At 46.2% G+C, this 72,089-nt stretch overlaps 1 protein-coding gene and 1 long non-coding RNA gene across 2 annotated transcripts; both read left to right on the top strand.

The window, feature by feature from the left end:
• Positions 1 to 18,290: 18,290 nt before the first annotated feature.
• LOC129383124 (uncharacterized) lies at positions 18,291 to 66,911 on the top strand. The gene is made up of 6 exons (XM_072286778.1): positions 18,291 to 18,371; positions 28,307 to 28,396; positions 39,511 to 39,648; positions 55,921 to 56,027; positions 56,585 to 56,647; positions 66,794 to 66,911. The coding sequence occupies exons 1-6, from the start codon at positions 18,308 to 18,310 to the stop codon at positions 66,899 to 66,901; spliced, it is 570 nt and encodes a 189-aa protein (XP_072142879.1). The 5' UTR covers positions 18,291 to 18,307; the 3' UTR covers positions 66,902 to 66,911.
• LOC140216770 (uncharacterized) lies at positions 46,990 to 51,813 on the top strand. Its single transcript, XR_011893458.1, has 2 exons — positions 46,990 to 47,244; positions 49,001 to 51,813. It is a non-coding gene; the product is annotated as an uncharacterized lncRNA (long non-coding RNA).
• Positions 66,912 to 72,089: the final 5,178 nt, after the last annotated feature.

Genomic DNA, 72,089 nt, shown 5'->3' with positions numbered 1-72,089 from the left:
GCTAATTGCAGTCTGGAGTCGTTGTTCTATTGATCTGTCGCTGCCATCACAGGTCCAGATAGTATTATCGTCCGCGTAGATTGTGCGATTCAGGGACTCTGTGTGATTTAATTTTCGGGAAGTCCCATCACGAGGAGATTAAACAGCATCGGGGAGATGACAGCACCTTGCACGTGCCACCCCCCCCCCCCTCCCCCTATGTCAATCCCGGGTGACGTGAGCCCTCCGACGGAGATGACTGCTTTGCTGTCTGATAGGAGGCTCTTGATCTAGTTATACGCCCGTTGCCATGGTCCTATTCGTTCGATGTTTTCTAATATGGTTGCGTGGTTGGCATTATCGAATGCCTTTTTAAGATCAAGGCCCAAGATGGCGCTTGTAGAGCGCGCTTTATAATCGATTATCTGATGCTTAAGTTGAAGCATCGCATCTTGTGCCGAAAGGTCTTTGCGAAATCCTATCTTTGTACCTGGGTATATGTTATTATCCTCTAAGAATTTATCTACTCTGCTTAAAATTACATGCTCCATTAATTTTAAGACGCAGGATGTTACGGAGATTGGTCTGAGGTTGTCGATGTCAAGGTACTTACCAGGTTTTGTAATGAGCGTTTTCGCCACTTTCTTCCATTGAGCTTGCACTTCTCCCTTTACCCAACACTCGTTTATGTGTTCTGTTAGTTTGGCGATCGATTCATCATCGACGCTCCTGAGGGTCTTGTTGGTTATACCGTCCGGGCCTGGGGCTGATTTGGTGTTTAATTTTTGTAGGGCCGCGTGGATTTCTTCCTCTGTGAGTTTCTCATCTAATTTTGCGTTTGTATTCCAGTTGTACCTAGGATAGCTGCAAGGCGGTGCCTGTGTTGAGTATTTCTGCTCTAATTTATTGAGAAATTCCTCTTCTGTGCCCTCATATGTGTGTATTAACTTATGAATGGCTTGAATGTGGTTTTTCTTGTTATTTTCATGGGCAAGCGGCAAAACCTGAGCCTGTGCCAGGTTTTGCCGGTGCTTAATTGTCCGTCCATGGAATTACATATCTCGCCGCATTATTGTTTGGTCAATTGCTTAGCATGTTCTTCTATATTTTTTTGGTGAGGGAGGAGCGCTATGCGCTTTCTTAACTTTCTGTTATGCTTCTGACCGCTAAGTTTATTCTGAAGCGACTGCTTAGCTTCCCGCATGTGGAGACGTCTGCTGTCGCATTTCTCCAAGTTAGATTCAGGTTGTGCTATTTTTGTGGCAGCTTTGACGTCATCGCTGAGCTCCTTAGTACATTGTTCTATGTCTGGGATTGATCGTTGCTGTGTCGTCTCTCGCGTTCTACGAAATAATTTCCAGTCTACTAATTGGATTTGTCGTTCCTTGGGTCTATACGGCCCTTCTCTAACCTGTAACTCCAATATGCGGTAGTCGCTACCCAAATCTTCCAGTGTGTTGTGCCACGTCGCCTTTTCGCCTTTTCAATGTTTTGGTAAAGCTTAGGTCTGGGGTTGTGTCCCTGTTTAGCGCCGTGCCTACTCTGGTCTGAGTGGCGGGGTCTGTGACGAGCATGAGGCCTAATTCTTGAGAGACGTTCCATGAGTCGCTTCCTTTTGCTATGGTATATAAATATTCCCACGTGGTGTGGGGGCATTAAGGTCTCCTCCTATAACTATTGGATTTTCTCCAGCAAGTCTGAGTGTTTTCTTGAATAGGTTCTTGGATTTGTGTTTATGTAGCATGGGGTTGCTATAAATGTTGAGAATAAATAAGCTTCATCCTGTCTTCTTTTTCGGGATGAGTTCCAATAGAATATTCTCAAAGTGCGTTATGCGTGTGTTGTGTTGCACACAAGTTATGTTTCTTTTTACCAGCGTGGTTAATGTCCTGGTATCCCCTTCGGCATAGCGAAAAGATCTGTATCCTGCTAGCTTCGCAATACCGTGTGTTTCCTGTAGAATTATGACGTCCGGTGTATCGTTGTCTTTTAAATACTGCTGCAAAACTGACTTTTTGTTTTCGTAACTTCTACAAATCCATTGCCATATCCTGAACCCTTTTTAGCGCGCCTTAATTCGGATGCGACCATGGGAGGGAGACTGGTGGGGAAACAGAAGGTGATCTAATATAATTGGGTGGTTGTGAAGTAGGAAAGGATTGTGGTGCTTCTGGTGCAATGGATAGGAGTCTATCACCTGGTGACTGGTTTGCCTTTGAGATGTCTAATCTACTCATATTTGCTGATATCGCCTTAGCCATTTGGTCAATCATTTCGTCCCGTTTTTCATTTGACTTTTGTATCTCTACTAGGGTCTTTTGAATATCGGCTAATGCTTTATATACCACTATGCTATCTTGTTTATCACTTCTGGCTTGGGCCTTGCGTTTCAGTGGAGGGGGGTCATCCTCTTCGTCCATCTTATTGTCCGGGATTTTAGAGGGCTCTTTCGTGCACGCGTGTGGAGTGGGAGTTACCTGATTTATTTGGTTTTTTTCCTTCCTTGAGAATTTTTATTTCGTCGCACATACGTGCTTGAAAAATCTTCAACTGCACGTTCTCGTGTATTAGTTGCTTTATCTCATTATTAATGACGGTCCCCCCACCAGCCCCCGGGGGCCCGCCATCGACCACGTCTGCCCAGCTCATCGTGGTTGTCTGGTTTGCTGAAGAGGATGGCCTAGTTCTGGAGCTGGATATTTAACTGCTGAATCCGTGATGCATGTTTCCTGGACATCACATGGTGCATTTAGGATAGTTTCCTAATTCGCACTAAAGGTGTGTCACTGCATTGAAATAATTTAATGAGCTTACTTTATTAGCGCTCTAGCGATCCCGCAGAAAAATAAGATGACTGATGTGCGAGACCTACCTCCGAATAAGCAATGAACTCGCGGCATCGACTTATTGTTTCTCCAACAATTTCCAAGTAATAATTGTCAGTGACGAATGTAGAATTGTCGAAACAGCGACTGCATTGGGGATACGTCACTCAACTCGATTTTCATAGTTTTTGTAGTGGATAGGTCAAACGCTATAAAACAGCGGTGGTAGGTGGTTCAAAGAAGTGTTTGCTGTGCCCCAAGTCTAGTAAGTACGAGTCATCATCATCATCATCATCATCAGCCTAGTTACGCCCACTGCAGGGCAAAGGCCTCTCCCATACTTCTCCAACTGCCCCGGTCATGTACTAATTGTGGCCATGTTGTCCCTGCAAACGTCTTAATGTCATCTGCCCACCTAACTTTCTGCCGCCCCCTGCTACGCTTCCCTTCTCTTGGAATCCAGTCCGTAGCTCTTAGTGACCATCGGTTATCTTCCCTCCTCATTACATGTCCGGCCCATGCCCATTTCTTTTTCTTGATTTCAACTAAGATGTCGTTTACCCGCGTTTGTTGCCTCACCCAATCTGCTCTTTTCTTATCCCTTAACGTTACACCCATCATTCTTCTTTCCATAGCTCGTTGCGTCGTTCTCAATTTCAGCAGAACCCTTTTCGTAAGCCTCCAGGTTTCTGCCCCATATGTGAGTACTGGTAACACACAGCTGTTGTACACTTTCCTTTTGAGGGATAGTGGCAACCTACTGTTCATGATTTGAGAATGCCTGCCAAACGCACCCCAACCCATTCTTATTCTTCTGGTTATTTCAGTCTCATGATCCGGATCCGTGGTCACTACCTGCCCTAAGTAGATGTATTCCCTTACCACTTCCAGTGTTTCGCTACCTATCGTAAACTGCTGTTCTCTTCCGAGACTGTTAAACAGTACTTTAGTTTTCTGCAGATTAATTTTCAGACCCACCCTTCTGCTTTGCCTCTCCAGGTCAGTGAGCATGCATTGCAATTGGTCTCCTGAGTTACTAAGCAAGGCAATATCATCAGCGAATCGCAAGTTGCTAAGGTATTCTCCATCAACTTTTATCCCCAATTCTTCCCACTCCAGGCCTCTGAATACCTCCTGTAAACATGCTGTGAATAGCATTGGAGATATCGTATCTCCCTGTCTGACGCCTTTCTTTATAGGGATTTTGTTGCTTTCTTTGTGGAGGACTACGGTGGCTGTGGAGCCGCTATAGATATCTTCCAGTATTTTTACATATGGCTCATCTACACCCTGATTCCGTAATGCCTCCATGACTGCTGAGGTTTCGACTGAATCAAACGCTTTCTCGTAATCAATGAAAGCTATATATAAGGGTTGGTTATATTCTGCACATTTCTCTATCCCTTGATTGATAGTGTGAATATGGTCTATTGTTGAGTAGCCTTTACGGAATCCTGCCTGGTCCTTTGGTTGACAGAAGTCTAAGGTGTTCCTGATTCTATTTGCGATTACCTTAGTAAATACTTTGTAGGCAACGGACAGTGAGCTGATCGGTCTATAATTTTTCAAGTCTTTGGCGTCCCCTTTCTTATGGATTAGGATTATGTTAGCGTTCTTCCAAGATTCCGGTACGCTCGAGGTTATGAGGCATTGCGTATACAGGGTGGCCAGTTTCTCTAGAACAATCTGACCACCATCCTTCAACAAATCTGCTGTTACCTGATCCTCCCCAGCTGCCTTCCCCCTTTGCATAGCTCCTAAGGCTTTCTTTACTTCTTCTGGCGTTACCTGTGGGATTTCGAATTCCTCTAGGCTATTCTCTCTTCCACTATCGTCGTGGGTGCCACTGGTACTGTATAAATCTCTATAGAACTCCTCAGCCACTTGAACTATCTCGTCCATATTAGTAACGATATTGCCGGCTTTGTCTCTTAACGCACACATCTGATTCTTGCCTATTCCTAGTTTCTTCTTCACTGTTTTTAGGCTTCCTCCTTTCCTGAGAGCCTGTTCAATTCTATCCATATTATAGTTCCTGATGTCCGCTGTCTTACGCTTGTTGATTAACTTAGAAAGTTCTGCCAGTTCTATTCTAGCTGTAGGATTAGAGGCTTTCATACATTGGCGTTTCTTGATCAGATCTTTCGTCTCCTGCGATAGCTTACTGGTTTCCTGTCTAACGGCGTTACCACCGACTTCTATTGCGCACTCCTTGATGATGCCCATGAGGTTGTCGTTCATTGCTTCAACACTAAGGTCCTCTTCCTGAGTTAAAGCCGAATACCTGTTCTGTAGTTTGATCCGGAATTCCTCTAGTTTCCCTCTTACCGCTAACTCATTGATTGGCTTCTTGTGTACCAGTTTCTTTCGTTCCCTCCTCAAGTCTAGGCTAATTCGAGTTCTTACCATCCTGTGGTCACTGCAGCGTACCTTGCCGAGCACGTCTACATCTTGAATGATGCCAGGGTTCGCGCAGAGTATGAAGTCGATTTCATTTCTAGTCTCACCATTCGGGCTCCTCCACGTCCACTTTCGGCTAACCCGCTTGCGGAAAAAGGTATTCATTATACGCATATTATTCTGTTCTGCAAACTCTACTAATAATTCTCCTCTGCTATTCCTAGAGCCTATGCCATATTCCCCCACTGACTTGTCTCCAGCCTGCTTCTTGCCTACCCTGGCATTGAAGTCGCCCATCAGTATAGTGTATTTTGTTTTGACTTTACCCATCGCCGATTCTACGTCTTCATAAAAGCTTTCGACTTCCTGGTCATCATGACTAGATGTAGGAGCGTAGACCTGTACAACCTTCATTTTGTACCTCTTATTAAGTTTCACAACAAGACATGCCACCCTCTCGTTAATGCTATAGAATTCCTGTATGTTACCAGCTATTTCCTTATTAATCAGGAATCCGACTCCTAGTTCTCGTCTCTCCGCTAAGCCCCGGTAACACAGTACATGCCCGCTTTTTAGCACTGTATATGCTTCTTTTGTCCTCCTAACCTCACTGAGCCCTATTATATCCCATTTACTACCCTCTAATTCCTCCAATAACACTGCTAGACTCGCCTCACTAGATAGCGTTCTAACGTTAAACGTTGCCAGGTTCAGATTCCAATGGCGGCCTGTCCGGAGCCAGGTATTCTTAGCACCCTCTGCAGCGTCACAGATCTGACCGCCGCCGTGGTCAGTTGCTTCGCGGCTGCTGGGGACTGAGGGCCGGGGTTCGATTGTTGTATTCATATAGGAGGTTGTGGCCAAGTACTGCACCAGGGTGGCCAATCCTGCTCTGGTGAGAGAGTGCGTTACCGGTTCTGGTCACCGGGATCAGGCCGCACTCCAGGCCTGTTTGTGCAATTTTCTCAACACACGGTTTGTTTGTTTTTTTTTTTGTATTTTCCGGTGGAGAATAGCGCGGCACCGGGGTTTTAATCACGGTCCTCTTGCACTGGAGACGGATACTCTACCGTCCCCGTAGAAGTTAAATTAAAAATTAATTTATGGGGTTTTACGTGACAAAACCACTTTCTGATTATGCACGCCGTAGTGGAGGACTCCGAAAATTTCGACCACCTGGGGTTCTTTAACGTGCACTTAATTCTAAGTACACGGGTGTTTTCGCATTTCGCCCCCATCGAAATGCGGCCGCCGTGGTCGGGGTCCGATCCCGCGACCTCGTGCTCAGCAGTCTAACACCATAACCACTGAGCAACCACGGCGGGTCCCGCAGGAGTTGTACGCCTCATTTAACCTACAGTGGTGCCCTACTTGGTCAGTCCAGGTGGACCAATCTGAGCTCGGTTATACCTCATGGATGGCACTCGGCTAGAGAACCTGGTATTTATGACCTGCACATGTGAGTGTGAGGCCATACATATTTGAAGATATATATCTTTTTTTTTTTTTTTTTTTTTTTTTTAGGAGGATTCCCGTACAGTGATAAAATAAAGAAAAAGACATTAAAACAAAGAAAGAAAAGAAAGAAAAAGGGTCGGAAAAAAAAAAAAAGGAACATAACAGGTGATTTGAACTCGTGACCCTTCGATGTGGCCCGGAAAGATAGCTCAGTCGGTTGGTTCGTCAGGCCCCAGGCTACTTTCAAGCGCCACAGCTCCTCCTCCGAGCCTCACACTTACGTGGAAAGAGACTAATATAATTATAACCCTAGTACTAATTGTAAATATTCATCTCATCTATGGGATCTAATGCGTGCGCTGTTTCTTTGTCTCTGCGTGTAGTAGTTGAGAGAGCCAGTTTAAGGGCGGAGAAGAAGAAAGAAGAGAAAAGCAAAAACTGCAGCGCCGTGGTTTTAAAGCGCACCCGTGGTAGAGAAACGGAATGCGATATAAGCGTGCGTAGCCATGATACGCACACGACAAACTGCCTTAAAATATTTAGACTTGAGGGAAAGCTTCGTTAGCAAACGATAGCACGGCAATCAGCACTCGAATATAATTATAACCCTAGTACTAATTGTAAATATTCTTACTTCAGAATTATTGCAGTCGTTACTGGACATTATTTATCCGAGACGCTCTTAGTGCTTTTGTTTAAGATATTCTATGATATAGGCTCGGCACCAGGGAACAATTTTCAACGAAACCGTAAAGCATTCTGGGAAAACTCCCAGTGCCATCGTAATCCGGTGGTAGAAATTGTAAGGTTACTCTAAATTGCGTGATTTAGATAAGGGGTGTTGATGGCTCTTAAAAGTTCTGAATATGACACCTGTCAGCAAGTGCACACTCACAAATTTAAATCGTCTATAGCAGCTAATATATTCTCCCAAGTCCTAGAGTGAATTTCAGATCAGAAAGTTGTGTGGGACTTCAAAAAATACCCTTTCTGGTTACATAGGTTATAAGTGTGAACAGGGTTTTAGTAGAAATTTTGGACCGGGCTTTGCAAATGTGTTTTATGTGGGACAATAAGGCTCATGTCGGTCTTTTTGAGAAAGCTTGAAATGAGTAAAACATGGCATTGCCATAAAAATATGAATTTGTTATGGTGTGCGGAGATATCTTGTGATAAGATATTGATACAAAAATACGAAAGTTCCAGTTTCTGTTCTATTCAAAATGTTCCCTGTCTACTACCAGGATATGTTTCCACTCTTCGTCGTTAAGTTCGAAAGCGCATCCTGTTTCACGACATTTGTTATAGAAACACTCTTTTTTTCGTGTTGCACCCCTGGAGCCTGCAACGTGCAGCATTACCCGCATCGGCCATCATTGTAAAGTGGTAACTGCTAGTGCCTTTCGTTTCGCTGTCATGAAGCCGTACACATTTCGCTCGTGTTCTTATCACAGACGCGAGGCCTGCTTTTTGAAGATAAAGAAGACACAGCTTAGTGCATCAAGTCAGTAAAACAAACAACTTCGCATCTCCTCATTTTATGTCAACGGAGTAAGTTCATTCAACAAGATCGCGTCGATTATCAGCGTCCAATTTATTGAACACGTGGAATTAGGCTATGTTCAAGTATATGTCAGCGTGCGAACATCTAATAGGTTTAGGTAAACGTGGTTTCTGTCGTACAGAAACTTTAATTGCTTTGTTGCTTTGTCAAGTAGTGCTACGGATGATGCACAAACACAAGTTTGTGATTGTGTATGTTTTTGTAGATCGCGATGTAATGCGGCATGCTTCCATCATTTCTCGGCGAAATTGATGGTTGTGCGTTACAAATGCAGTTTTATCCAGTTCTGGCGGCCAAGCACGCCTAGAGCAGTGCGCAGCGAGGTTTCTGCATCCGGGTGGCGTAGCCGTTTGTTCCAACGCCGTCCAGTCTGTCCGATGTTTGTCTGCTCACAAAAGAAGGGAATGTTGCAGACCACGTTTTCTTTTGTACGCTCTACATATTTGCACCTGTATTTGACGCCAGGCGTTCGCCTTCGTAGATCTCTGGCTTTTTTGTTCACTTAGGCGAACATTCCCTTCAGCTTGATGGGACCGTTAGCAACCAGCTGATTTTTGGCGGAAATCTTTTTGATGTTGCACAAGATGCTATAAAAATATAACACCACAACAAGCTCCCCTTGCTTGCCTGCTTCACAACTCTTGTAGCAAAATAGTGAAAGGGTATCGTTGCGACATGTCGAGGGTACGAAGTTATCCGCCGTGGAAACCCACTACATACAAATTTCTATAGATAAGTGCCAGGCTGCGGCTTCCGAAGCGCTGCGTAGCTCTATTTTAGGACGTTAAGCACAATCAATGAATAAATTAAGAAAATTTTTTATTTTGAGTGAAATAAGAATTTCCATTTGTAAACCACGCATATACTGCTTAGAGCGCGCATGCACACTTTACCTATTGCTGCAATTATTGTAAAAGAACAGTTCGGGGGCAGGACTCAGCGAACTCATGTAGTGCGGCAGCGGTGACTGAAACTTCTTTAGGTAGTGATGACAATTTGCGGGTCAGGTGTGGTGCGTAATTTAAGCACAAATGCACCGCATGCGAAAATATTATGCCTAAATTCCTTTTGCATGTTCAGTTTGCAAACATGGTGAACTAAATGTGCGATACGCGCCTTTTTCTATTATCAGAGAGCGGCAAATTGATGACCGCATGCTTATACCACCACTTTTGTGGCACCGTCTCTAGTTATATATATATTTCAAGGAAGCTTTCTGGATGGAAGGAACGTATTGAAAGACACGGCTATCCTTTTTTCTCTCTCTCTCTCTGAGCGGAATCAAACCCGTGTTACAAAGGTAACTATAGGAACGCCACCTGACGCTTCAGCAGGTCTTGCTACAAATCCATTGGGTATGGGCCGCTTTTCAATGAACGCCTATCACGCGAACGCTTTAGTCAACTGCGCGATGAATGCACTAGGCATATGCCACTCTTTAACGAACCTTTCACCAACTTGAGTCACTGAGTATGTGTTACTGTGTGTGCGGCAAGCGAGGAGACAATTCTCAATGTTCGCAGACACAGGAGCGCCATGCTTCTCATTTCGGTGGCCACGAGCGCACTTCTCGGGAGTGCGACTAGCAGGCGCAGCGTGTACAGAAAGAAGCGCGAGACAGGAGCCCGGCTGCCGCATGACGCTTTTCAGAGCGCTTGCACGCACCGGCATGACAAGCATTTCGGAGGCCATGAGCAGGCTCTTTGAAGACGGTGCTAGATGGCGCCGAGTGGTTTAAGGGAAGCACGACAGAGAAATGGAGCTGCAGTACACCATTCATACATAACGTATTCCCCAGCCTTCTTCAGGCTATACGTTGAGTGGCCATATTTAATTCTAAGCCCGTTACCGTCGACAGTCATTGTGAGTTGGGTTCCGACCACCTTTTTTATGGGGGCGCATGACGTCGCACATTCCTTGTCTGTCATAGTTTCTGCAAGAATCCTCCGCTGATTGGCTAAACATACGAAAGATAGCAGAACAGCTTATAAACCTACGCATTTACTAGAGTATCAGACTACAACGTCCGAAAATAATTCACGCGTATTTGAGGATTAGAACAGAATAGTGCATTCTCTTCTCCAGCGCTTTCTGGTGGCTCGATGTCTTTAGCGCTCTTGCTCTGGAAACGCTGCTCATGCTGGGAGTTCGTGCCTGCCCTAATGATCGGTCCCAAATGCCGGTGACTAATAAACGTCTTTACAAGTGGTGGAGGGTGCTTCGCCCTACAACGTCCATCCTGGAACTTCGGTCCCGTATCGTACGCTCAATCACGCCTGAAGACGCCTCCCAAAAAACCCCTCATACTCCATCCAAGCAAGTGGCTCCTTCGTCGATTATGTGCGCTGGTGTGCTTAGCCGCACGAACCCTGCCATTTTCAGCGGCGCGGACGACACAGACGTGGAGGAATGGCTGAAGACATATGAGAGGGTAGACGACCACAACAAATTTGACGACCCGCAAGGCTGAGCAACCTGCTCTTCTATCTCCCGGCTGTGCTTTCTGGTACAACAACCGTGAGTCCGATCTTTTTATGTGGTGCTCGTTCAAGACCTCTTTAGTGGCTGTGACTGGTCTCCAAGCTATGCGCAATATGCGTCCTGAATCGCGTATAAGAGAACGTGCGCAGCAACCGGGTTAACCATTTACCAACTACATTAAGGATGTTTGGGACTTATGTAAGAGAGTCAATGCGACGTTGTCGGAGTCTGACAAAATCTGGCATTTTATGAAAGCTATACCAGGCGATTCTTTCAACATGCTTCTGGCAAAGAATACCCAGTCCGTTACCGACATCGTCACTCAATGTCAAAGCTACGAGGACCTACGCAGGCAGCGCTCACTGACCCGTCGCCCTTCATCACGCGACGAATACATTGCTGGTTTGGCTACAATCTCCGACCAGTCAGCGCTGCTTGCAGAAATGAAGGCGTTCATACGGGAGGAAGTTTCACGCCAGCTGTTCTTGCTGACCTTCGCTCAGCCGCCGCATATACAACAGCCTCCCTCGAATTTTATGTCTCCGCTTCGTCGCGCGATCGAGCAAGAAATTGCCGAGGTCTTAGCATACCAGAGGCATCATTTTCCTGCGGCTGCTACACTATGCTACGCTGAAGTCGTTGCGCCGCCCCAACAGGTCGCAATGGCTGCTCCTGTCAGCTACGCTGAAGTCGTCGCGCGAATCAAACCGCACTTTCTAATATGCCTCGCCGTTATATGGACGTCGTGGCTAGGGGCCAACAGGCGCCCGCCATGCAGGCGTATCAGCAGCCGCCCCATATTACACGACCAGTGATATGGATGTGGTTAGCACCAGCGAACCGGTGCCGTACGCCTGAGAACCGGCTAATATGATCTGCGTGAGTCTACGCTAGTCACGTCACCCGTTTTGTGATCGTGTGCATCTGCCTACTGCCGCGCCACCCGTGACCAGCCAGCCCGACCGTCCATATAATGACCACTCATCGGCTACGTCACCGACTTTGTGCCCGACGCCAATGACCCGCCGTTCGAAGTCTCCTCACCGTCGCTCTCTATCGGCGATGCGGCGTCTTCCCGTCACTCTCTACGAGAGAAATTAATCGTCGCAGTAAAAGAGGCATGGGCGGCGACACCGTCGATATGTGAAGCTCCTCACCACAATCAGTCGAACGTAATCGACTTGTTTGTTGACGGTGTTCCCGCATTTCCACTCGTGGACACAGGAGCCACCGTATGCGTAATGGAAGCTAAGCTTTGCCGCATACTTCGGAATGTCACGACACCCCTTCCTGGGCTGTCCCTCCGCACAGCCAGTGCTCAGAATATTCACCCCCTAGCCGCTTGCACTGCTCGTGTTGCCATTGCCAACGTTATATACGCCAAAGAATGCATATATCTTTACTCGTGCTTTCATAACGTTATCCTCGGCTGGGATTTTCTCTCGTGGTACAATGTTGTTTTCTATTGCGCAGGAACCGAAATAGAACTGCCACCGGAATTATATTGGTAGCTCCTCCAACATTTCTTCGCTTTCGGGCAAACTACATCTCCAAGCCGACTCCCACGTTCCTTTGAACGCGTCAACGGTCGTGCACTGTGCTGCAGCGGAATCTGTCTGCGTCTGTACTTTAGTCTCCATCTGACCGCTTTCTCAATCGAAAAGGTCTGCTCCTGCCTTTTGCGACGGTGGACATCACACAGGACTCCAGCACCATTATCGTTTGTAACCTTTTCTCATGCACTGTGATGCCGCTCCGGCTCCGGCAATGCCTTGGCAATGTAGAAGCGACCGAAGACGTGCAAGTTATGGACGCCCCCGATAATGTTACTGTACTATTTTCAGTGCGCTCAGTGTGACCTCAGTGTGACCTCAGTGAGTGCGCCCGTACGTGTGACCTATCGCCCAGTGATGTGTTCGGTTCTTCGATTGTGAATGATCTTACTAGTCTAGAGGCATCAGCTTTTGTGCCTCTTAGAAAAATGTTGTTCTTATTTGAACGTAGGGAAATCTTCCCTGGGCCAGACATCAACTGTTACTCATCGAATTGACACTGGCTCGCAACCACCGTTGTGGCAACGTCCGTATCGTGTATCACCTCCAGAACGTCACGTAATTAACGAACAAGTAGACGCCATGCTTCGCCACCAGGCGATACGACCTTTCAACAGTCCATGGGCAACATCTGTCGTCCTTTTTACGAAGGAAGATGGTTCTGTGCGGTTCTGTGTGAACTACCGGCGCCTCAACAAGATCACCCACAAGGACGTCTACCCTCTCCCATGCATAGACGATGCGAGTGACATTCTACAAGGCGCCAAATCCTTTTCATCTCTATATTTCCGCTCAGGGTATTGGCAAGTACTCATGGCAGATGCCGATCGGCCGAAGACAGCTTTTGTCACACCCGACTGTGTAGCAAGTATGTGACGCCCCCTCAGGCATAATCTTCGTTCGCCGCTATGCACGGTGGCCTGCAAAGCTCGGCAGGCAACATTGGTCACCGCACCGAAATAAGCACCGACGAGCACGGCTGCTCGGCGGTCAATCATCGTTCAGCACCGCCACGCTGCGGAGCGTCCGGCTAACGGAGGGTGCCTCGAGCCCTCCCTTGTTCATGAACCCGCGTGGATCATGACAGACTGCTTATACGAATTTCACGTAATGCGTTTTGTACCTTGTAATACACCGGCAACTTTCGAGCACATGATGGAAGTAGTTCTACGTGGCTTGAAGTGGCCCAGGTGCTTGTGCTATCCTTACGACGTTGTACATATTGCTCCTTACTTCACCGCGCACATTCAACGGATCCGGTGTGTTCGGATGTGTTTAACAAATGCTGGCCTACAATTAAGCCTAAAGAAGTGTCGATTCACACCTGGCAGCTGACAATTCTAGGTTACAATCGTGTCCAAGGATGGACTACTTCCCGATCCGGCCAAACTTGAGGATGTTGCCGAATTCGTTAAGCCAACATCGGTCAAGGAATTGCGAAGTTTCGTAGGTGTCTGTTCTTACGTCAGACGCTTCATCCGCAATTTCACCGCCACCACATCGTCCCTGACGAAGCTACTTAGAAGCAACGGATCGCTCACTCTGTAGGTCGTCCGTTTGTGATGATGCCTTCACAAAGCTCTGTCATTTCCTGACGTCTCCGCCAATTTCGCGGCATTACGACCCTGTAGCCCCTACCGACGTGTACACAGATGCCAGGGGTGTTGGCATCGGCGCTCTCCTTGCCTAGCGCAAACAAGAGTTTCCTGAGTATGTCGTCGCTTAGGCAAGTCGTGCGCTTACGAAAGCTGAGACCAATTACACTGTGACGCAAAAAAATTCATGGCCATCATGGGCTCAAGGTTATGGCCCTATTTGTGTGGCCGTCCATTTCATGTAGACATGGACCATCATGCACTATGTTGGCTACCGTCCTTCAAAGATCTCTCACACCATCTTGCCCGATCGGCACTTCGCCTGCGGGTCTGCGACATCCGCATGCTGTACCGCATCGGACGACAGGATTCTGACGGCGACGTGCTCTCACGCTATCCCCTACCTAACGACAATGCCAGCTTCTCACTATCCCAGTTTACCGTTTCTTCGATCCACCTTACCACCATCGCTTCTGAGCTACCCAATTACCATTGGATTACCTCTATTATAGACCTGTTTTCTGCTTCATTAGCACAACCAACCACCAGCACGCTGAGTCGTCAAGCTCACCCTTTCGGCATTCGCGACAACCTGCTTCATCGACGCAATTATAACCTTGACGGGCACCAGTGGTTGTTACTAATACCTCGCAGTTTGCTTTCCCAGATATGCGCAGCTTTCCACGCCGATCCTCAGTGTGCACACTCGGGAGTTCTTAAAACGTTCCAGCACTTTGTAGGGCGGTACAACTGACAAGCGATGTACAGCTACGTTCAGAAATTCGTGCGCTCTTGTCCCGATCGTCAGCGCCGGACATCTCCACACCGCCTCTCGCCAGTCATTTTGTAACCCTTACCTTGCCCTACCCGGTCGTCTGGGCGCGTTCGCATCGGCTGGAAACCGCTGGATCATCGTGGCAGTCGACCACCTCGCGCGATACGCTGAAACTGCCGCCTTCCCGGCACCTACGGCGCGCGATGTTGTCTCCTTCCTGATTTGTCGATTCATCCTTCGTCATGGGCCACCTCACGAACTGGACGTGTCGCAGACGTGTCTTCCTGTCCGAAGTAGTTGAAGCCATTCTTAAACGCATTCTCAAAGTTGTACGTTGTTCATCGTGCAACTACGGCATACCATCCGCAAACCAAATGCCCTACTGAACGCTTCGACCGTATGTTCGGCGACATGCTTGCCACGTATAGGCGCCGACAAAAGTGGTATACTCCACGCAGCGGGAGCCGGAGCAACGGCAAACTGCTTCGCAACGCCATCTACAAGCAGCATCTGGGATCGATACAGCCAATGGGTGCCCTTTTTTATCTGCAGGCATGTCGCTTGACTCGTGTCAATGTAGATGGCGTCGCGATGCAGTGTGCCGCTGCTCCGGCTCCCGCTGCGTGCAGTGTACCACTTTTGTAGCCGCCTGTACGTCTCCTCCGACCACACAAATTCGGACATCATTCTGCCCTTCGTGCTCTACGCGCACAAGACTGCTATTTAAGATCACCACCGGCTTTCCAACCTGTTTTTTTTTACTGTAGGGGTGGCATCCGTCCCACACCATCGACACATTTGTACCATACCGCCGGATACATCACAATGTGCTCCCTTTTCTGCCACGGCAAGAAATAATGACTGGGGCTGCGATCTTGTTTGGGCCTTTATCTCCAGCGAACCAGAACGCCGGAAGAGCACCCGAACTGACACCACTTCTGCGCCCACCTTCCTTCCTGGAGCACTTGTGTGGCTCTCAGTTGCACGTGTGGCTCTCGCTTCATCTGGTATCTCTTCAAATCGATTACCTAAGTATGAAGGGCCCAATCGTGCCGTCGAACGCGCATCCCCCGTTAACTAAGAGATGAAACCGAACTGGTTGAACCGTCTTCGAACAAGCGCCGTGGAGGACGAGACATTGTTAACGTCGACCGCCTCCAAACCCACTATGACACACTCATAGTGACAAGCTCTTAAGTCGCCGGGTGGCTTGATTTTCCTTCCTGGGGGGTAATTGTAGAGGAGGATTGGGAGCATTATAGTGGGCTGTCCTTGTGGTGTTCTCTTCAGCGCCCTGGCTCGGGAAACGCTGCTCGTGCTGAGAGTCCGTGCCCTGCTCTAATGGTCGATCCCAAACGCCGATAACTATTAAACTCCTCTACACACTATATATGAAATTGCTTCAAATGTGGTTTTCTTATAGCGAACTCATACATCCTCTAAGTGACTGCTACGTTCTGTTGCATTTGAATGCTGATTAGGTGTAATGCTTCCTGTTTAATATTGACGCGTGTACTTTTCTTAATCGGGCGACCACGTTTCGGCGATAACAAATGTTATCGCTCAGCGCGGGACGCGCCTTCATGTATCCGAAGTTTCTGGAAAGTTATCGATGCTTCTATCCGCTGTCTGTTGTCGCCGAACCTTGTGTTATCTGATTTCATCGCCTGACGCGAATGGTGTAGAACTTTGTGGAAGGCACGCGGGTCCCAACGATTAGTCTGGAACGTTCGACGACTGCGCTATAAAAGCCGACGCGCTCGACCCGCTGATCGGATTTTCGACGATTGCCGAGTGTGTTTGCCGCTACCGTTGTTCTTCGAGTGTAGCCTGTTTTTGAGGGCACAAGTTCGCCCAAAAAAACGCTCGTTTCGTTAATCACAGTTTTGCTGCCTTCTTAACCGCCACTACCACGTGACAATATGGTTATGACCTAGTTTGGATATCACCTATATTCATTAAGAGTTGTATGAGGTTCTCTCAATGTGAGGTCATGACTGCGCCTTTTCACTCTACCATGCTTGCAGCGCCGGTGGCCATGATGACAATACTTCTGTGCCATTGAAATCGGCTATAGTGTGCGCAGTGTTTGTTACTTTAGTCTTCAGTTTTTTCTGAGTGTGACACAGCACAGGGAATGAATATTGACTTAGGATAGAACACATACCACAAAGCGCTATTTTCTTATGTTTTGTTTTCCTTTAGAAGCACTACCTGGAACACTGGAATGGCTGGCCGTGAAGTGGCATAGCTCCACAATTTACGCCACTCATTATTATAGAGAAGCGTGTCGTATAGGGTCCTGCAAGGTCCTTGCATTTAACGCACGTGATCTACTGAATTCTATTCTAAAGCTGCCTAATGTAATACCATTATGCAGGACTAACACCTAAGTTGTTGCAACGTCATAGTTGTTACATAGTTGGGCGACGAAGAGCAAGGTGCATTCGAGGTTTGGCCGCAACCTCCAGACACTGTCAATCGCAGAACAGGCTACACCAATAGTTGACAATATACATAGAATTTTTCTGCCACTACTAGAGAGAATTCTGGCATGGCGATTGTTCAGCCACCATACGAATTATGGGTAAAACATGGATTGGACTCGTCCTCGTGCACGGGGTTTAGGCGTTTTGGTGTTTCCGCTTATTAGCCTTTAGCGGGACCTAAACTGGCCTAAATTTCAAACGCAATTTGTGCTTTTTTGTAACGCGGAAGGCAATAAAACTGCAAACACGCATAATCGGTGCTAATTGCAGTGGCTTCTCTTGTCTATGCGTCCATGGCGTAATAGTTCAATATCGGCCTTCTGTGCTGAAGACCGTGTGTTCGAATCCTGCCTTCAGATAATTTTAATAATGTTTATTGAATTATTTATAACGCAGTACTGTCTTAAACATGATCACCTTGCAAAGTCCCGAAGCCATTTAAAAGCCAGAAGGACGAAGTGTAGGCAAATCCATGTGCTAACCAACACTGACACGACTTCAACATGTCTGCTTCACTGAGGCAGTGAACTATATAGTGGCACCATGAGGTAAAATTCTGGGCGACCTAATATATACCGGTATTCCGAAAGTGCTGCCTCCCGAACATGCTAGACGAAAGTACGGTGAACAAAGTCTGGGAGATATCAGGGACAAAGGAGCAAGCGATGTCTTTGAAAGCAGCAACTGGACGTTGCACATCCTTGCAAAGAGCTCGAAAAGGTTATTTAAAGCATATGTCCTGTCGGCAAACATTCCAAACAACATTTTTGAAGTTCCTGACCGCTAAAAGTTTGAGGCTCGCAACAGGGGCTTGTGTAGATTCGAGTAAACACGGTGCCATCTCGCAAAACTTGTGAAGGACGCGAAAACGAGTCCTTTTTATCCGCCGTTAGAACGCAAGCTATAAACATGAACAGGCCGTCAGGATAGCCAAAGATTGTATAGTGGTCACATACTATGCACATTGGCATCGTGCAGACACTGCAACAAGATTCTCGCATAAAGGTGAAGCGCTGAATGTCTTGCTAATCGTGCAAATAAGTCGTGCCTATAATATGGAAGGGGAGCACCACGCTACACTCGGTAGCGATTGACTTGTGCGCCTCAATTTTGCAATGCTGGTGCGGTGTATTGCATACATAGGTACTATTATCGTTTTGTTTTCTTTCAGAAAGAAAAACACTGTAAATGCATAATTTCATCAATGACGCATTATTCTTTCTTATGTGGCTGGCATGTGCCCAAGGAAAGGGTGAGACTATTTTGACACTTTATTCGGACGTTATTACGCCAGTATTACGCCATACAGAGGTCACAACCCATGTCACTGTGTTCTATGGAATGTTTCGGTGTGTGAAGTATTGTGGTCTATTCGTTTAGGGTTAAGTAGAGAGTAAAAAAAAAAATCTGTGGTGATTTAGCGGTAAACGCGAGACAAATCCGTTATCCAATACGCTGCACTTTGAGTTCCTGGATCCATAATATTAAACCGAGTACCCCACATTGCTAGTGGTGTTCACGAGCTCACTCAACACACGTTTTGACTCATGGAGGAGTCCAAATTACGTTCGCCCGAAGCAGATCAGCGTAAATTTCCCTACACACACACACACACACACACACACACACACACACACACACACACACACACACACACACACACACACATATATATATATATATATATATATATATATATATATATATATATATATATATATATTGCTACGAAGAGGAAGCCCTGTACACAAATGCACATACAAAACTGTTTAAACGGGCAGGAAAAGTTAGGGTGATCGCGCAAGCTGGTACAACGGTCCCACTTCCTCTTCGTCTGCCTCATGCACGCACGATCCTGCCGAATGCACCGCAACATAACCCCTGGGGCTGGTGGGCCGTCCCGACGCTTTTTAGAATGAGAGCGAACTAGATGAACAGTATTGCTTTAACCGGGACACGTGGACGACGTCAGTTTGTAGCTGGGATAACGATGTCGTGCCTTCAACAAGGGTAATTTCGTAGTTTATCTCACTTAATTTTCGCAATATCCGGTAGGGCCCAGTATAGCGGGACAGCAGCTTTTCGGACAGGCCGACATGGCGACTTGGAGTTCACACTAGAACGGTATTTCTGAGAGAGAACTGAAAACGCGGCTGTATTCACGGCGGTGGGGACTGTCGTAGTGAGTATTTTGTGACGCCTGCGCCGCTGCAAATCGATCACAGGCAATCTGGCGAGCCATATTGCCCAACCAGCGGCGTTACGGGCGTATTCCATGGCGTGTCGTGACACCAAAGGTAGCAAGGTGCCAAAAAGCAGGCGGGGATGGCGACCAAACAAGTAGAAAGGCGAGAAACCCGTGGTGTCATGACAGGACGAATTGTACGCAAAAGTCACGTAGGGCAAGGTGCTGTCCCAATCGCGATAATCTTCTCAAACTTACATAGAATATATCTTTCAGGGTGCGATTCAATCGTTTAGTCAGTCCGTTGATTTGTGGTGGATATGTGGTTGCGAGCTTGTTTTCAGTGGAGCATGAACGAAGTACGTCTTCGACAACCAGGGACAGGAAATAATGGCCAGGATATATCGGCAGCTGCCTTGGCGCGCCATGGTGAAGGATCACGCGTTAAAGTAAAAAGTCTGTTACATCTGTGGCACAGCTGGTGGGCAGAGCACGTGTAATGGCATAGCGCATCGCATAGTTTCTGGCAACGGCTACCCATTTGTTTCCTTTTATGAAAGTGGGAAAGGCGCCAAGAAGGTTCATGGCGACTTGGAAAAAAGACTCCGTTGGAACATCCATTGGATGAATGTGGCAAGCAGGTTGAGTACATGGCTTCTTTCGATGCTGGCAAGGGTCTCAAGCCGCAGCGTAACGTCGCACGTAGTGGTAAAGGCCTGGCCAGAAGATGCCACGTCGGACTCTGTCGTAAGTGCGGGAGGTGCCAAGGTGTCCGGCAGTGGGTGCGTCGTGGAGCTCAGCAAGAACAGTAGGAAGGAGATGACGAGGGACAACTAGCCGTGAATCTGGTCCATCAGACCTGATGTTGCGTCGATAAAAATGTTGTCATGGAGCACAATCATTCTGCTTGAGCGATCTGATTGCAGTGAAATAAAGCGCTGAATGGAAACAAAATTGCGCTCTTGAAGGCAAGAGACAACTGGTGTATGCACTGACACGCTCGACTCTATTTTGCTGTTGGGCGAAGACAGCACCTATGTCATGGCCACTGGCGTCTGTGCGAAATTGAGTTGGTGCAGATGAATCAAAGTGGCGTAATTTCGGAGGCGTTGTTAACGAGCGGTTGGCGGTGTTGAAGGCGTCGGCTTGTTCGCGGCCCCAAAAGAACGCCGTGTTCTTTTTGAGAATGTCAGCCAGTGATCGGGCGATATCTGCAATATTTTTAACAAAACCGACGAAAATAGGAGTATAAGTCCTAGAAGCTGCGAACATTGTTTGCTGAGCAGGGTACGGGAAAATTCTTGGATGCGTGAATCGTATGAGGATGTATACCGGCAGCCCGTACAAGTTGGCCGAGAAGTTTGACGACTTCGTGGTGTTCACAATGGCACTTACACGAGCTCAGTTGAAGGCCAGCCTCCCTATAGACTACAAGCATAGCGGGTAAGCGAGTGAGGTGGCTGTCAAACGTAGGGGAAAATACGATGACATCGTTCAGATAACATAAGCAGGTGGACCCCGTATAGCCGCGAAAGAGAGAGTCCATCATTCTTTTGAAAGTTGGTGGGACATTGCAAAGTCCGAAAGGCACAACCTTAAATTTGTAAAGGATGTCCGGTGTAAGAAAAGCGGTCTTCTTTCGGTCGAATTCATCAACCGAAATCTGTCAATAACTAGATCGGAGGTCGATTAAAGACAAGTATTTCGATCCGTGAAAGCAGTCGAGAGCCTCATCAATCCACGAGAGAGGGTACACATCCTTTCTATTCTAAAGGTGTTGTTAGTCACCAGCGCTTGGACTGACCGTCAGAGCAGGGCACGCACTCCCGCGTGAGTAGCGTTCCCCTAGCAAAACGCTGGATAGTTTGACCCACTAAAGGTGCTGGAGAAAATGGGAGCCTATAGCGTTCCTCTTGTTCGCTACAATTTCACCCGGAAACGAAAAGGGAGCCGTCCGGTTACCTAACAGCTTCTCACTATGAGGGAATCATAGTACGACTTGAGGCGCTCGACGTTGACTATGTCTCCTCCACGATCTGGTAGTTGATGAGAAATGCGCGTTCGACGATACCGTAGGCCCCTCATACTTGGGTAGAACTGAAGAGAGACCAGGCGCCCGAATGGTCTGGTAGGACAAGGGGAAGGTTGCACATTGGGTGGCGAGTGGCGGAGCGAAGATTTCCGGCTCTGACAATCGTGGAATGAGCGAGCGAACTTCTGAGCGTACCTGTATATCCCTCGCCAGTAGTACCGCTGTCGAACGCGTTGATAAGTTTGCAAAACTCCCGAGTGTACACACTGTGGATCGGCGCGGAAAGCTGCGCATTTCTCGAAACGCAGACAACCGCAGGTGGCAGTCGGGGTTATATTTTAAAAAAAAATTTAATTATGGGGCTTTACGTGCCAAAACCACTTTCTGATTATGAGGCACGCCGTAGTGGAAGACTCCGGAAATTTCGACCACCCGGGGTTCTTTAACGTGCACCTAAATCTAAGTACACGGGTGTTTTCGCATTTCGCCCCCATCGAAATGCGGCCGCCGTGGCCGGGATTCGATCTCGCGACCTCGTGCTCAGCAGCCTAACACCATAGCCACTGAGCAACCACGGCGGGTCGGGGTTATATTTGCTTCGGTGAAGCAGGTTGTCGCGAATGGCGAAATAGTGAGGTTGACGATGCAACGTGCGAGTGGTTGGTTGTGCGGATGAACCAGAAAGCAAATATCTGATGAAGGCAATCCAATGGTTCCCGCAATACTCAGAAGCGATGAGATAGTGGGCAAGAGCCATTGCCCTCAGGCAAGGGAGAGCACGAGTAAGCTTCGGCATCAGAACGCCGGCGTCCACTGCTGTACAGCACGCGGATATCGTAGTCCTGATGGCAAAGTGCCCAGCGGGCAAGATGGCTGGAGGAATCTTTCAAGGGCGAAAGCCCAAATAGTGCTTGGTGGTCCGTCCTTACATCAAACGCATGGGCACTGTTTTTCTGTCACAGTCTAATTTGTCTCTGCTTTCTTAAGCTTACGACTTGCATAAGCCACGACAAATTGAGGAAACCTTTTTCGTGCTGTGCAAGAACAGCGCCGATGCAAATAGCACTGGCATCTGTGTACACCTCGGTAGGGGCGTTCGACTCGTAATGGTTCAAAATTGGCGGAGACGTTAGCCAAAAGGACTTCTTTTTCCCAACGACGGAGCTTTGTCGAGGCCTTGTCGCACTCGGACGAACAGAATGTGAGGGGCCCATTGCTTCTAAGTTACTTCGCCAGGGGCAATATGACAGCTTCGAAATTGCGAGCGAAGTGTCTGGAGTAAGAGCACATACCTATGAAAATGCGCAATTCTCTGACGGACTTTGGCTGAGGGAATTCGCTGACGGCCAGTATCTTGGCTGGATGAGGGAGAATTCTATCCATGGATACGACGTAACCTCGTATTGTCAGCTGTCGAGCTCTAAAGTGGCACTTCTTAAGATTTAGTTGTAGGCTAGCGTTTCTTAAATGCGCTAAACCACATCGTAGCCGTTGAAGGTGTCTTGGTGAAGTCTGGAGCAAACGCAACAACGCCGTCAAGATAGCACAAGCATCTGTGGCAATTCAAGGCGTGCTGAACTCAATCCACAATGAGCTCAAAAGTTATGGGCGCCTTACAAAGTCCGAAAGGCATTGCTTTAAATTCGTATGAGCCGTTCGGGTTTTACCATTTGTACTTGCCAATACTCTGAGCCCATATCTAGAGATCAATATAATCCTGTGCCTTGCAGACTGTCAATCGCGTCGTATATGCGCGAGGGAGGATACACGTCCTTGCGAGTGGTCTTGTTGAGTTGCCCGTAGTCCACACAGAACCGCACACAACCATCTTTCTTCGTAACAAGGACGACAGGAGATGCCAATAGACTGTCGGAAGGTCGTATCGCCTAACGGAGAAGCATGGCGTCGATCTTCGTTGATTGCACGAAGTTCTACAGCCGGTGTCGATCAATGTGTAACATTTGGCGTCCAGCCCAGGGAAGATTGCGCTACATCGAAAGCGGAAAGATATTCTTCTAATAGGGACAAAAGCTGAGACCGCTGCACCGATGTAAGGTCATCTGTAATAAAAGAGCATAACACCTAACTCGGCAATAGGTACCACGTAGAAATAGCACTGAGCGCACTGGAACTACCACACTGATTGACATTGGGCACGTCCATAACTTGCACATCTTCGACGGCTTCTACACTGCCAAGGCATTCTTCTCGGAGCAGCATCACAGGGTACGGGAACGGGTTGCAAACGAAAACGGTGCTGTAGCCCTGTGTGATGTCCATTGTCGCAAAAGGTTTGCAACGGACCTTGCCGAGTGAGAAAGTGGTGAAATGGAGACAGTAGTGCACCAGCCTCTGGGATCCTTCTGCAGTACAATGTAAGACCGTAGACGCGCGCGGAGGAATGGGGGTAATAGCTTGGACAAATATTTTCCTCGAAAGCGAAGAATCGTCTGTGAGCGGCTAATCTAACAGCGGCGAGAGTTCTATTTCGGCCACTGTGCAATGGATAACGGCATTGTAGCGCTAGAGAAAATCACAGCCGAGGATAACGTCATTAGGATACGAGGAAAGGATGACGAATTCATTGTCCTATAGAACGCCATCAGTGACAACACAAGCACTCCAAGCCACTAAGGGGTGAATATGCTGACCACTGACTGTGCGGTGACACAGCCCAGCAAGGGGCGTCATGACTTTCTGAAGTAAGCGGAAAAGCGTAGCGACCGTAACACATATGGCGGTTCCTGTGTCCATGAGTGCAGATCTGAAGCACCGTTAGCAAGCACTTCAATTACGTTCGATGCACTGCGCTGAGGACTTTCACATTTCGACGGTGTCACAGTCCATGCCTCTTGAATTGTGGCGATCAGATTTCTCCGTCCCAAGTTACGGGGCGACGTCGCATCGGAGACAGTGAGTGACGGCGAGGAGACGGTGAACGGCGGGTAAATAGCGTCGGGCGCAATGTGGCTGGCGTAGCCGACGGTGGTTCGTAATATGGAGAGTTGGGCTGGCTTGTCAAGGGTGGTGCGGCCACTAGGCGGCTTTCCACGGTTATTATAACGTGCGATGTGACCGGCGTTGCCAAACGCAAAGCATAATGGCCGGTTGTAGAGGATACGCCACCGGTTCACTGAGGCGGGTCCCATCCATGTCACAGGACGCGTACTACGGAGCAGCCGCTGATCCGCCTATATGGCGGGCTGCTGTCGGAGCCTCACCACGACGTCGCCATACCAGAGGGGCATACTTGGAGAGAGTGGTTGAGATAGTAGCCGAGTGGTGCAGCTACCGGGACCGGTTGGGGCGTCGCAACGACTTCAGCATCGCTCAGTGGTGCAGCCGCAGGAAGATGTTAGCACTGTTGTGGCATGATCTCAGCGATTTCTTGCTCCGTTCCGCGACAGAGCGGAGGCGCACAACTTGAGGGAAGCGGTTGTATATGCGGTGGCTGAGCGAAGGTCATCAAGGGCAGCTGGCGGGCAATTTCCTCCTGGACAAACGCTTTCTTGTCTGCAAACAGCGCTGTCTGGTCGGAGATCGTAGGCAAGTCAGCAATGTTTTCGTCGCGCGATGAAAGGCCACGGGTCAACGAGCGCTGCCTGGGTAGCTCCTCGCAGCTTTGGCATAGAGTGACGATGTGTGTCACTGACTGAAGTTTCTTTGCAAGTAGCTTGTTGAAAGCGTCGTCGTCTATCAATTTTATGAGATTTCGGATTTTGTCAGACTCCGACGGCGTCGCTTTGACGCTATTACACAAGTTCCAAACTTCATTAATGTAGCTCGTAAATCATTTACCCGGAAGCTACGCACGTTGTGGCAAACGCAATTCAGCATGCACCTTACGCACAGTAGGGCGACCAGACAGAACAACTAAAGAGGTATTGAACGAGAAACACGTCTGAATATTTCTCTCTTGGTTGTTTTACCAGAGATTGGCCACACATGCGAGATAGAAGAGCTCGTTGCTCAGTTCTTTTGGAATCGTCCCATTTGTTGTGGGCGCTTACCCTCTCATATGTTGTCAGCCACTCCTCCACGTTCGTTTATTCCGCGCCGCTGAAGATATCAGGGTCAGTGCGGCGAGCAGACTAGAGAACACGACTGACTGAGGAGATGCTTGCTTGGAAGGTGTAGGAGGTGCTTGCTGTTGAGGAATCACGGATTGTGATTCAACCATGCGTCTTAAATTATGGGGGTTTACGTGCCAAAACCACTTTCTGATTATGAGGCACGCCGTAGTGGAGGACTTCGGAAATTTCGACCACCTGGGGTTCTTTAACGTGCACCTAAATCTAAGTACACGGGTGTTTTCGCATTTCGCCCCCATCGAAATGCGGCCGCCGTGGCCGGGATTCGATCCCGCGACCTCGTGCTGAGCAGCCCAACACCACAGCCACTGAGCAACCACAGCGGGTACAACCATGCGTCTTCAAGCATGGTTGAACGTAGGGTACGGTATCGAAATTCGAGTATTGATGTTGTAGGCCGTTGATGTTCTCGCGTTCCAACAAGAGTGGAAATAGGCGCAGTATTAAAACTGAGGCACGAATTTCCTCTCAATTGGGCGAACACGTGCCATGTAAAACAAGTAACACTGCAGTACAACGATAGTTGCGGGCAAAGTCAGCGATCGCCGAGAATAAGATCGCCTGGCCAAGCGTGTCAACAATTTATATGTGACTCGTCCAAGGTTCCACCGTGATCGGTGGCGCTCTCGGGCCTTTCAGAATACACAATATTGTTCCCGTAGCGCATGCAATGTGGTTACACAGGGCTGTGCGAAAAGATATACGACAGATAAAACCAGCAATAACATTCCGAAAACCTCCGATTCAGAAAGGCGCGTCTAGCGCTCAACGATAACTTCCAACGTTCGTTAGCCGTAGAAATGAGGGCGTCGGATAAAGACTAGGAAGTATGCATGTCAATGTCCCCCTGTCGAAAAAGCGTCGTCACGATGCTACAAACATAAGACGAGAGCGGAAAGCTCAGGTATAGTAAAGTAAAATAACAAAGCAAGAAAAAGCTTGGTCTCAAAATTTGGTAGCGCTCGTAGAACGGCTTAAGACGCACATTAGACGTGTACATCCACTGTGTTTCATAGACGGTCTCGCAATATTAGAAGATTTCTACGGGCGCTTTCTGCTTGAACAGCTACGTGACACGTTCTTTTTCTTACGTAGGTTGGGAATTGTGCTTCAATTTCGTAGCCAATGAGCTACCTTAATAACAGCAATTATGTGGCAAGAAGAACGAGAGCGCGACATAAAGTGTGCATTGCGAACACGTTCTATGAGTACAGGCTTCGATTCCACTGTGCAACCTTGTGTCGATGAAGTGGCCTCCGTGACTGCACCATCTCCGAGGCCATGCTTTTAAATTCGCTGTTTAGTGTGATTAGGTACGACCAGACGACGGCAGCCGTGATGGTGACTTCCTATCACAGAGCATTCGAGCGAAACCTCGCACGGTCCACGATAGCTGGATCACGTGGCTGTGACGTGCCCTTCTGTCAGCACTAGTCAGACCACAATCCGCACTCCTTTTGCGAACAATGCGGCACAGGAAAACTGAAGACGCCGAGTGACATGATGGTACAGCGTTAGGCTCATGCTCACGGCCCTTTCCGCTAAAACCAGTGTATACACAAAACGTCTTAGCAAATAAGCTATATAGTCTTTGTGAGCACAGCGTTCATGCCAGCAACAGAAAGCAGAACCAGTATTCTTCAACAGGCAGCACGCCCCTCTGGCTCCGCTACCTAGCCGATTTAGCAATGCGTTGCGGTGCGTACCCGTGGTCTTTGGCGAGAGTGCCAAAGGTACGCACCGCGACGCTTTGCTTAATCGGCACTCAAAAAACGTAATGATCCACGCACGAGTTGCGCAGGCGACGCCAGTGGAGTAACAACACGTCGACGGTATATATTGCTCGATACAGGCGATGGCGGCCATGGCGCCGACAACGTCAGCAGGCCTCAAGTGTAGGTATAATGCTTCCGTAATGTTATACTTGGAGGCTCCGACATTATATGCATGAAGAGCGCGGACGTGGTCCAGTCTAAGGTAAAAAAAAATGGAAGACTATGGTGGTTTTTGCGGGCGCGTGATAAGTTTGAAATAAAATAGCCATCTGTTTCCGGCATCTCCTTCATTCATTTTCATCTAAGAAGAAACATGCAACCCTTGCGACTAGACCAATGTACAAAATTTAACCTTTCTCACTAAACGTCAATGTCCGGCGTGTGGTGCCCCCTTGGACTATGCGGCTATGTGCTGGTGGAATCAAAGGGAGCTTAGGCACGAGAATGACATGCGCAATTCTGTTGGTGTAAGCGAATCTCTGTATTCTATGCCGTAAAAATGGACGTAATCTTCGAAGTATTCGTCGAAATGAAAGCAAAAGCGTAATATTATAATGGTGCGGCTTTCATGTCGCACCCTGTGCCATGCCCACGTTTTCGGATGTTGCAGCAGCTGGATATTTCACTAGGGCGTTCTTGTGGATATAAATATAAGTTGCCATAAGTATTGTAGTTTCATTTTGCCACGTGATATGGGGCGTTGTACGTAACACTTGTCATTATGTAGCCACATGTCGCGGAACAGAGCGTCGTATATACGGAGGATGATTCCTGCAATATGCAAATATGCACTTGCTCAGACTGTGAACCTCACGATCGACAAGTCAGAGTGAAACTTAGGACGGTAGGGCGAGAAAACGGTAGTGTTTACAATGAAGCTTTTCGAACCCCGTTCGGAGTATTTTTCTCAATGATACTACACTGCCGAGAACCGTTAATATACAAGATTTCGTAATAGTGACCTTGTTGTCGAGTGCACTGCGCGTGGTGCATGTGTATTAATCATCGAACCTATGTTGTCAAATCATCGCCATGAACTCTTGTGATTTCACAGAAAATTTGAACTCGGGCACAAATTTTTTTCCCCGATCGCATCTCTTTCAGATTGCCCAAACAAATGCGTCGTGGAGTGGTGTCCTACTAGTAGATATCCGGACTTCAACAGCTACATTGACCTTGCGGCAAAAGATCCAGGTACGCGTATGTATTTAACTTAGCAAATAGTAGACGCTTCTAAGGACATTCCTGAAAAAAAATGATGACGTGGCATGGCGAGAGTCATGGCGATACTGGAATGACGACGATGTAACAAGGACAGCATCATGGGCACGGCCACATACCTAGTATTCCAAGCTGGCCGACAGCTTGGGTATCTATCTAATATCTGCCGCCCAGCATTATGCCGAAAAAATACGAGTGCATGCGCCAGTATTAACGCGATATCTCGTGCCTCGTGTCGCAGGAAATCCGGTGTCAGCGTCAACGTCCGCCGTCGGCGGCGTTGTCCGTCAGAAAAACATTATCCCGAACCCCGACTATGTAGGCCCTCCTCGTGACGCGCAGGCATTACTAGAGTAGTTGAATTTCTCAAAGTAATACGGTTCAGAAAATTCACAAAGTTCTACTTACGCATAAAATATAGACATGATAGCGCTGGCCCGTATTTTTAATATACGAGAAAATAATTTAAATATAGGCGAAAACATAATTCGGTTGCGAGCAAACTGAAAAACAAGCCTATTTTCCCTGCTTACGGGGGTGTGAGCCATTTGGTGAATTACTGCTTGTGGCCTCTGCCTTAGGGGGGTGTGCCCTCAGGGGCGTCTGCTTGAGCAGTCATTTGGCGTGTTGCAACACCACGTACCCGAGAACACAAGGGTTGGACCCGACCGAGTCTAACCACGCGCCTTGTCGTGGGAAAAGGGGACCCTGGGGGTTGAGCCGATGCTGAGTATTAGAACCCTTAAGGCCCCTCCATGGAGGCAACACACCCATTTGGCCTCCACTTCACGTAGACGGAACCCCCGGATCGACCCACACGGGAGAGATCGGTAATTGCCTTTTCCATTCTCACTCTTCCTTCAACCTTCGTCTTTTTCTCACTTTACATCTTTCCTGTCTTCTCCTGGCTTCCCCTTCCAATTTTTTCAGGCAGCAACGGTTACCGTTGTGTGAATAGCCAACCTAGGTTTCTTCATATGTGGTTACAGTGGTAACGTACAACTGCCATTTGCAGGGACTGTTTTAACAGACCCTGCAGCGTCCCCTTGTAGGTCATGTGGTAGGGCGTCCCCTTGTAGGATGGGTGGCAGGCGTTACTGCCGAAATCTAAACATTCATCTATGGCTAGTTCCTTCCCCCCACTCCCCCATCCCTCTCAGAAAAGAGGGTGCACCAATGAAGTCTTCCAGTTTTTGGTCGCCAAAAGGAATCATCCCCCCGTTTCCATGTCATTCTTTCTAAAAACCCAGAGAAACCAGTGTGAACAATTTCACCATTCCTTGTTTTGACATCTGTTACCGAAGGTTTTGGTATAGGTTATAAAGCATAAAGGATGGCAAGCGGATATCTTCTCTCGGATCTCCGCGACAAAAAGCCATATGAAAAACTGCCCAATCTACAATCATTTGGGGATGCCCAAATAAACGTAAAGCCACACCGCACTATGAATAGCTCCCGTGGCGTTTTCTCACATGAATGATCTGTTAGAACTTACTGAAGCTGAAATCGTGGAGGGCTTCGGTGATCACAACGTCATCAGCGTTAAGATAATAAAGCTCAGGCGTGACAGCAAAGAAATCAAGAGCAAGCACCTGATACATTCGGTTCAAGTATTCTACCCGCGTCTATTGAGGCCACGTACATCATGCTGCGTGTTAAGCCATACGTGCCGAATCCCCCAGATGTTTCAAATTCGAGCGTTTCGACCCCATTTCACAGAGCTGCCGAGGCCACCAAACTTGTGCTAAATGCAGTGCCCATGAACACAGCTCCGAATCTTGCGAGAACTCTCTCCATTGTGTAAACTGTGATGGGGAGCACGCCGCATACTCGCGGTCATACCCATCATGGAAGAAAGGAAAGGAAATAGTAACAACACAATGAAAGTACAGGAAAACATAAGTTTCAAGGATGCATGCAGGCGAGTATCTGATCTGCCAAAGAACAGCTTTGCCAATGTAACGCGTCAAGGGGCGGTGACACAGTCGCTTCTGGCCGCTGTCCGGCCCACACGCAGTGAGCCGGCGGTTCCATCGACTGGGGCCCCGCCAACCCAACAGAAGGGGCAATCGAGCTCCGCGCTGGTGGCCTCAGATGTCTCGGCTAAAGTGTCGAGGCCTTCACATCAAGCACAGCACTCGGAAGAGCGCGTGTCCAGCGCTTCACAACAGAAGATGGGCACAACAACCAGCCAGACGAAGCCGCAAGCACCGAAAGAGCGGCGAGAATCTCGCGATCACGCCAAAAAAGACAAAACTTGCGTCACGGCGCTTGGAAAGGGCCATTGAGCTAATCTTCGCCTCTAAAACACACAGCACAAAACACATTATCAGAATGGCGACACAAATATTACAATGGAATGCTAGAAGACTTCTTCATAACCTTGATGATATTAGAGAACTCCTACACAAACATGACCCAAAGTTGCTGTGCGTTCAAAAGACACATCTGAAACCTACAAACAGTAATTTTCTTAGCAACTACACCATCTTCAGAAAAGACAGCGACGAGGCTGATGCCTCCGGTGGTGTAGCAATAGTTTCCAACAAGTCTCTAGCTTGTCACTAAGTCACCCTTCAGAAGCTCCATGGGACAGTTGAAGTAATCTTTTTTAATAAACTGGTCACGATGTGTACTGTATACATACGCCCGAACTATCGTCTCAAAAAAAGCGATATCTATAACCTCATTGGTCATCTTCCGGCCCCATACATACTCGTGGGTGATTTTATTGCCCACAACATGGTTCGGGGAGACTCGTCATACGACGCGAAAGGTCAATTTATTGACAATTTTCGCAAGCCCTCTTGTGCCTGCCTGTTTAATAAGATGAAGCCGATCTATTAGAGCGTCCAACACAACAATTATTCATCGATAAGTCTAGCGTTCGGCTTTTCTTCTTTTCTGCCTTACCTAGGAGGGGACGTCTTCAATAAACTTTATGGAAGTGATCATTTTGCTGTAGCTTTAAATCTGATAACTTTGTATGAAAACCCTCCTTATATTGCTCGATGGAAGTTTGCATCGGCGGACTGCACGCATTTTAAAGAATCAACTTATCTAACAAGAGATTTTGTAAGTTGTTTTATTATAGATGATGCTGTTGGGCATTTTACCTATTTTAATATTGATGCAGCCGAAAATTTTATCTAGCAAACGAATGGTGGTTCACTTAGAAGACGTGTTCCCAGGTGGAACGAAGACTGTAGAGAGGTGCAAAAGAGGCATAATAATGCTTGGCGTGTATTGCGCAGATCGCTAAATGCAGAAATCTAATTTCAATAAAAAAAAATTAATCAGAGGGAAGGCGCACACGGCGACAGGCAAAGAGAGAAAGCTAGGTGAGGTTTCTCTCAGGTACAAATTCATACACGAAGGACGCGAAAGTGTGTAATGACTTAAGAAAGCTACAAGGGCAACAAATAAATCCGTTGCCTCTGGTGAACGACCAAGGCAATATCCTGCAAGACCAGGCAGACTCTTTGGGAGAACTTTGAGCGTTTGACAAGCTCAATCCATTATTCTCGATCTTTCCTTAAATACAAACAAATTGAAGAACATAAGGCAGTTGTGCGTAAATGCAGGCAGAAAGAACCGTATAACCGGCCTATCAGCATTGCCGAGCTCCCTTGGTCGCATGCAATAGCTCTGCACTTGGACCTCACAGAGTCATGTATGACGTGATCAAAAACTTACACACTGACGCACAAGTCACACTACTCGCACTTTTCAACACTGTTTCGGCTGCCGGATACCTTCCATCCACATGAAAATAAGGGATTGTGGTTCCTGTTTTCAAGCATAGTAAGGACCCTTCCTTGCAGGCAAGTTATTGTCCGATAGCGTTTACAAGTTGCCTGTGTAATCTTTTTGAAAAAAATGATTGATTGTAGAGTCATACATTTCCTTGAACTGAACACTATGCTTGATTCCTATCAGTGTGGCTTCAGAGAAGGGCGGTGCACAACTGATCATCTTGTGCGGGTTAAATATAATATCCGCGGTGCATTTGTGGATGCACAGTTTTTGTTATTGATATTCCTCAATATGGAGAGGGCGTATGACACAAAGTGGCGTTACGGGATCTTGCGAGACTTGTCGGGAATGGGAATTCGTAGAGATATGTTAAACATAATAGAAAGCAATTCGTCGAATCGTACATTCCGCCTGAAAGTCGACAATATATTGTCGCGACCTTTTATACAAGAACCTGGTGTACCGCAGGCAGGCGTCCTAAGCTGCGCGCTCTTTGTCGTGAAGGTGAACACGCTTCGTGCTCCATTATCACCGGCCATTTTTTATTCCGTCTACATGGACAACATTCAAACAGGCTTCAAATCCTGCAACCTTGCAGTGTGTGAGACAAAGGTACAGCAGGGCTTGAAAAATGTGCCCAAGTGGGCAGACAAAAACAGGATTTAAAGTGAACCCCAACCAAAGTTCTTGTGTACATTTCACAAGGAAGAAAGGGCTCATTGCAGAGCCCAGTATCGAAATGTATGGGCAACAAGTACCTGTGAATAAAGAGCACATGTTTCTGGGCACTTTACTTGACTCTAAACTTTTATTCCAGCCATAAAATACCTGAAGGTGAAATGCCTAAAAACAATGAACGTACTGAAAAATTTATCCCACACAACATGGGGCAGAGAGAGGAAGTGTTTAATGAATGTTTACAAGAGCCTCATTTGATCACGATTAGACTATCGTGCCGTGATCTATCATTTTGCCGCCAAGAGCGCGCTGAAGATGCTAGCTCCTGTCCGCCATCTGGATATCCGGCTGGCCACTGGCGCTTTCAGAACAAGTCCTATTGAATGTTTATATGTAGAATGAAATGAGTGGTCACTCCATCTAAAGAGAACATACATCCGCCTAACGTATTTTCTGAAAGTCCCCTCTAATTATCAGCGTCCGTTTGTTAATACCGTCACCGATATGACATGTGCTACACTCTTTCGTAATGGTCCCTCTGTAAGACAGCCTTTTTCACTGCGTATCAGGGAGCTTAGCGTTGAAATGGATATACCACACCTCGAAAATTGCTTAATGCCTCCAGCTAAGCTACTGCTGCCTTGGCAGTGGCAGCTGATAGAATGTGATATATCTTTTCTTGAAGTTACAAAGCATGCTCCAGACCGAAATCCGAATGCATTTCCTAGAACTCTAGTACAAGCACTCCTGCACAGAGCTCCACACAGACGCATTGAACTCACATATGCTGGGGCGTCCTATGCAGCCATCGGTCCATCCTTGTAGTAATCCGATGTACTGAATCCGGAAACAAGTATCTTTACGGCTGCGGCCTATGCACTATTGTCGGCTGTGAAGCATATTATGAAATCAAAACTCCAATAACCAGTTATATATACAGACTCCCTAGGTGTCGTGAAGGCCTTGGTGTAACTCCGTAAGCACAGAAACCCAGTACTTATTGAGCTCTATTTCGTTCTGTGTAACGCACATATATATCTAAGCAGCATGTCATTATATGGCGGGTGTCTGTCCATAGGGGCATCGACGGTAATGTTCCGGTGGACGAGACGGCCGCGTCAATTTCATCACAAGTCATTAGTCCCCTTCCCCCGCCTACCGCTGCTGTCCATACCACAGACCTTAGGCCTTTCTTAATAAGGAAACTGCGAGACCACTGGCAATGCTTCTGGGAAGGGGAAACAAATAACAAGCTGCACGTAATAAAGGCACAATTACGTTTCTGGCCCTCTGCAACAAAATGACGCCGAACAGATGGCCTATTCTTTCGTCTCTGAATAGGACACGCATTTAGAACATAATTTTCTACTCTCTGTAAATGTACTCACAACCTGTTGGAGATGCGGGGAGAGCCTGACCATCCTCCACGTAATCCTGGAGAGTCGGGAAGCTGAATGTGACAGGACATTTTCCCCTAACATACCGACAGCCCATCCCTCTTCATCCTGTAATGTTTCTCGGTCCACAACCGTTTTTTGATATCAACAATGTCCTAGGTTTCCTGGAAGACGTTGTCTTACATGTTGGCTTGTTATGATATGTTATTAGCCCAATACACTCGTAGCGCTTCCACTCATAATAGGATGCTACTGCAATAGTATTGTATAGCGCATGCCTCCGGGCCCTTGTTCTTCAAGGGCTCTGGTGAGGCAGTAGTGCTCTAGCCAATGTTTGCATCTGGCATATTTTGTATACCCAATTATTTTTTGCAGTGCACTTTAAGATTCGATTCATAGTACACATCATTAGTAATCACCTGAATCTTATTACACGTACATTTTACGCACTTTACAGCGACTATTTTTAGGCTCCTTTACAGCCACGTCCCATCATCTTCATAGAACTAACCAGTCCACTGCGATGTTACTAACACCAGCATGGCGCTCTTTGGCAGTACCTGTCCCTTGCGCCACTAAACAACCCACATTCATTCATTACGGGAGTATGATCCATTGATCTGCCCTGTACTGCCGCCAGCATAGGCCCACTATTGTTTTCCAGTGGACCCGTGTCGTAGAGTACCTGGTGTCCGTGCCAACGTAGCCCGATAAAGCTATCGTGTTCCACCCTTAAAGGCGAAGCTTAAGCGTCCTCCAAGTTTATTCTTTATTAATAAATAAAAAATCCCGATTTTCTTTGCTCGCGTATTAGAAAATGAGACAAAGAAACAAATACAAGCTGTTATAACATTTAGATACAAAGGCTTCTGTTTGTACAGTTTTAGCTAAGGTTTACAATGTCGTGATAAATTGGTAGCAAATTAAGATACTAAAGTGGTAAATAAAAATGCACTTAGGCTACAACCATACAGTAAAGAAAAAAATGCTTTGATTACACAATGCTAGCTAAAGCTGCTGGAAATATTTGGTTATCGTAAATGGATATGACTTCACCAGGAAAATTGTTCTATTTCGTGGATGACCGAAGGAAAAGTGACTGCAAAGAAGTTTTAGTGTGGCACGATTCGAGACGAACCCTATAACTGTGGTCGATTGAAGTCGATACGTATTGTGGTTGAAAAATGAGACAGTTGCGCAGTGTTGAATGATGGTATAATTTATGAAAAAGAACTAAACGCGCGATTTTACAACCAGAAGAAAGTGGAGTAAGTGGAAGTTTGGTTTTCATGGAAGACACACTTGTAGTTCTGTTGTAATTAAGCTAAATGAAAGGATATGAATTATTTTCCACGAATTCTAACGAATTAATTATTTTGTCAATGGCAGGATTCCAAACAGCGTATGCATATTCTAGTTACTGACCCATAAGGGTAGTATAAAGAAGCATTTTTAGGGATTAGGCGGTGGTTCAAATGTTACGGTGTAGGTACAAGCATGCGGCTAGCATTGCTGATTACGTAGTCGGTATGAACATGTTAAGATTAGACAGCAGAGATAAGCACACGTAGGTATTTATAAGAGTGAAGTAATTCCAGGAGAACATTATTTAGGTTATATTGTCATGCGTGTCACGCGGCAGACTCTCCGAGAGGAAACCTTCTTGCTAGATTTGACCAAGAGACACAATTTAACCCTGTTAACACGTCTTGACGAACCTACCGAAGACGGTAACAGTGTCTCGAAAGATACCTCACCGGGCATGACCTTTATGAACCAAGAACACGAGAAAAAGTGGACCAACTGAGGACACAATCTTGGAAGTGCCCATTACATCCTCAGTCTTTCGCTGAATCCGTCGCGTATAAGACGCAAGATTTCGCAGGTCACTCTGACAGTTTATATGAAATATCGCGATCGCCAGGGCAGCACAGGTCAGATAACAGACGACGGGAACTGGGCGAAGCAACTTCTCAAAACGCTCGCAGGGATGACGAACGTTCTATAGATACAATGCGAGACGCTCCGGCATTGCACAGGAACCTGCAGCATTTATGGGAGGCCCGCCATAGCCTCAGCAAGAGATGGGAAAAGCAGATGATAAACAGGCAGCTTAAACTCCGCATCGCTCTGTTAGTTGAGGAGTCAAACACGTACGTGCACGAATTATGCGACGATAACTGGCGCCAGATGTACGATTCAATCAGGGGGAACCTCAGTAGGAAAAAGACATGGCACATTCTCCGCAGCATCATGGATACCGGGTGAACCAAGACGGCGGCAAACGTGACGCTGTAGCTTCTGCAGAATCAATACAAGGGCAACGACCAGGAACTCATAGATCACTTAAAGTAGATTTAAGTAGGTACGAATTCCAAAGCAGTGCGGTATCCTATACGGGGTCGGAAAAACCGAATCTGGATGCACTGATAACTGCGGCGGATGTCTATGCTGCGGCACAGTGCTTCAAAAAAAAAAAACACGAAGGTAGGGTCCGACCAGATTAATAAAGGCATGATTCGAAACATGAGCAACGAAACCATAGAGCAGTTATGTGAATACTTTAATGAGCATATGTATGTGGATCAGGGAAAACCTCCGGCCGAATGGAAGGATGCAAAAATCATCCTTATTCCAAAACCGGGGAAGGCCCGAGATATTCGAAATGTACGGCCAATATCGCTAACGCCATGTACCAGGAAGTTCTTTGGAAACGTGATACAGACCCAGGTACACAGCTACATAGAGAGCAACAAGCTTTTTTTTCCCACAAACATGTTCGGCTTCCGCCCACACGTGTCAACGCCTGATGTATCTCTGGTGCTTGATCCGGATTTTGTGCGTCCGGTAAAGGGTTCGGAAGACAGCATTTTGCTCGCTCTCGACGTGAAAAAGGAAATACTGGAAGGAGCCGAAGCGGCAGGTTGCGGGACGCGCATTTACCAATATGTACGCAGATTTCTGAAAACCCGTGCGGCAGCTGTCGGGCTGTGCTCAACTAAGTGGAAACCCCCGTTCCTGGAACGGCGTTCCTGTTCCAAGAACCCCCCATGTGTCCATACTTCCCCCCTCATAGTTAATGTGGGAAAGCATAAACTCGCACTTGAACTGGGAGCGAAGCAATCCCTAAGGAGCGCTATTTAAGCTGGGCGATAATACGGCGTTGGAAAATCTAGGATTCTACGGGCATAACCAGGAGTTTCGCTAGTGGGCAGTCCAACAGTTCAATACCTTAACCGAAGGGGCCAGCATGACATGTGCCCAAGAGAAGTCGCAAGTTATTCGAATAGGAGCAAACTACGCGAGGCGAGATAATTGCCCAAGGTTGCAATTCTTCTTAGACTGGGCGCGTGTAAGATAGGTGGATAAACTGCGCTTCATTTGGAGGATGGATTCAACAGACGGCCTTACTAACGTACAGGCTGCGCCTCCTCAAAAGTATCACCCAAAAGTAGCTAAGATTATCCGTCAGGTTACGCGAATTCCCGAGGGCTTCTCGGCTAGTGCACGCCTTTGTCACCCGTAGGATTACATACGGTCTCCCCTTCAAAAGCATTAAAAAGCAGGAGCTCAAACGGCTTGAAGCTATCATTTGACGGGCCTTTAAAGTAGCTCTAAGTCTCCGAGAAAATAGCAATACAGAACGTTACGAGAAATTTGGAATCCACAATGCCTTGGAGGAGTATAAGGCGGCCACCCTCATCGCGCAACGGAACGGATGTGCGCAACAACGTAGGGCTGGGCCCGTCCTAACCTATCTTGGCTTTGCACTCCAACCACAGTTAAGTGCAGAAGAATCAAAGCAGATGACCGGGGCAGTCACGCAGCACATATTGTTGTCCCCAATTCTGGGAAATATGAGCTCGAGATACCATGCTGCGCGCTGAGAGTACCGAGCCAGAACCTTGCACTGGAGATTAGAGGCAAACCGGACGTGTATTACAGGGACGCGAGTCAGACGGGCAGGGACAAGTGCACTGTGGTAGCCACGAATGAAAATCGCGTCCTAGCAGTATCCGTCAAGGGAAAATCTGTCAGCACGGTAGAAGCCGCACAGATCGCACTTGCAATTAGGGACGCAGAGAATACGGACATATCTGCGGCCACATACACGTGTTAGCAAACCGCCTGTCGCCTATATCTCTCGGGCATGGCGCTGCGCTTAGTAGTCAAAATTCTAGCGAACAAAGTTATCCGATTCCGCAACCTCCCATGGGGCCACGCACACGAGGCCATGGAGAGTAACACAAAGGCGGCCCGCCTAGGTCGCGAGCTAAGCATCCGAGCTGCCGACCATCGGAATGATGAGGCCCCCTCTACACCGCGCGACATCCTCGAGCACAAAAGAGGAGAGTGGAGGCAATATGGAGGCCCGTCCCTAAAGTTACGCAGTCAATAGGCTAGGAGTTGGCGCCTACTTCAAACACTCACGTACTGAAACCCAAATACACGCAGCCGTATTAATCACTACCGCTACACTTACGAATGCCCGTAGTGCGGGCACACGCCAACATTACCGCACATCCTGTGGATGTGCTTAAACGTACCGACTAATACAAATTCCAGACAACGGAAAATTAAAACGATTTAACAGGTAGTGGCAGGCGCGGCTGGCAGAGGAGGATCAGTATGGCCAATTGGCTCTGCTGGATCAAGCACAGCGAACCGCTGGCAGCAGTGGAGGCACTGACTAGGTGCTCCCACCACGGGAACTCCAACTTTCTTTGATTATATAAAGTTTTGTATCATCCCCTTTGCGATATTGTGCGCGATGGAAGAAAACGCGCATCCTCCCCCCCCCCCCCCCCGCGACTTCCTTTCTGGCGTGTGCGACATCGAGCAACCAGTCTTGGTTCATCCTCGCACGTTTTCACTCGCCCCCACACATACGGTAATTGAGGGGGCGAGCCACATGGAGGCGAGCATACGGCAGCCACCATATGGCACTTAGAAATTATAAGAGACATCACGCTGATGCCGACGATGGTGACAACGACGGACATGCGTGTGGAATGTCTATATAGTTGCCATAGTAACAATTAAGCTATGAGAAATGTATCCTTAGGCTAAATTTGCAGTCAACGTTGCACGACAATATTTGACATACTTTTGTCTACCAAATTAGTTCACAGGAACGGTGGAGCGGGAGCTTCCGACAAATATTTTATGCGACGTGAATAAAATTTATGACAGATGAGGTTTTGGCTAATGTGTGCAATAAAGCGCAAAAACTCATTTGCCTTCCTTTTTCTGTAGATGAACCAGAATCGTGCGCGAAGGTTTGGTGCCCTGCAGTAAAGTACACAAAGTACAACCGTTGGCTTTGCGGCGCTCCTTCTGATCCTGAATTGATGCCACAAGAGACGGAAGAAGTGGAACTGCCCAACGAAGAACGTGAGTAATCCAGAGAAGGTTAAGCCATTTATTTCAATTTTGTTTGTTATCGTGCGATAGCTGTACCCTTACAATTTATATAAAAGAAGAGCAAGACGCAATTTAATTGGTTGCGAAGCATTGCCTTAGCGATATGTACGAGGTGCCGTAGTTGATTGCGCAGTAGTCTGAAAAGAAAAGATAACTTGTCTATCTCTCCGTGGTTTGCCGTGACTTGGTCGCCGATTACAGAGATTGTTTCCGAAAGTACTAGCGGGAACTTGGACCCTGCTACGGAAGCAGCAAGTTTGGTGCTTCAGCTCACAAGGAATGACGGGCAATACACAGATTTGCCTGAAATTCGTTCTGATGACCTGAAAAAAATTGTTGGTTTGAGGATTGTTCGGTTAAGCATTCTATAGCTTTGTAAATGCACCAAACGTTAATGATAACACACGTTGGAAGATAATTGTCTTGCTTTGCTTGGGGCATACACATAAACCGTAATCAAAACACCCGAAGGAAAACATGCCACGAGGAGCGCTGGAGGGAATATCAGCGAGAATGTAAAGGGTGCCGGTGCGAAACGTCCACAGAAGATGAAAGCCCACTCGATGCTGAACGAAAACGACAATCGCGAGCCCGGGCAACCACTCCAGTCTGTGAACATGGAATGACAGCACGGCTGACGACAGTCAAAGCCTTGAAAGAAAAGAAGAGTGCTTTCACTGCCATGCCATCTTCACAGAGTTGAATGGTTGCCCGGGCTCGCGATTCTCGCTGAGCATCGCGGGGACATCCTTCGTCGGTGGTCGTTTCGCACCGTCGCTGTTTACGTTCTCGTTGCTGTTCCTCCGGCACTCCTCGTACACATGTTGTTCTTGGGGTGTACGAACTATACGTGTCCACCCCATCAATAACGCAGCTGTTTTTAACGCCGATACCTCTCTTGCTTATATACTGCGATAGCCTTGACGTCAAGCTATCTTTCACGGAGAGCGTTTTAATCTGTTCCGCATTTTGACATCTGTGCCGCCACACTGCCCCGTACATGATTACATACACATCAAACAATGTAACTCATTAAGTGTGGGTTCGTCAGAAATAGCGAAATCCATTTCTGTTCTCGGACGCGGAACAAACTACAGAAGGTTAATCATATACAGCCTTCGCTGTAAAATCACCGCCCGAGCACTCCGTACAGATGGCTAACCAGCGAAGCTAGATCGTGCGGTACGAGTATTTACCACTGTGTTAATTATGAAGGTTCATTAAACGACAGCTGCGCTGGCTGCCGGATCCTCGGTACGCAGTTGGTGCTTGGGCTCGGCTGCACGAGCCTTTTCTGGTGCACGCGCTGCAGCATCGGCATGACGTAGGCGAGCTCGTTCCCGGTTGTGCTCGCGGCGTAGCTGATCGAAAGCCGCCTGTCCCTCAGGAGTACGTGTGACGCATGGCGTTAGCCTTTTCCGATCCGGAGAAATACTGGTGCGCGCGTGCTCGGCTCCGACGCAGAGAAACGACGTCACTACTAGAGCAGCCAATCGCGCGCCTATCTTTCTTTCATTCGCCAATGCGCATGGGGCTGCACAAGAGGAGTTTTCGGCATGCAGCCGATAGTCGGATGGTCGAATGAATCGGCTATCGATATACTGCTTCGCTGTAAAAACGTGATAAAAAAAGGTTGAAGCACAAGCACGTCAAATAGACAAACTCGTGTACTCACCAACATTCCTATTAAAGTGAACGATCCGCACGCCGGCGTTCCTCTAGAAGATTTTGCAAAAGAAAGCTATGTCGTCAATTGTCTCGCCGACAAAAGGTTCTCAATAAAGTTATGATGATTCAAGGTGCGGTATGAAGTGCTTAAATGTCATAAAAAGTGGCAGTCAAAAAGCAGAAAGGACGGAAAGAGGTGAGAGATGTTCTTTAAAGACAAGAAGCTTCATAATGTTCGAAACATGAGTCTGTCGGTGGAGTAGCAAGTTGTCGTATATATGACACTTTTCCTAGAGTGCAGTGATCAGCGAATGTAATTCGATATGCGAAGCGTGTGTCCCCCTGCGCCTTAAGCGCCTCTGTTGAAAGCTTGGGGCACGAATCTCATTAATTGTGGTGTATAATGAAGACCATGTCGTCCCTGCAAACTTCCTAATCTCATCCGCCCACCTAACTTTCGGCCGCCCCCTGCTACGCTTCCCTTCCCTTGGAATTCAGTCCGTAACCCTTAATGACCATTGGTTAGCTCCCCTCCTCATTACATGTACTGCCCATGCCCATTTCTTTTTCTTGATTTCAACCAAGATGTCATCAACTCGCGTTTGTTCCCTCACCTAATCTGCCCTTTTCTTATCCCCTAACGTTACACCCATCATTCTTCTTTCCATAGCTCGTTGCGTCGTCCTCAATTTAAGTAGAACCGTTTTCGTAAGCATCCCGGTTTCTGCCCCGTACTTGAGTACTAGTAAGACACAGCTATTATACACTTTTCTCTTGAGGGATAATGGCAACCTGCTGTTCATGATCTGAAAATGCCTGCCAAACAAACCCCAGCCCATTTTTATTCTTCTGATTATTTCCGTCTCATGATCCGGATCCGCCGTCACTACCTGCCCTAAGTAGATGTCTTCCCTTACCACTTCCAGTGCCTCGCTACCTATTGTATATTGCTGTTCTCTTCCGAGACTCTTAAACATTACTTTAGTTTTCTGCAGATTAATTTTTAGACCCACTCTTCTGCTTTGCCTCTCCAGGTCAGTGAACATGCATTGCAATTGGTCCCCTGAGTTACTAAGCAAGGGAATATCATCAGCGAATCGCAAGTTACTAATGTATTCTCCATTAACCTTTATCCCCAATTCTTCCCAATGCAGGTCCCTCAATACCTCCTGTAAACACGCTGTGAATAGCATTGGACAGATCGTATCTCCCTGCCTGACGCCTTTCTTTATTGGGATTTTGTTGCTTTCTTTATGGAGGACTACGGTGGCTGTGGAGCCGCTATATATATCTTTCAGTATTTTTACATACGGCTGGTCTACACCCTGATTCCGTAATGCCTCCATGACTGCTGAGGTTTCGACAGAATCAAACGCTTTCTCGTAATCAATGAAAGCTATATATAAGGGTTGGTTATATTCCGCACATTTCTCTATCATCTCATTGATAGTGTGAATATGCTCTATTGTTGTGTAGCCTTTACGGAATCCTGCCTGGTCCTTTGCTTGACAGAAGTCTAAGGTATTCCTGATTTTATTTGCGATTAGCTTTGTAAATAGCTTGTAGGCAACTGACAGTAAGCTGATCGGTCTATAATTTTTCAAGTCTTTGGCGTCCCCTTTCTTATGGATTAGGATTATCTTAGCGTTCTTCCAAGATTTCGGTACGCTCGATGTCATGAGGCATTGCGTATACAGGGTGGCCAGTTTCTCTAGAACAATCTGCCCACCATCCTTCAACAAATCTGCTGTTACCTGATCCTCCCCAGCTGCCTTCCCCCGTTGCATGGCTCCCAAGGCTTTCTTTACTTCTTCCGGCGTTACCTGTGGGATTTCGAGTTCCTCTGGACTATTCTCTCTCCCATTATCGTCATGGGTGCCACTGGTACTGTATAGATCTCTACAGAACTCCTCAGCCACTTGAGCTATCTCGTCCATATTAGTAATGATATTGTCGGCTTTGTCTCTTAACGCATACATCTGATTCTTGCCAATTCCTAGTTTCTTCTTCACTGCTTTTAGGCTTCCTGCGTTCCAGAGAGCATGTTCAATTCTATCCATATTATACTTCCTTATGTCAGCTGTCTTACGCTTGTTGATTAACTTCGAAAGTTCTGCCAGTTCTATTCTAGCTGTAGACTTAGAGGCTTTCATACATTGGCGTTTCTTGATCAGATCTTTCGTTTCCTGTGATAGCTTACTGGTATCCTGTCTAACGGAGTTACCACCGACTTCCATTGCACACTCCTTAATGATGCCCATAAGATTGTCGTTCATTGCTTCAACACTATGGTCCTCTTCCTGGGTTAAATCCGAATACCTGTTCTGTAGCTTGATCCGGAATTCCTCTAGTTTCCCTCTTGCCGCTAACTCATTGATTGGCTTCTTATGTACCAGTTTCTTCCGTTCCCTCCTCAGGTCTAGACTAATTCGAGTTCTTACCATCCTGTGGTCACTGCAGCGCACCTTGGCGAGCACGTCCACATTTTGTATGATGCCAGTGTTAGCGCAGAGTATGAAGTCTATTTCATTTCTAGTCTCGCCGTTCGGGCTCCTCCACGTCCACTTTCGGCTATCCCGCTTGCGGAAGAAGGTATTCATTATCCGCATAATATTCTGTTCCGCAAACTCTACTAATAACTCTCCCCTGCTATTCCTAGTGCCTATGCCATATTCCCCCCACTGCCTTGTCTCCAGCCTGCTTCTTGCCTACCTTGGCATTGAAGTCGCCCATCAGTATAGTGTATTTTGTTTACCCTCTACCCATCGCCGATTCTACTCTTCATAGAAGCTTTCGACTTCCTAGTCATCATGACTGGATGTAGGGCCGTAGACCTGTACAACCTTGTGATTGGGATAGGGGCTTGCAATTGTTCCCCTTGAACGAGGAATTCCCAGTAAGCGCGAGTCATAAGCTCGCGTTGATTACATCCCTGCCCTTTGTACACACCGCCCGTCGCTACTACCGATTGAATGAATGGATTTTCAAATTACGATTATAATTGGGTACTCTTTGAAGAAGCTGGCTATATACTATAAACTTTGGCCACCCTTGCCGTAGCCGTTGAACTAGTTTTGACTAGTTTTGAATGCCCAACTAACGTCGCTCCACGCGAAAAATTAGGTCGGACTACACTCACGTTTGTCAGCGCGCGCTCACTCGTAGCCATTTTGAGTGGGTGCCTTGGCATACTAATTCATAGCGCTTCAAAAATGCTCAAGTTTGATGGGGCTACTATCTGTTGGTCAATCTGGTGAAGGATAAAGCCAATCCGCACCACGTACCACGGGCAGACTGCTGCATATGTGGGCGAGCACGCACTAAAGTCTTGTGCACAAAGCAAACGCTGCGCATAAGCACTACGGTTGCATGTAGCTACGATCTGCTACGTAGCGTAGATACGGCGACCGCCACGAGGTGCGGCTACAAGTCCGCTGGCAAAGCTCCCCCAGTCGCTGAGGACAACGGCATTTTGCTTATGTTTGCCGTCTCGTAAGCGGCAAAATCGGAAGTTACGACGTCGTTAACATAAAAACCAAACTTGAACTGCCAGTCATGGTGAAACTTAGAAGGCGGAGCGCTGTAGGCACGCCCTGCTCTACCGTACCCTTTGTAGAGCAAAGTATAGAAGAAGTAGAAGCACCACGGACGCCCTATTTGAGTGCGAACACTTCCGCTTCTGCTGAACGCAATGAAGTAAGTTTTGAGGCTAAGTATTTCTGAAAAGCTTATCTTCACTTCCAATACCTTCCTCCACTTCAATAAAATGCGGTTCAGGGCGCCTACAAACCAACCAATAACCTACATTTGCACTATTACAACAATTATATTTCTTGACTTCACATATTATGCACGTTTGTGCGGATTCAAGGCGTTACACTTTTAGCGTGATGGACATATTTTGCATTGGTACTCACCATAGAATGCTTACACATTAAAATATTGACTAACGGTCGAAGAAAAGAACTAGGAAGCTTACCACCCGTACAAAAATGAGTGTTGATTAACTATTGATATATTGTTGGGGAATTGTTGAAACAACGGACTTCAACAAATTTTCAAGAGCAATTGAGTTCACTCAATCCTTGCACAACAATATTACCGTTGAGTGTTATCAATAAACAATTTATTGGGTAATTTGTGTTGATTTTTCTAGTTGTTCTTTTGTTGTGTAGCAGTTGAGTCCAGTATACAATAATTAGAAATCGCATATGAAGACATTCCAAACATGTTTTGCAATGCGTTCCAACCTAATTCCTGTCACTTTGCGGCAGGTAGGTTCTTCTTTCGCCTCGCTTTCTTTAATAGAAAATTATGTGTGACCGATGGGGTGGAATCGAACGTCGGCCGTCGAGCCCGGTACTCTAACCAATAAGCCACGAGCGCGCGCATAATCCTCTCATTCGAAAGCTAGTAAGCTCTGAAATGCTTGGCGTGTGCGCCGCGTGCCACTTCCTGGTGCTGTCGCTACAGCTGGCGCTTTGAAGCGCCTATCTCCGGGACCGCCCCACTTTCGTAGCCATTTTCGCTACGTAAAAACTGCAACGTTAGACTAGATTCATGACCGCCCAAGTTCATAACGATTTATTTCTTCGCCGGTGTACAAATGCCATCGTCGTTTTAACATACACTAGATGACATAACCATTGGTACGATCCGAAATGAGCACGTTTCGGGGAGTAGAACAATGCGAAATTCACTTGCAAACACGGTGACTACGCGCATGTGGAGTTCCCCAAAAGTAGACACGGCGGCAGCGCGGCCGGCGATAAGACAGGTGCCGACAGGCGACGACGCTACCTTCGAGCATCGGACGCACTGTGGGAACCGTAGGATGCAAGCGCGCACACGCTACAAACATACACGGTGAGGTCTTCGAATTTCCTGCGACGTACCCTCTGTCCGTAAAGCAAATATAGTTTTTTGTCCAATGTCCGTGGTACTAGAGATCAAAGAATGAACGCGCTTTGAGATCGCAGCGCGCAGCCGCTATAACCATTGACTTCAAAGAGCTTCAGATTCAGCAACAGCCGCAACAGTATCACAGCTAATCGCTGTATCTGCGGCTGCTCCCGTTACTCGCCTTGCAAGAAGCACGCGATTTATTTGAGCCTCGCCGAACTGTCGTCTTCTCATGTTCCAAGCCTGCAGGTCTCGTTGTTCAGTTAAGAACACCACAGGGAAATGAAAGAAATACAGGTAACGGACTCTTATTGTACCTTACTTGTCACCTCGTCATCTGCAAAAATGCTGCAAACTATTTTAGAAGTTTTATTTTTGTAAAAATAGCAAAACTAGTAGTGATGTATAATTCTAGGTGGCGCGACAAACGTTAAGGTAGGTTCGGGTGTGTATGTGTGCGCGCAAACGGGCGCAACCGAGCTTCGTTTTGCGCACACTTTTGCAACAGTACACATAGTTACCGCTAGTTTCGTAGTCGCATTTTTTGGTCGTAGTATTTATTGTTTACGCTATAAATTAGGTAGTTCTTAAATTTATGAAGGTAAGTTGATGAAAAATTATTGCTAATCAATTAGTGGTTCTTAAGTGCCGTTATTTTGTGTTTGAAAGGATTTTATAACTGAATACGATAGTGAAGCCATGTGAAGCTGTGAACGGCTCTCGGACTCAGTTATTCGGTTGCAGTTGTGCGGTGGTTCACGCCTCGTGCTTCTTGTTGAAAGTATTTTCTTTTCGGACATCATGACGCACATTTTAGTGAAATGCTTTAACGACGATAAGTGGGACGTTTATCCGGTGAAGTGGTTGGCTCACCCAACAACTAGTCTTCTACTGATGTGCGAGCCTGACGGTTTTGATGAGTTGCGCGGCAGAGGCCATGATGCCTCTTGGAGAGAAGGCACCCCGAAGCAGTCGCAGCCGCACTTCTGAAGATAGGTAAGTAATCTCGTTTTCTTGGGCACGTAGCCTTCTTTTCTATTTTGACATTGACGAGCGTGACATGTTAAGCACACCGTTCACTTTCTTGAAGCAAACCGCATGCCCCGGAGCAAATGCGCGCGATACTAACTCTCGCTGCCGCCGTCACTTCGTTTAAAACAATGGTAGGCGAAGAGGCAGCGGCGCCCCATGTGTGTAAAATTGCATTGCTTCATTTGTTCCTGTCTAATAACGTTTCCTTCATTTGTATGAGAGAACACAATTGGAACATAAGGATCGGCTTCTCTGCGCAGTGATAATTTTCTACAGTGGCCACGTCATCTTTCATGGGGGCTCACGTATGCCGTCTAAGCGCTTGTTATCGCGTTCCGTTACGTGAGAGGCGCGCTGCCTTTCAAGGTATTTAGGCAGGCACTACGAGTTTAGGAGAACCGCGACAAATAATCGTGCAGCAGGTGTGCAGCTGTGCTACGCTTGTACCACACTCGTACCGGAAGGCAGTGTTGCACTTCACGCTTACGCATTTCGTAACTATGGCGGCCTCCGTGGCAATTTGGGGCTCGAGTTCGTGGATACGATCCCTGCAGCGGCCGCATTCCAAAGGAGCAGAATGCAAAAACGCTCGTGCATTGTGCATTGTATGCACGTAAAAATTTCCAGGAAGTCAAAATTAATACGGAGTCCCCAACTACGACGTGCCTCATAATCAGATCGTTGGTTTGGCACGTGGAACATCAGAATTATTTTTCTTTCCGTAGTGGCTCATCGTATACCATACGGTTAGTGTGATCACCTTTTGTGCCGTAGCGGTTAGCGCGCCTCGATTTAGGTTGCGGCTAATGATGCGGCGCACCGCGAAATATATTTCGCCTCTCTGGGATTTGCGGAGAACGGCCAACCGATTAGTCACAGCTTCCGCGCGGTGACTGTACACGGATACACAGCGCAAATGAACGGAGGTGTGGTGACGTGGTCAAAGAACACAGCCGCCGACGGGCTCACCTTATCGTCTATCACCGCCAAAACTACCGCAGTAAGCATCTTTATCTAGCGCGGCGGGTTGCCGTTGAAGGCGTACTGTACAATTTTAATAAGCGATAACCGAAACATGCCACCGTTCTCTGCTGCCTCTTTGAGTTGGACCGATCCGAATGTGCGTTGTTTCCAGAAGCGAAAGGAGCGCCAATCGGCGCGTTGTCGCCTCGAGCTAAGCGTCGCACTCGAGCACCGTTTGCGCGGTGAAGAATGACGCGTGCATGAAGCTAGCTCACTGCGCGGACGCTACCGCGCAAAACGCGCAAGGGCGTGTACGCGACGTTCTGCACACAAATCGCGCGGGATGATCGGAGCCACGCCGGAGCGGCTAGCTTCAAAGAAGCGGTACATGTTCTCACTCGTACAGGCACGCTCACGCTCGCATCGCTCTCGGCGTATGTTTAGGTCATTCCTTCTACTGGACTTCTGCCCAAAGATTCGATATCTGTTTGGTATGGGCTATGCACTGTCGCGTGGTATTTGGTTCTGCGAGAGAGCCGGGAATATTTTTCGCACTGTGAAACATCGCTGTGCGTGTTTTAGCTAACATTTACCGTAGCAACCCATTCCTTCCTTTTCTCGACGGCACTCGTAAAGAGTCGCAAATTTTTACTTGCCAGTATAGTGTGTAGTTCTATTTCGTGCGTAGTTATGTGCAGTGTGTGGCAGATTCTTAATCCGCGCAATATGATTTTCTGTCCACATTCCCTTCTCACAGGTTACGTATGCAGTAAATTCCTAGATGCTGAAGTGTTCTACGCCAAAAGCACCTTGGCGTCGTGCAAGAGACACCCGTTGATATGTGGCTGATTCACTAGCAAGCTCGCATCTCTGTTGCCACTCTCCATCAAGTGGGATTTTCAACTACCTTTTGTGTTGCTCTGTGGTGTACTAGCTGCCGCATGGACGCTGTGAAGGCTTACTTTCGATTTGCTCTGACGTTTAGTAGTAAAGGATGGGCTACCTTTTGAGGGGAGGCATTTACTTTTGTTTGTGAGAATGTTTACCAGCCTAACCAAGTGATACGTGGGTACTGTAAACAGCAGCACGAACAGAGGCGGACGACGAAATAGGTAGGAGCACACACGAGAGCAAGCTCTACTAAAAGTTTGCTTTTGATGACAAAGGTATTAAACACACTGGTCAACTTGGCAAAGGTAAAAATCCGTGCATGCGTGGCAGAAACAGCCACGTGCAGCAAGAAAAAAATATGAAGCCATGTCATGTAGAATAAACGTGCGTGAAAAACGAGAACTATCGGTCAAATCTATTGAAAAAGCGAAAGATTTGTCCGATAAGTGATACTACCCAACGGGAAATACTCTTTTGAGAACAACTTTTTCCCACTAAGGGCAACAGATAACTTGGTTATGCAATTGTTTCGTTTGTGATCAATAAATATTGCTTCTGGAACTCCTCTGGTGTTGCGGTATAGAGCAGAAAGAACGATTGTTTCATCACAAAGACCAGAACACAAGAGGACTTGTGGAAGCATTATTTATTGATCACGAAGAAATATTCATAAGCAAGATTTCTGTGACCATTAGTGGGAAAGAGTTGCTGCAGTACTTCTCGTTAATATCACTTACAGGAAAAACCTTTCAGTTTTCATGTTTTTTTTAGTTTTTCACGCACATGTTTATTCTACAGGACGTATTTAGGTCCTTTTGTGTTGTGCCGGGCTGTGTATGCTGCGCATCCATGGCTTTTTCTTTGTGAAGTTGACCAGTGTGTTTAAAATCTTCGTCTTCACGAATAAACTTCTACTTGAGTCAGCGTTCATGTGTGTACCTACCTTAATTCATCCTTCTCGTCTCTGTTTGGGTGGTTGTGAAATATAAATGTACACCGAATTGGCGATGTGTCCATAGAATTGATACATGAAGTTATTTGCGCTGTTTATTTCAGGAAGAACGCTATAGGGTCTTATCTTCTCAATGTTTTTGACACTGAGTACATTTTTCTAGTTCAATTTCAAGGAGTCCCCTGAGGAAGCCAATAAGAGTGATGGTAACTTCCTTTGTGTGTAAGATTTATGAATTTCATCCATTCAAGGCATGACATGGCACATGCCTGATTGTAGGTTGCAAGCATTCGTAGTAAGATCTACTTTTCGGTTCTCATGACGCTTCTTTGTACTGCGCTGCATTCTCCAGGCACATGAACCTTTTTATGCTCTAAGTGCATGCGTTCTTTTTCTATATGTTGGAGCGAAAATTGTAAACTTAAATATGCATATATATCATTTTCCTTGTAATGTTTTTCAACATGGGTGCTGTAGCTCCCTCTGTCTTTCAGTTACTGCTTTGTCCCAATTTTTATGCAACCTTTATGTATTTTATGCAGCAAAATTCTGGTGCTATTTTAATAACATTTTATCTGCGAAATTGAGGTAATTGGTGTTTCGTATATGCATTTATTGGCGTTTTTCACTGTCTCAGCAATCTGGCTGTCGAGTCATTGGAACCTTTTCTCATACTTTATGACTATTTCTGGGGTGCTTGATACTGAAAGTGCAGGTGACCATTTATTTGGCTGTTTGGAATTGTGTTAGTCATGTGCTACTACCAATTTTCTGTGCTAAATAATTATTTATTCTCTTATCGTTCAAGGTATTAGCCTTTCCTTATCTCTTTATTGACTGAGGTAGCACTTAGTTGCTGGGTATAGGAAAAAAGGCCCCAAAAAGTGCTTTAATTAGCTTTGTGCAGGTCCAGAAAGATTACCTGAAAATGAGCTCACTAAATTGAGGAAATGCCACTAAGGAACTCTTCTGTACCCCACATTAACATAATCAAATGGTGTACTGTTTGTTCTTGACTTGTGCCAGGGAGATAAGCTGCTTTCATTACACAAAAGCTTTACAAGTTTATTTCTGAAGAAAGCAATCCTGGCTTGTCAGAAACACGATTCAGGTGTTCATCATGCCCGACAACTTTCTAAATTATGTCTCGTCAAATAATAGCTAAGTTGAGTGATGTTATTTTATAAAATAATTGGGCAACATGAAAATATATATATCTCGAAGACAAAGCTCAGGCAAGTCTACTTTGGTACTTCATTAAATTTTAATCGTGGTGAAAGACGTGTGCTAAAGGTTGTATATATTTACGTGAAGTCATTTGTTTCAAGTTGGTTATTTTGCCTTCTCACAGTCAGCCGTAGCTCTTCCTGTGATGTGTTAGTGTGCGCAACATTTTAATGTAACATATTCAGATGTCTTTTGTGTATTCACATGCAAGCAGCTCCAAGTGTTCATGTGTTCAAAGTTAGTTGTTACAAGGGTATGCTTAAGGCCTGGCTTTTGAGTCGCTTTGCCTTCTAGTCATAAACTTAAGTCGAAAGTGAAGAGCACAATGATCGTTTTGATTGGATTCATATGTATAGGTTTTTTCAGATGTATTTACACTGCTAGAGTGCTGTAGGTACTAGCCTATAGGTCTCCAGGTTCGATGTAGTGGTGCCTTATGTACTGTAATAATGTTTCACGTGCACGCATCTTTAGTGTAAATAAAGGCAAGTTGATCAGTCTCTCCTTTGATTTTGTTTGTGTTTGGGAAAGTTACGAGCAGGCACCGGGGCATGCAAGTGTGAACAGCGAAGCAATTTCGGTATGTGAATAAACATACACTAGCCCAACGAAACGTCAATCATATTTCAATGGCGACTTCTGAAATCTCAATGGCATCTCAAGTGTGCTACAATATGCTTTTCAATGCTGTGGCAATAATAACTCAACAACAGGTCAACAGAACTACCACAACGTTAGTTCAACGCAGAATCAATGGTAACTCAACAACCATTCAACAAAACGAACACAACGGGCCGTCTAAGCACAATGGACTTTCAATGGTAACTTAACAATTATTCAACATTGAGGTACCCAATGGTGTTTCAATTCGATTTCAGTGGCCAATATTCAAGAGTGCTCCACACTCAACCCAACAATTCTCCAACATACTCTCAATAATTCCTCAATAAAAACTCAACATTGACCAACAATATTTCAATGCCTTCTCAATATTTTTTTTTGTACGGGCAGCAAGCAACATGTATATAAAGGACGTCAAACGCAAAGTCAGGGAGGCTGAAACAATCTCCTGAGTGGCAGCAATGGAAAATAAACGTGCTAGAAGTAACTACCTAAGAAGTAAAAACGAAATGAGGAAAGAAGCAATTGATGATAACTCAAGGTAAAGCTCTTTACTTTTGGAAGCAAAATCTGGATGCCTTAGAACGCGCAGTTATAAAGCAATATACACGAAGGAAGAACCATCTGCTTGCTTTGGTGAAGTTCGGAAAATAATAGAACATATTTTATTAGAATGAGAAGATATCTAAGCAGCTGTCGGCTTAGGCTTCGATGACATCCATGAAGTCCTTAGGTTCAGCGAGAGCAAAGGTAAATAAAAGTGTCCGCATAGAGATTAGTAAGAGGCGATAGGAGGTTTGGTGGCACAAAAGTACGAAGACCACAAACAACAGAGGCGTAGAAGTTCGTAGTAGTGGTCCAGAAAGTTTGACGCTCGGAATTCTTCGAGTGTTCAAAAAAAGACTGGTAGAACAATAGACAAAGCACGAGCCCGGTGGCGCCACACGCCACACCGTCTCAAAGACGACGCTCATAGCACCCACCCATCCATCCATCCATCGCCTGTTGTGCCGCTGGTAGAAGCGGATTGACAAGACTGACGAGTGACGACGAGTGTACGTCACTCGAATGATGTCTCGCCCTACTGGTAGCCCGAAAGGTTTTACGAAGGTCGTGTGTACAAGTGCTTTTGAGTTATGTGCAGGCATTTGGTGAGCCATATAGGTGGAACGCTTCTCACCAATGTGTTGCGCATTTTCGCGGCAGCCTAAAGAGTTCTTGCGTACTAAAATGAAGAGGAGCGCGTTGCCTAGTTTAGTGGACGAGGGCGCAGCACGATAATTTGGAAGCTTGCAAATGAGGTGGCATTTAAATCATTCTGGCTAAGGCAGCAAGATGCTTCCTTTACAGCGTTATGCTCGCGTGGATTTTCCCCGCAACTTAACTGATACCTTCTCAGCCGCAAAGCAATCGTGTCGCGTAGCTAAAACCAAAATGTGACTATGAAACTGCCAATTATTTCAAGAATCTCCTTCATTAAATTAAAATAAGTTCTTGGGTTTTGCGTGGCAAGACTACTCTGTGGTTATTACGCACGGAGAGGGGAAGTGGGATGAATTTTGACCACCTGAAGTTCTCCAATATGCAGGCAATGCACGGTACACGGATGTTCTTGGTTTCACCTCCCTCGAAATGCGAGCGCGGCAAATGGTATTGGAACCCGCGCCCCGGTCTTAGCAGCGCAGCACCAAAGCTGCTGCGCTACCACGACGGGTCAGGAATCCCGTTAATCAAGCCATGAAAAAGTGCAAATGATTTATAAGAGTCTATCAAACAATGGAGCGTGAATGAATGGTGCATAAGATGATATAACGATGTAACTTCCAAATTATTCCGCGGCATAGTAGGTGCTTATCTGAATCTTGGCTTCGTGGGGCGCAAATCACTCGCTGCTGCGGGAACTACTGCCCGTACGCAGGGCGGAACCGCCTGTATTCTAGTGCACGCGCCCGCAACGCCATCTGTCGGAGCTGAGAGGAGTTTAAGCTTCGGAGGGTTCTCGTGTCGGTGTCTTATTGGTGGGACGGTGAGAAGCCACATCTGCATAATTTGTGGCGAATGGTGCCCCTACATTCACAGTGTCCTGCATAGCCTTAAGTAGTTGACACGATGCAACTCCTAGAACACTATGTGTTCTTTGCACGGATGTGCTATTACTAGGGCTCACCGTGATTCGACCATATAAATTTGTCGGGAAAGTGATATTGCCGTGTGAAAATTATGTCGGTCTAGAAAGAAATCATGAAGCACCGGTGAGCGTTCGCGTATCCGACCAAAATAGAAGCTTCTTATTATAAAAACACCTGTTTAGGTACCAATACGACATCCTTACGATGAGGAAGCTCAGGATAGAGTTCGTCCAGTTCGAGTTGTGCAGAGTGCACTAGAACCTAAGAGGCGAGGGTTCTGGCATTGTGCTTAAATCACATTCGCGTGACCGCAGTAAGTAATCAAAACTGCCAGTTTGAGTACAGCAGCAGAGCGCCATAGCTAGTCATCGACAGCGCCGGTTCAGGACGCAGATTCACTGATTTTTGTAAGCGGAAAAAAATTATTCGACTGAGTGAAATTATGCAGAGCTAGATATTGGTTACTTACTAGCAAAACAATCTCGGAAATAATTCGGACATCATATAATTCATGCTTTCTGCATGGTCTTTGTCAGTAAGATCGTGTCATCAATAACTAATACTACCCATTATGCGACCTGCAGTGGGGGTAATATACTGTACTTGTCTATGAAGGAGTGTCACTGCGTTTTTTTCAACTAAATTAGAGACAGAGGCTAAACCAATGTTAGAAAGCAGGGTGCTTGTACGTTTGAGAGTTTTATTTCCTACGCAATAACTGTCGGAAATTGGAAAGCAGTAATTACCTGTAGGTAATGAAACTACCTAGGCAATGATATTTGCAATTTGATGCAATCAAAAATGACGGCCATGATCTTCAAAATGCTGCATGCAGTGGTGGACTGTATTGGACTGTTCCCTAATACGTTTCTAGGAGGGTGTACTCAGACTTGCTTACAGGAACCTAAATAGTTTGATGCGCACGTTTTCATGTGCATACAGTTGACACGCGCATTGATGCAATATTTCACAGTAAACGCTGCAGTTACTGCAGTTAGGTTCTGCAGTTACGCTGCAGAAAGTACTGCAGTTACGCTGCAGTACTTTCTTAATGTATACGCTACCAATACACACAAATTCTGATTTATAAGAGCTGTTTGCCATTTGTACATGTTTTTTTTTATTTTGCACTGCAAGTGAAAAATAAATGTGCGTACATTGTGGACGACTTGACAAAGGACTTCGACAACTTGACAAATGGGGAAGGCGCTCGTGTGTGTACGCAATTTTCTATGCCCTCATCTTATATTGTCTTGTTTTGCTAAGTGTAAACTGTTGTAGCCAAAGGACTCGTTCGTTAGTAGATCACATGTTCCAGAGCAGCCTAATAATTTTTACGTATATCGCGATATCAATAAGATAACCTCCAATAATTGATCGCCACGAAATGCGCATGTATGCAGCCGTCGCTACCGCTGCTACCGCAACAGAAAACAGCACAAGAAATATTAATCGAACTGCAGGTTAATGCTTAACGAGACATAAGACTAGTCATATATTTTGGGTTTAATAAAAAATAAGATCCAATGAAGCCAGGCCGCCGAAACCCCTATTGTCACTAATATAAAAGTAAACCTTATCAAGTAATAAATGCAGGAAAAGCAATAACAAGCCGAGTAAGAAAGAGAGGAAGCAGGACGAACAAATTCAGAGAATTATCAATTATCACTAGCTGTATTGTATGGTATTATCACCAGCTGTACTGTATTGGTGTGCGGCGCGATTGTCTAATCACAGCGTCCGTAACGAGATCAGTCACGGCATGCAAAACAGGAACCTGCAAGCTATTTGAGCACAGCAAAGAACAATGCGCATAGTGAAACAATAACCAGTCATCTTGTTTCTTCGTGTGTGCAGCAGAAACACCTCAAGTTGAAGATACTCCAACGACTGAGAAAGAGGACAAGCCAACCGATAACGAAGAGACAAAGACAGTAACTCAACGACCTTTCCAAGCCCCACCGGTACGTTAGTTAGTGGTGTCTATTTAAAAAGATGGCATTGCTTCACATGTAAGCTCATTTACCAAACGTTATACCTGATGACAGCAAGGCAGCGATCCAATTATGTTTAAACTTTCTGTAATGAAGTGTTCGCTCGCATCATCTTTCCACGGAAGTAATGTATCTCGCTAGAAGAACAAGATATTACACTGAGCAGCAAAGCTTACAACTTGAAATAGCTGACTCACTATGCGTATGTACGAGGCTGTGTGTTATACTAGTGCATTTCGTCGCTCACCGGGTGCCAAGAAAGATGGTATCGCTCATTCGTGGTGTGGCCGCTTCCTGTCTACCAATAATTAGGAAAAATTCGGTTTCGGCAGTTAGTCTTATCAGACGCTTGCTTTGCTTAGTGACATGTACTGGTTCTTTATGTTAAAGTGAGTTTACCTGCCGTTACTATATACATAGTCCTAAATTTTAGATCAGGTGTTCTATGCACGCTCGTCCTCTGTCCACGACAAAGGCAAACAACGAAAGAAATATAATTGAATGATTCTGATTTCTCTTTTTTCTAGATGGTCTATAATTCTGACTGCTGGAAAGACAAAAGAATGGTAAAGAACGGAAGCCCATGTATGGTAGGTGTAGTGAAAAATATATGAAAAGGTTATGCCACGACTTCTATGTCAAATGTTTACCAAATTTATTTTTAACGCCAAGTCATATACGCAACTGTAGCATGACCCAGTGCTTTATGCTTCACTGCGGGCACATTGCGCGCTGGAATTTATATCAGAGGCTTTGCAATGCATTATTGAAAATTTAAGCTTTTTCTTGAGGTTTACGTTGATATTAGAATCTTGAAGGTAGCCGAATACGACCTAAGTGATCTGTGATTTTGCTCCGGTGCTCGTATTTTGATAGCTTCGTTCCGAAATTTCACTGGTTGCGTCTTTCATTTCGGATTCGGAGGCTGTATTCTCAACATGAAATGAAGCGCACTGGTGTTGAAGTGCGTATTTTTGTCATTGCATCTTTTTGTAGCAGATAAGAACAAGAGCGTGACTGTTACAGGCTCAACCTTGTTATAAAGCTAGCCCAAAATGCGCGCCATGCTGCATGAGTTTATAGCGCGTATGAGCATCATCATTCCCTCCTTCAAGTAATTAATCGCCGAGAGCAAGAAAGTTGGGGATGAATAATTTCCACTGTGGGCATTGTGAAACAACCTCAGGAATTAAGCATGCCTTTGACTATAAAATTATTGAAGTTGCACAGTTTCGCCCGAAAGGCGGTGCGTTGGCAGCGAAGGTAAGGTTTCGTGTTGTTCTCGAACTCCCCCGACGGTGTTCACAACGTTGTACGCGGGTGCGACATGTTGGTGCGACGCAGGATGCAAGGAGAGTGATTCTGGGCAGAACGAACAGCGCCATTGCAACCTACCAGGCATCTCACAACGCTGGCGTGATGTGGAGCGCCGCGAAAAGCGTTGGAGGCGTCGCACCTGAATCAGTCACAAAATGAAACTGACGGGAAATCGTGAGCGTTAGTAAGCACCCAATGAAATATTTAAGAGCCTTAGCTTGATGTTTGGTCCTTCCGTTCGGACCACTGCACAAACATAGCTCTTTAGCTGAAACGCTAGTGTTCTGACAGCATGTGCGCGCGCATGCTGTCAGAAGTGAGTCCCCAGCTGGTCCGACCACTCAGCTGATTTATCGGAGCGTTGACTCTGCGCCAACTTCGTTTCATCGCTTTTCAAGCCAAACGCACTCCGCACATATTTAGAAAGTCTAAATGGTCTTGGGAGACCCGGAGTACATTTCGGTTTAAAAGCGACGAAGTGATCAACAACGTGATCAATGCCAAGCGCAGCTTGAAGCGTGGGCGATATCGTTAGCGTAAAATTTTACGATTTTTCTTCTTCTATGCGAAACCACTCCATACGATTACTTTTTATTTTCTTTATACTTATTGTCAATTTTTGAAGTGCAAGAATATTAAGAGAACCGCATGCAGAAAAAGAAAAGATTCTTGAATTGCACTACTCGATCAGTGAAATTGTCGTTTCCATTGCTACCATTGCAGACACCTTTGTAATCCGTCTCGAACGAGCCTTTTTGCAGCAGTTGCGTAACAATACTGAGTCAAATATCTATACAATTGCTCTTTTATGCGTATCAGCTCTTTAATAGGTTTCCACCAAGACTGTCATACTGTTATCTGCAGAATAGGAAGGACACTGCTTTCGATATATGCTGTTGAGGTTCGAATTTTTCATGTTATATGTGTTGCTCCAACATAATTCTTATAGTTCTTTATGAATTTGATCTAATTTCCACACCGCTGTATCCTTAATTGCGTCGTTTACATGAATGCGACAACGCGTCCCATCGACTTTCTAATGCATAGCACGCATGTAACGGTGCTCATGCGCTTCGAGAGATAGACTTAATATTGCCGCAGAGAGCTCTCCACATGCCAGTTACGAGCACTCTCGTGAGGTACCCTTCCAAGCGCCTTATTGCTAAAACCCCTAGGCATTACTCATTGCATCGCCGTTAGAAAAGCGCCAGCAACGCCTCGTGCATGGCGATGCAGCGCGTGTCTCCCGTGCACGCGCACACTGCAGCACCCGAGTGTCCCGTCCAATGAGAAGCCACGGCGTGGCTCCTGGCCTTCGGGGCGCGTGAAAAGTGCGCTCGGGGTGGAGACGTGGTTGACTGTGGAATAGGGTCCTGTTAACTCTTCTTTTAAATTGTGTGAATGCTTAATATTGAATTTCCAGGCACAAGTTCGCCCACAATAAACCAGTTTGTTTAGTGTGCTTGATGGAAGAGTGCTACATTTCTGGTGGAGGTGCGGGGTATGATTGGAAGTCCCCAGTTGGTAAGAGAACGGAGCCCCGACCATCAGCGATTGGAACCCAGGGAACTGACTCCAGTTCACCAGCGCACAAGCCGCCGCATCAGAGGAGACCCGCCCGAGTTCAGACCGCTTCATTTTGCTGATGCAGTGCAGGCAACCGTTACCAGTGACGGTGCAACCATGACCAGCCCAGTGGCATCGTCCCAGCTCATCGTGTACCCACCACGCGCGCCCGAGTCCTTCCTCGGCGATACGTTCGAAGATGTGGAAGACTGGTTTATTTATTTATTTATTATCATACCCTTAGGCCCAATGGGCATTACAGAGGGGGTGGGTACATGGTTTACAAACAAAAGGCATTCAAGCGTATAACACAAGGACAAGATAAACAGACAGTAAGAGCAGCAAAATGAAAGGAAAAAAAAACAGCAAAATTCCAGTCATTTTAAAAGATGATCTGTCACAGCGGTCTTGAATGATGACGCATCGGCTAAGGTGGCGATAGAAGAGGGAAGGCGATTCCACTCAGAACAGGTTTTCGGCATAAAAGAATGCAGGAACATCTCAGTGCGACAAAGAGGAACGGCTACCTTATTGCTCTGATCGATACGGGAGGATAAGTACACTGGCTGTGAAATGAGTTGCTGCTTCAATGAATGGTGATGGAATACTTTGTGGAATAAACAAAGGCGCGAGATGTTGCGCCGAGTTTGAAGGTCAGGAAGGGTAAGTGACGATTTCATCTGCGAGACACTAGCGGTACGTGAATAGTTCAACATAATGAAACGAGCTGATCCATTTTGAAGGGATTCTGTGGATTGAATGAGAGTGCGGTGTGCCGGATCCCAAACTGCACACGTGTATTCGAGTTTCGGACGAACAAAAGCTTGATAAAGCATTAATTTTAGGCGCTGTGGAGCTTGGAAAAAATTGCGTCGGAAATAACCGAGAGTGCGATTTGCATTACCTATGATGTAGTGAATGTGAGTATGCCATGACAAGTAATCAGATATGCAGACACCGAGATACTTGTAGGCAGACACGCGCTCCAGTCCGATGTCATTAATTCAGTATTCTGAAGACATTGAGGCATTAGTGTTTCGCGAAAATGTCATGTGCTTGCATTTACTGATGTTAAGAGTCATTAACCATTTATTGCATCATTCAGATACTTTATTTAGGTCAGATTGAAGGACAAGTGTATCATTAGGGTTATTTATTTCGCGATAGATAACGCAGTCGTCAGGAAATAGCCTTATACTAGAGTTAATGTTATCTGGAAGATCATTTATGTAGATCAGGAATAGTAGTGGACCTAAAACAGAACCTTGAGGGACGCCAGATTCAACAGGACAAGGAGAGGAAGCGTGATTATTAGCGATAACATATTGGGTTAGGTTAGATAAAAAGCATTCGATCCATTTGAGGATGTTTGGGTCAATTTTCAAAGTGCTGATTTTTAGTAGAAGTAGTTGATGAGGTACTTCGTCGAAAGCCTTAGAAAAGTCAAGAAAAACACTATGAAGAAACGAGCCTCGGTCTAGAGCTGCTGGGATGTGATTAGTAAATAACAGAAGCTGTGTTTAACAGGAATGGTTTTTCCGGAACCCATGTTGGCAGGAGCTAAAAAAGTCATTAAATTCAAGATATGAGACTAAATTAGAGTAAATTACATGTTCTAATAGTTTGCACGGGATACTAGTTACAGAAATTGGCCGATAATTAAGAGGAGAACGCATGTTCCCGGATTTAAAAAGTGGCACCACTTTCCCGACCTTCCAATCTGATGGCAGCATACCAGATTCAATGGACTGTATGAAGAGGTATGACAGGAAAACTGAAGAGTAAACTTTCGTGTTCTTCAGAAACTTTGCATTAATTTCATCGTCACCACTTGAAGACGAAAGCTTCGAGCGAGTGGAAAATTTCTACGGCTAGGAGAAGGCACGGAAGCTTCGCAACGTGTTCTTCGCAATAGAAGAGTCAGCGAGGACATGGTACGCTAATCTTCGAGCGGCGCTATCTTCATGGGAAGAATTTCGGCAACAGTTGCTTGCCACGTATGCCAGCACCGATCGGCGAGAGAAGGCAGAGTACGCTCTACAAGCCAGAAGCCAGTGCACTAACGAGAATGTCGGCATGTATATCGAGGACATGTCCCGTCTCTTCAAGCGCGCTGATCCAAACATGACCGAAGAGAAGAAATTACGCCATCTGATGCGTAGCGTTAAGCAGGAGCTGTTTGCAGGTCTCATCCGCAACCCGCCACACAGTGTTGCTGAGTTTCTCCCCGAAGCGACGACCATAGAGAAGGCGCTGCAGCAGCGTGCCCATCACTACAATCGTGATGTCACTAGCGCACCAGCCGATCTCCTGTCAGCAGGCCCAGGCAGTCACACCGTAGCACTAAGAGAACTGGTACGATCAATCGTAAAGGAGGCGCTTCGAAAGCTGCAGCTACCGGAAGCCACGCCGACAGTTCGAACTCTCGCCGCCGTCATTCGACATGAAGTTCGCCACGCCATTCTGCAGCCAAAACGTGAGGAACCGCCTGTGCATCATGAACAAACACCACCGGTACGTCGCGTGCCGACGTACGCTGATGTCGTCCCGACGTGGTTCTCACAAATTTGTTGTCATGCTGTCGTCGTTGTGCCATTGTGGTTTTTCCGACGTCTTCGTGCCATGGCAGTCCTGCCGCCGTCTCCCAGTCTGTGCCACCGTACCGTTGCTATGCTTGTCATCGTGCCTGTCCGCAATCAATGCTTCTGTTCAAGAGCGATAGGTGTTGTGTTTAAAAAGTGTATATATTGTTCATGAGGTCTACACTTACGAATGTTCGCTATCAAAAACAAGGTCCCCGCAAATGGCTCCCATTGAAAGCTTGGTTCATTGTTATTTCCTCAAATCGTGGGATAAGCATATTTGTTCAAAGCACGAAGGAATGGAATTGAGAGGCACTGCAATCAACTACTGTGTATTTTAAAGGTGCCTTTAAATCAGCCATGGGCATGTGCATTTGAAAGCCGAGATTCTGGAGAAACACTCAACCTGCCTGTTAAAAATTATTTGTGTAACTCTTGCTCCTCGATTTGTTCCCTGTCTTGCCCGGTATTTCTTGATTAATGCAAACCATGATATTGAGTAACTAACTGCTACTGCTCCCAGCCGAGTCTATTTGCTGGCCTTTTATTTCTACAGTGAACATGAGCTGCGCATTTCTGAGAAACCATCACTTATCACCATCAAGGTTAACAGCAAATAGTTTGCTTCTCCCAGTGTTCAATTAGACGTCTAACAATACACATGACGCTTAATTCCTCGGTTTGAGCCGAAATACGTCCTATTAAATATCTCACCTGATATATGAAGTCACTTATTAGAAAATATCAAGTAGCTCAGTGCTTCTATTATTATGTTTAATGTTATGTACTCCATAAAATGTGCAGCGTTGTGTAATGCAAAATAATTTTTTAACCTGAACGCTACCATCAATCAGTACCAGGTTTCCAGTGACAAATTCGAAACCGTACCACACCGCGAACTGCTCATCACTGAAAATGTAGTTTCGAAATGGAAACTAATGATGTCCAAATATATTAGAAGTCTTCTTCATGTGTAATGAATAATTGTAATAAACAAATTTAACATTACGTCCCTGATAAACCCCGAGTTTGAAAATGGCAATGTAGACATTACTGTACGTCAATGACACCTTGGAAGGAAAATGAACACTGCCACTGGGGATAGCCGTAGGCTGCGATCGATGGCTGTGAAATTTGCCAATCCCTATAGGTCCAACTATTGAGTATAGCATCAAAATCTGTCTGATCCAATGTCCATCTACCCATGCATTTATTCGTCCGTCTGTAACGAGCCGTGGTTGCTTAGTGGCTTTAGCATTAGTGGCTTTAGCCCACGGGATAAAATCCCGGCCGAGGCGGTAGCTTTAGATGATGGAGAAATGCAAAAACTCCCTTGCATTAGGTGCAGGTAATACAACTACAGGTGGTAAAAATTTATCAGCAGTTCCCCACTACGGCGTGCCTAGTATTAAGATCGTGGGTTTGGCACGTGAAACACCAGAATAAATTTTTTTCCGTCCATCCATCCACCTAGCCGCCATTCATCTAGCCGCCATCCAACCAGACAGCCATGACAGCCAGCCGGTAAGCCAGCCCCAGCCAGCGTTATCACAGAACTTCACAGTTTGTGATAAATCATAAGACAGAACATTAACAGACATAAAAATGGGGCGCTATAACGTAACACTATTCCATGCTTTTCTATTTAAATTCTACACTCAGCCCTCCGCGATTGGTCAAAAACATTTTTGGACCACCCCCGCTTCACACGTCTGTCACGCGACGTCACGAAAACCGCGATAGCTCCCCATCTGATATAACGTGTACACGCTGATTATGCATGATTAGACCGAAAAAAGAATAATAGTTATTTCTTATTCAACGCCTTTTCGCCATTAGCCCCCCCGGCTATTGATCAAATGTTTTCGGTCTGCACCTATTTCACCTGCCTGTCACGCGACGTCACAAAACCGCAAGAACTCACCGTGTAAAAGTGACGTGTGCGCATTAAAGATGCATTAATGTGCCGAACAAAACTGAATTTCCTCCTGAATAGCCGCAGGCTGCTCTGTTCCGAAAGGAATCAAACATGGCTGCCGCCGATCGCTCAGGTGCTGGCTGCTCGCACCTGCCGGAGAGCACAGGTTTATTTGCGTATAATAAATCTTGCGCGGCCGTGTAACCTTTTGGAACACTTTCGGCACATTTACGACCTCGTTCTGCGAACTCGTCATTGCTGGGGATCCGTTTTAGCGTCATTCTTATGCTTCCGTTGCATGCCGCCGGGATTTTCGACCAGACACCGCAAGCTAAGTAAGGGAAAGCGGACCATTCGCAGACGCCGGCACCACCTTCTTCATCCGGTTATCGACTTTCAGTGCAGTGGTTCGGCCCTATCGAATCCCTTTCCCCTTACGCGTGCCCCTCACCTTTTGTCAGCCAATTAGATAAGACAAGCCGCTCAGTGTAGGCAATGTTACTCGTTTTTCAAGCGAACAAAAGTGACCTCCTATGAAAAAAGAGAGCGTTTGCTTGGTCTATTCAGACAACCCTGCGGTTACCCGCAGGGTTGTCTGCGCCGTCACCATCTGCCGGTGTGTTCACGCATAGACTGATTGTTTCATGACGGCGCAGATGGCGGCAAAGCGTGATGAGCGTACGCTGGCGGCGTGCGTGCGAGAACAAACTTAGTAGTTTTCAGCCATTCCTTTCGGTGGTTGCCACATTCCGAGGTAACAAAATGCCTACCACCTATAAGCACTGAAAGTTCTCATGTATACCCACTGCAAAGAACTGCTGTCCTGTCTCGACTCCGCCGGAGAGCTGAGCTGATCACCGCTCGCGACACTGGCCGCGCCTAAAGCGAAGCTAGCAGATGTATAGTAATGCGAGCGATGGTGTATTTTAGCGCTGGTGTTGCTGCACCTATTACCACACTTGCGATCGCAGTGCTTTCTTTATAAGTAGGTAAATTTAATTGAAAAAAAAAATTGGACACTTGGCACCTTTGCGAAGAGGGGTGCAAACGAAGCTCGAGATCCGCGGCTCTTCGTTGCCGTAACGCCTGCTCCCTCACGGCGAGATCGGCACGTCGACGACGAGCCTGTGATTTAGAAATAACTAAATCTTCCAAGTGTTGATAAGCCACTGTCGGTTCATCATACGCGCACCTTAAAGCGGAGTTTTTTGTTTATGCTTGTGAGGTTCATGCAAGAAGAATAATTGGTGGTTCGTTTCGCGACAGTTCGGGGTTCCATTGAATACTTGCACTTTGTTTCGCGTAAAACATTATACAATGATTTAATGTACATGCGATTTGCGCCTCCATTTTACCGATCATCTTAGAATAAATGGCCGGGGCACGATGTGCTAAAGCGAGTTCGTAAATTTATATATCCTCTTGCTGCAAAACATTCTTTTATAAACTTTATAGTGAAACCCTACGTGCAAAAACATGGCTACAAAAAAAGGTATCTTTGTCTCTTCTGTTAACTGTCGGCTTTGGGATGTGCCAGAGACAAATGAACATTGCTTTATTAGCTGCACCGACGCCATCCTATTCTGGGATGTCCTCCAACGGACTTTAAAAAAAGACTTTGAGATTACGCATATACTGCGGGATACCTGCTTGTGACTTCTGATAATAACGCACCTTTGGATACGCTTTTTCCTCATGGAAATGCACAGTTTGTCGAAAACGCGAATGATGGACCAAAACGCCGAAACGGATGTACCTTGAAGGGTAAATTTCATTCAGATAGCACTACACCTTAAGTATGCTTATGATGGACATGATATAGAACCACACTGGTACCCCATTTTCGTGAGGTGCCTATCCTTACCACCTTTCTAAATTGAAAGCAACGTTTCCGGCAACAGTATGAACGCTGCCTTTTCTGTGTTACTTTCATTGTGCCCTCCATTCTCTGACTATGCATAACTGGTGAATGTCGGGTTGAATGCTAGTTTAACAAATATCATGAAAGAAAATACCCGACAGTGGCTGAATGGGTTGGAAAACGCTGCCTCGCAACCCGGAGGTCGGTGGTTCGAGTCCGCAGCCCAACGAGCGAATTTTATTTTCGCGTCGCGAGAGTTTTTTTGCACGGCAATACCAATACTGACGCCATCACAAGTGCTGCAATACAATCTTCCCTTGAATAAAGAACACTTGTACTAAACACTGTTTAGTCAGATAGTTTAAAAGATTGTAGCTGGTGCAGTATCCACTAAGCATACAGTTTATGCGTGAAGAAGCAAACACAATTAAACATTGTCCTGAAGTGACACGTGTACATGTCAAGACATCTCTTCACATGAAGACATAGTGTGCCACTAAGAAACGCACTACAACAAATTTTCACAATGACGTGTTCATACCTGTTGCATTTGAAAGTAATGTACTCTGTAATCAGAAAAAATTTCGCAAGATAACGATAAAGGAGAAAAAATAATATGTTAGAAAACCAGACTTCTAGCATTAACAACAAACTGCAGCATTCTGTGTGGCTAGACGAGCATAATAATCTAAGCTTCTGTTTCCAATATTTAGCTACGTATACTTCCATTGGCAATTCATTGTAAACTTTTGTGCCGCATACTGAAATAGCCATTCATCGTACAGGGTGTTACATTTGGTAGGTTAAACTTCTAATTAAATGCTTGCGTAGTATTACAGTTTCGAAAAGAGAAGATATCTATTGGTGACGGGCAACTAGTTTTGATAACATTGTTCATTGTTACGAAGATCTTATGATTTCCCCAATGAGATAAATAATAAAATACCAAGCTTCTTCTTCCTTGAAAGCAATCATTTGCTGGAGATAATGCATAATGCCCGTTTTTCGAGGCATAGCAACCGAGATCACTATTTTATTTGTGTAAGTCCCCAAGATTCAATGCAGTATCACCTGTTAAGTAAGAGAACAAAAAGTTCAAGCATCTAAGCATGGAAAAACGAAAATACTATTTGGCTATTATGAGGTTGTACCACCCAAAAGCTAATTTCTCATATTACTTCAGGCATTGAGCGAAACTTCTGTTTTCCTTTGTTTGTGAGATCTGATTAATAATAAAAGGCACTAGTTCTCTAGAGCTAAGCGATTTGTCGATCATTCTTCCGCTTAAAGCCTTAATGATTCGATAATGAGCTTTACATTAAAGCTATGTTGTGACAAGTGCAGGCAGCTCACCATGTTTTCAACTTTCCGCAAGCGTTTTGAGCAATCGCGGCTGCGCTTCGGCACCGTAATACTGAGGTATTTAATGGTTGCATGTTTTGAAATCATAAAAAGCTGCCATGTCAAAATTATTTTTTTCTTTATATTGCAGCTGTATCCACGAAGGACCGAACATGTTGATGGACGTGGCTGTTACCTTGGCGTGTGCATAAAAGGCAGATGTATGTTTCAAGCGCACTCAATATGCTCAGCAAGCTGAGGTGGACACAGCCACACTTTTATAGGAATAAATGAAGAAAATGTTCAAAAATGGTAGCATTTGACTGACTGAAAATGCCTACTCGCACCTGCCGTGGTGGCCCGGTACCTGCGGCGTTACGCTGCTAAGCACGAGGTCGCGCGATTGAATCTCGGCCCCGGCGGTCGCATTTCGTTGGCGCGAAATGCAAACACGTCCGTGTATGCATGGTGTACAGGGTGCTGGTTAAACCACGTTTGTCATATTTACTCCGGAGTCTCCCACTACGGCGTGCCTCCAATTCAGATCATGGTGTTATCCCGTGAAACTCCAGAATTTGCTTTCTTTCCTTCTTTCCATCCGTCATTTAGGGCATTCATTCATCTATTACTCTTTCTGGCTGCCAGGCAGTCAATTAATTAGCCAGCATTACAACAGAACTTCAGAGCTTACGACAACTCATTGGAGAAAACATTAACGGTCATATTACTGCTCTGTGATTATACCTAGGCAATTAAAAATTGAGTTTCGAAAAAAATTATTTAAAATTGAGCTGTGCTAATTTTCGCACACAATATTTCGCTACTGAAACTGCACTTAGAAGACGTGCATTGTACGGCCGCAGTCGTCACCAACTGGCGGTGTGTCCACGCATGGACACATTGTTTCATGACGGCGCAGCTGGCGGCAAGGCATGATGAGCGAACACTGGTGGGGAGCGTGCGAACACAAGCTTAGTTGTTGTCATGTTATCGTATCGGTATTTGCTGCATTCCGAGATAACAATATGCCTACCACCTACAAGCGCTGAAAATCCTGGTTTATGCATTTCGTAAAGGACTGCCGTACTGTCTGGACTCCGCCGGGTAGCTGTGCTGATCACCGCACTCGGTATCCGAGCGCAGATGACCTGGATATGCAGAAGTAACTTGCCTCGACCAAAGAGGCGCCAACAGGTGTAAAGCGTTGAGAACCGTGGAACATTCTTGCGCTTGTATTGCCGCACGTCTTATCCGACCAGAGATCGCAGTGCTTTTTTTAGCATTATGTAAACTAGCTAAAAAAAATCAAAATAAATATACAGAGCACTGTTTAGACGGATAGTTCGAAAGCTGCGAGCCGGTGCAGTATCGACTATGCAACAGTTTATGCGTAAAGGACAACATACAATTAAACAATGTCCTGGAGCGACAAGAGTAGACAGGTGTCAAGACATGTCCTCGTATGTAGACAAGATTTAAGTATAAAACGTACACCACAACAAATTCTAACAATCACGAGCTCACACCTGTTTTATTGAACTTAAACTACCCTGAAAAAGAAAACATTTCTTGAGCAAAGAAAAGAAAAAAAAAAGAAAACGATGGAAAAACGGGCTTCTAGCAGAAACAAGAAACTAAAGCATTCTGTTTCGTTACAGGGGTATTACAATCTACATTTCTGTTTGAAATAATAGGCTAGTTTTACTTCGATTAGTAGTCCATTACAAACTTTTGGACCGCATGCTGAATGAACCGTTCACCCAACAGGCTGTTACATTTTGTTTGGTTAAAGTTCCAAATAGAAGCTTGCCTAGTGTTAGGGTTTTGGAAAGAGAAGATACTCAGTTGTAACAGAGAATTAGTTTGGATAATGTTGTTCATTGTAATGAAGTTCCTATGATGGCCCCAGTGGCATGCAGAATAAAATACCAAGCTGTTTCATATTCTTTTTCGATAAGAGACCATGGTCTGGAAACATAATGCATAATGGCCATTTTTCGAGATGCAGTAACAGCGATAACTACTTTATTTACGTAAGTGCCCATGATTAAATGCAATATCTAATGTGTAAGTAACCGACAAAAATGCAATGTCCTACGCACTCAAAAGAGAAAATAGTTTTTGGCTGCTATGAAATTGTACCACTAAAACGCACATTTCTTGCATTGCGTCAGGTTTTGAGCGTAACTTCTCCTTTCCTGTCTCAGTGAGTACGCATTAATTATAAAATGGAGACGTCTATAGTTGAGAAATCTGACTGTCCTTGTTATTTAAAAGTCTTAATTGTGCTATAATAAGCTTTACGTTAACCTCTGTTGTGACAAGAGAGGTAGCTCAGCGTCTTTTGAACATTGCGCAAGTGTTTTGAGTAATCATGACTCAACTTCATTACCGAAATGTTGAGGCATTTTGTGGCTGCATGTTTTGACCACATAAAAACCTGCCTGTGCACAATAAATTTTTCTTTCCATATACAGCTGTATCCACCAAGAGTTCAACTTCTTGATGGAAGTTCCTGTAGTCTTGGCGCATGCAAAGAAAGGCAGATTTGAATTTTCACCGGCCTCGACATGCTCAGCTAGCTGAGGTCGACACAGCCCCGCTTCTAACAAATAAATTACGAAAATGTCCATAAAGGTTAGTGGTTGATAGGCTGAAAAAAGCCTATTCGCACCTGCCTTGGAGGTTCGTTAGCTATGGAGTGGCGATGCTAAGCACGAGGTGGCGTGATGAAATCCGGGCCGTTGCGGCTGCATCAGGATGGAGTCCAAATGTGAAAAGGCCCTTCTACCGTGCATTGGGTGTCCATTAAGGAAGCTCAGGAGGTCAATATTAATCTGAATTCCCTCACTACGGCGTGCCTCATTTTCATATCGTCGTTTTGGCTCGTGGAACCCCCGCATTTATTATTTTCCGTCCTTCCATCCGTCGTTTTGTCCATCGACCCACCTACCCATCCATCTAGCCAGCCAGACAGCCAGTCAGCTGGCGCTCTTTGGTCATCCCTGGCCCAGGCACCAAAAAAAAAAAAACACCATGCATCAACATCGTCATCAGTGAGTCAAGCAATTTGCCATCTAGCGTTACCACAAAACTTCAGAGTTGATGATAAGTTATAAGACAAACATTAACGCACAAAATATTGCCCTGTGAATACACGAGGGCGGAACAGAAAGTCTTTGGATTGGATAAACTTTATTAAAGGCCCTGCAAGACGCACGTCAGCGCGCAGCGGGCCTCTGGCACGCAGGGACCGACAGGGAGTGCCAGGCGCTTGCTGCGCCTGCCTGCTGGACGGCCCAGTGCTGGTCTTGTAGGAGCGGGCTTCGCAGGGTCTTCTCTCACTTGTGCGTGGTAGAGTCGGCCGGAGCCTTTCTACACTCCCAGAGCATGTGTGCAAGTGTCTTAGTCCATATGTTTCAGCTAAATTGCGGCTCTAAATGCGAAGCCAAATAACCATTCCTAGCGGTGGACCTTTCTTGGGCCGGCCCGGACTTATCTACCGGCAGCTCCGCGGTGCGGCACTGCTATCAGTTGTTGAAGATGACGGTTGTGCTTCACACGTCCACGGCGTGTGAGCAACAAAGCGTAATTCCTTTTCTATGGAGCAAGGGGCGAACCCCCATCGAAATCCACAGGGAAATGAAGCCCACGTATGGGTCAAGGCGCTACGCTCTGAGATGTGTGAGGTGGTGACGTTGTGTATTCGCGAAATTCGGTGAGGACTTGCATGACAATGAGCGTTCGGGGAGGTCGCGTGCGTCGCTGGCTGATGACAACATTGCACTGGGGCATCTGAAACTTATTGTTGCGATAGAACGAATATTTTAACCGATGTGGGGAAAACGTGGATAAATAGCGTAAGGTATGTGAAATAGCACGTACATTTAATCACATGTACATACCTTATTTTACCTTATAAAAAATAAGGGCAATAACTTTTTGATTCGCCATCGTAACTACCCAGTTCCATATTGCGTTACGAAAAAGTGTTTAAAAACGTCTATTGCGAATGCTGCCGTACAATATAGTTCCGGAAGGATGTGAGAAGAGAGAGGAAGATCGAAGACGCTGGCTGCTTCGTGTTGGTGGTCAGCCATCTTAACTATTCTGACTCATCCTGTATATATATTGTAAATATATGTTTTATATACTCGCAACATCCCCGTAACATATTCGTGAGAGGTGCGAGTTACGACGGATGAAAACGGAGCTCTGGAGTGGACGTCGCATCACCGTCCGCACCATGAATAACGGTGAGCACGTGGGATCAACGTCGTTGCCACCTCCAACGTCACCGTCGCCAACTACGTCGCTGTCACCATCGGGACTTTCTGCGGGACCAATGGCACCGACGTTGAATTGTCGGTGGCTATGTACGAACGCATGAGTGGAATCAACAGATGGGATCCTACGCTTATGCTAGCTAATCCGTTGTTCTACCTAAGAGGCACGGCAAAGGTGTGGTACGAAAACCACGAAGAGTAGCTAACCAGCTGGGACCAATGCAAAGAGAAATGGACAACGTTGTTTGGCAAACCAGCCGGCCGTAAAATTGCCACAAAGCTGGAACTGGCCTCCTGTGCCCAATCCCCCACGGAGTCCTATGTCTCGTACATCCAGGACGTACCTGCACTTTGTCGTAAAGCCTAACACGACATGACACAAGCTGAGAAGGTCAGGAACGTGCTTAAGAGCTTTGCTGTCGATGCATTTAATCTATTCATGTGCAAAAGCTGCTCTACAGTTGACGCAATCATTAAAGAGTTTCGACAACTTGAGCAGGGCAAAAGCCGACGCGTCTTGCAACCATTTGCCAGACTTCCAAATACTGCTGCTACGTCGACGTGTGAAGATCAACCCGCACAGCAGCATGCGTCGCCATCAGAGGACGTGATGCGAATCGTTAGACGTCAAGTGGTTGCGATGGCGCCCGCAGCTTTTTGCTCGCGTAGCCCTGATGCTTCATATTTAAAACAGCGCCAAAAAACACGGACAAGGGAGGACACAGGACGAGCGCTGACTGCCAACAGCACCTTTAGTGTCCTCCCTTGTCCGTGTTTCTTGGCGCTGTTTTAAATATGAATGATCCCTACCAACTAGCTCGCACCCAAACCCTTCTGAGCCCTGATGCTACCACATTTTCAGTTCCCCTCTTGGAAGCCATCGTTCGCCAGGAACCTGAAAACATTGGTTTCCAGTCTGTGTGTGCTGTCGACAATCCCAGAGCTAACGAACGCCCTTCTTCTATTTTCGGTTCACCCCGACGCTTCTCTCCACGTTATCACAACCCGACTGAGTGGAGAACTGCGGACGATCAGCCGATATGTTTGACCTGTCACCGCTTTGGTGATGTCGCCCGATACTGTCGCAACTCATGGCCCTCAACACCTCGCACGCCGCTCAACCTGAGCCCATTTCATGGAAATACCCGCAATGTTTCGTCC

Source organism: Dermacentor andersoni, chromosome 3 (assembly GCF_023375885.2).
Source record: "Dermacentor andersoni chromosome 3, qqDerAnde1_hic_scaffold, whole genome shotgun sequence".
NCBI classification, from domain to species: Eukaryota; Metazoa; Arthropoda; class Arachnida; order Ixodida; family Ixodidae; genus Dermacentor; species Dermacentor andersoni.
Note: the sequence above shows the minus strand (reverse complement) of the source record. Positions and strands in the feature narration are given on the sequence as shown.

What these genes read in the sequence shown, in the direction of transcription:
- LOC129383124 (XM_072286778.1), top strand. Translation starts at nt 18,308, where the DNA reads ATGCATAATTTCATCAATGACGCATTATTCTTTCTTATGTGGCTGGCA. An exon ending in GGAACTGCCCAACGAAGAAC is followed by an intron (nt 39,649 to 55,920) that starts GTGAGTAATCCA and finishes TCGTGTGTGCAG; the next exon opens with CAGAAACACCTCAAGTTGAA. An exon ending in AGAACGGAAGCCCATGTATG is followed by an intron (nt 56,648 to 66,793) that starts GTAGGTGTAGTG and finishes TTTATATTGCAG; the next exon opens with CTGTATCCACGAAGGACCGA.